The 51,414-nt window shown below is 28.4% G+C and overlaps 2 protein-coding genes across 2 annotated transcripts; both read left to right on the top strand.

The window, feature by feature from the left end:
- The first annotated feature begins 1,928 nt into the window (after positions 1–1,928).
- LOC114937708 (aminopeptidase N-like) lies at positions 1,929–17,841 on the top strand. The gene is made up of 10 exons (XM_085488083.1): positions 1,929–2,103; positions 6,237–6,720; positions 7,026–7,487; positions 8,020–8,203; positions 8,493–8,631; positions 11,149–11,230; positions 13,336–13,640; positions 14,816–15,096; positions 17,190–17,380; positions 17,517–17,841. Exons 2-10 carry the CDS (start codon positions 6,281–6,283, stop codon positions 17,839–17,841), a joined length of 2,409 nt encoding a protein of 802 aa, XP_085344209.1. The 5' UTR covers positions 1,929–2,103; positions 6,237–6,280.
- Positions 17,842–19,973: 2,132 nt separating this feature from the next.
- On the top strand, positions 19,974–32,721 carry LOC114937689 (aminopeptidase N-like). The gene is made up of 12 exons (XM_085488092.1): positions 19,974–20,105; positions 20,352–20,906; positions 21,458–21,641; positions 23,258–23,393; positions 26,853–26,934; positions 27,957–28,276; positions 30,244–30,524; positions 31,254–31,444; positions 31,579–31,872; positions 31,946–32,015; positions 32,157–32,225; positions 32,381–32,721. The coding sequence occupies exons 1-12, from the start codon at positions 20,008–20,010 to the stop codon at positions 32,480–32,482; spliced, it is 2,382 nt and encodes a 793-aa protein (XP_085344218.1). The 5' UTR covers positions 19,974–20,007; the 3' UTR covers positions 32,483–32,721.
- The last annotated feature ends 18,693 nt before the right edge of the window (positions 32,722–51,414 follow it).

The raw sequence follows: 51,414 nt of genomic DNA, 5'->3' as shown, positions 1-51,414 counted from the left end.
TAATACTAATATAAAGCTGCATATATTAAAATAACTCGAACAATAAACAGGCTATGTGATCTAACGCAAATGTTTGTGCGTTAAGACAGAAAAAAATAATTTGTCGCTGTCATAATTGAGAACAAGGCATAAAAGACAAAAGTATATATCTTAAACAAGTATCTTAAAGTGTCTTAAAGTGTCTTATAAATATATATCTTTACACAAACATACAACTTAAATGTTAGTATATCAACAATCATTTGTGCACTCAAGACTGTACTACTTAGTTAATTATTAAAAATAGTCTTGCTTTGTTTTAGAATGCATTACTTATGAATTCAATTATATACATGTACAAATATATAATGTATGGGTCATTCCACGTCAAATCGGCCACCCCCTCGCTCAAAATTGTATTGAAGTAAATTTAACTTTAAAGGTACCAAAGTTTAGCTTGAAGCATCCAGTTTTTTATGCCGTGTGCCGATTTTGAAAAATGTTAATTAATGACCTTGGTTTTGTCAGTTATATAAAAAATCGTATGTATTTTTTTATTCAAATTTTTACTATTTCCTTACAAATGAAGTAAAAAAGTCATTTTTAATGTAATTTGATACGCTGAATCCGAATCTAAAGCCAGAAAAACAAAACTTCTATTTTTGCAAATAAATAATTAGTTATTGATATTTATTTCTATAAAATAAAATAGGACTAGATAGGACTAAACTTTTTGCTAATTTCAGCGTGATTGGAAAACTTTGAAAATTTGAGTGGATTACTTCATAAATAAAACCCCATATGTTTAATATATTTTAATTGTTATTACAAATATTACTACAATGATACTATACAAACATAAAATCAAGTAATAATATTATTAGTATTTTTATAAGTATTTTTTAATTATAATAATTACTCTAGTCTTACTTTCAACGAGATATAACTATTATAACAATTGTGCGCTGTTACTTTAGAAGCGTATTTTATTTATCGAAACAGTTTATACATATAACGTATGTCAATAAATGCCTTGTTTTTAAAAGTAGTGTCATATTTAGATTCTAACTTAAAATCAATATAAAAACATTATTTTATTTCCAACAATACAAAATTATATAAAATAATTCTCATAACTCAAAATAATTTTATTCTCAAGCAAAACGGGGCAACTTGTTATCCAAAATTCGACTGAAAGCAGTATCTGACAAAATAAAAAGACCAATGACAAAATCATTTATGAATATATAATTATATGAAATTTTTTAATTATATAATAAAAGGTTGTGAATAAGCTCTGGAAAATAACGAAACTTTTTATATTTTATTCTGAATCTCTGAAAAATTATATCTTTCTATAAATATTTTTCTGTAATTAAAACTATTGTTTAATTGTCTTCTTATAAAACTTGTTTCAAAAGTACTTTTAACAGCATGTTACTGTTTAGGATATTAATAATTTTAGTTATACTCTGTGTTCCTTCAACATTAATATTTGTTTTTCCAAAGCATAAATATTTACGCAAATATCTTAATAACTCTATTAAATTTATACATATGTTAAATATTCAAGAGATATATGCTTAGATGTATTACATATTTTTTACTCAACAATTACAATACTTGTTTTTATGTGCTAATTGTAAAAATTTCAGTGTTAAAAAAATACGACATTTTATTTTATTAATTACTATTAGAAACAGAGCGCTGGAAAGACTGCTTTCATGTTTTTCAAAATCAGTAATATAAATTTGAAAATAATGCATTTTATTTGATTAATCGGCTAAAAATTGAATGTTTAATTAAGACAACTGTTACTCACAAATACCGACACACACACACATACACACACACAAATATACATATATCGATCTCAGAAGTTATGTTGACCTAACACAGCATATTTATCACAATGACACGTATACAGAATCAGTCAGTCTTTCGTGGTCTTTCGAACCATATCGTAGTAGACATAATAATTGTAATAAAGTGTGTGTGTGAATAATTACATTCTTCCGACATTGCGCACATTGCTAAAGCATTAATTTGCTTCAGTTAATTTAGAAAAAAATATAAATTTTATCAATATAATTTTCCAATTAACATTTGGTTACGAAATACTAGGTAAGTTAAAATTAAAATATCGAAACATATATTTATTTACAAACACCAAAATAATTTAATTATACATTATAACGGAATTTTAAAGAATTTCCAACATGAAAGTATAAAGAAAATAGTTTTATTATAAAATATTTTCAAATTTTAATCCATAGATAATTTCAAATAATGTCGATATTATAATATTTTACAAACTGTAATGTTGAAATAATTTTGGACTTACAAAAATTTGATATCAAATAAATTACTTCTAAAACTTAAAAATACTACAATTTACATAACAGATAATAAATATTATAACAGACACTTATGTAATTGTCATTTTATTACAAGATTATTAAATTCTATTTTCTAAAAGTTGTCGTACTTTTTTTTATAAAAAAAATATCTGTGTGTATTTTAATATTTAAAATGATTTTTAAACAGTGTTGACATTGAATAGAATAACTGTAACATTAAAAATAAATCTAACATTAATTTTGTTGTTAAAGATTATATAATTAAGAAAAATAAAAAAAGAAAACAATTGCTTTCAATTTTTATTCGATATATCCCCTAATAAGGGAATATATCGAATACATCATTATGATAACTATGATGTATTATAAAAAATGTGAACAAATTAATTTTGTTAAGTGAGAAATAAATATAAATACAACACTTAAAAATAAGTAGAATTATATTAACCTTATAAGTTAAAAATAGGATACTAAATACTTTACGTAAAATTAGCCACATAAAATATTTTATAAAACGGTCAAAACGCATAAGTTAATATTATATTAAAAACGCATAAACAATAGTTCATATCGATTTAATAATGTACTCCATTAAAGTTAAAACATTTTCAGGTATTGAATTAAATTTGCTGATTAAAACTTAATTTTTACTTTTACAATTAAACACAATAATGTTACATGTATATCGATGATGAGAATATATATAAAATATTTCAATTAGGAAAATTTGATAAAATAAACATTGATAAGGACTATAGCTTTAATACTTAATAATAAAATAAGGCTATGATGAGAAATTGTATCAATTCAATTAAAAATTATAAAAATGATTTAATAAATATAAATTATAGAGTAAAATGGTAAAATATTATAATTGTCAATCGAATGAAGAAATCCATAATATAGATTTAAAGCAATTGTTAACACATATTTATTCATGTGTTCAATTTGAAATATCTGAAAAACACTTCATTATATACAGGATGTGTAGGAACTAATAGTAAACCTGTTAATAGTAGTTTTCTAGGATCATTTGAAGCTAATTTTTTCTCCGCAAATGTCGCGGGAAACTAATATGTTTTGCATGTTCCTAAATTTGCCATTATGTATTTTTGCAATCAAGTCTTAAATTAAAATTCTATTAAATGTATAGTCTACTCAAATTTAATTGATGAATGTGTTTTATTAATATTTTATTTCCACAACGCTCAGTTTGTGAATAACCATTTAATTTCAGTCGTTGATAATTAAAAAAGTATTGATACTTCGACATTTTCGCTGAGGAAAAATCGTCTAAAATGATCTGAGGTATCTGCTATTAACAGGTTTACTGCTAGTTTTGGGACCCCTTGTATATATTTATATAATATTTATTATTAAGTTTATAATTGATTTAATTTAATATTGATTTTATTTTAATTTTATTCTCAGTGATTGTCCGTTTAGAGTTTATAATACACAATTTAAGAAGAGATAACACAGACCTATAAAGAAAAATAATAATAAACATGTTTTCTCTCCTTCTGTGTGCCACCGCTGCTCAGTCCTTATTGTAATCGTACTGTTTTGTTCTTATTCTGAATAAACACACAGGCTTATATTTATATAAAAGTAATGGCTCTTGTGTTTATAAAAGTAATTTGCTTCACACAACTAATTTTATGTATTTTACATTCTTATATTCTAACTTTATATTTTATAAATATTAAATGTATATAATTTATTGATAATAAGAATAATTATTTAAAGAAAATATACAATAAATTGTGAATATAATTTTTGTATATATCTGTCAATTACAGTTATGTGCGACACTGAAATACACACACACACACACACACAATTTTTTTATAGAAAATCATATTTATACATATATGATTTTATTTTTCAAAAATTTTGCAAATGGAAATTTGCACATTGCTTTTTCACCATACAATATTTTACTAATTAGGATAGTTTTCCAATTAATAATTTTATATCTCTTGTGTTTATTTGTTTATATATAAGAATGATTTAAAAAGACGTTAGAGTTATATTTAATTTCTCTATTATTTAGTATTTTAATTTAGAAAGATTTAATAAAATATACATTGATAAGAACTATAGCTTACTATACTTATACATACATAATTTTATTTTTTAAAAATTGTGCATACGGAAATATGCACATTGCTTTTTTACCATATAATATTTTACTAATGAGGATGATTTTCTAATTACTAATTTTTATATTTCTTATATTTATTTTCTCGTTTGTATATAAGATTTGATTTAAAAAGACATCAAAGCAATATTTAATTTCTCCATTATTTATGTTTTGTCCAAATTGTACAATATTTTACATATCTAAAATAAAAATTCCTTTGCCGTCATGATGATATTTCTAAAACTATTATTGAGTAACGGATTAATTTTTATCGCTGCGACGACTTCTTCTCGTAATGAATCTTTATGCGATCAATCATCAATATATATAAAACAATGCATTACAATATCATATATTGAAGGAAATATTTTTTATGGAGAATACAATATCATCATAAACATTTTTAATAAAACGAAAAACATATATTTACATTCAGAACAATTATGTATTAAAAATATGGTTCTAATTAAAAATTTTAAAAAATATGAGAATTATAAAGATACAGTTTATAAACCGACATATAATACTGAAAAAGATACAATTTATATTTCTTTTACGGATGAGTTATCACCAAGAAATTACATCTTAAATATAAAATATTATGGTACCGTTGATAAAGTCTTTAGAATTTACGACATAATAGAAACAACTACGTGAGTAAATAATAAATGTTTATTAAAAAAAATATAATATGTAATTACATAGGATATTGTAAGTAATATACTATTTATGTATTAAATGTCTTAAAAATTATTATATATTGCGAATTTTAAATATGTACAAGGAGAAGAAGAGTCGCGAATATTAATTTTCATAAAAATATTTAATATGAATAAGATGCATAGAATTATTGAGATAATTATTAAAATTATAAAATTAAGAAAATAATTAAGGTAAAATTATCGAAAGCGATGAGTATATTACAAGATATTACACCATATTATTTGTAAAAATGCTTTTCAAAATAAGTAATATAAATTAGTAAATAATGCATATTAATTTGATTACTATTAGAAATAGAGAACTAGAAAGACTGCTTACATTTTTTTTCAAATAAGCGGGATATAAATTTGTTAATAATGCATAATTGATTTGATTAATTGAACGAAATTTGAAGTTGTTTAATTAAGACAACTATTACACACAAATGCTGCCACACACACACACACGCACACGCAAACGTGCATATTAACGACCTCAAAATTTTGTTGACCTACACAATATATTTATCACGATAAAACGTACAGAGAATCAGTCAGTCTTTCGTGATCTTTCAAACCATACCGTGATAGATATAAAGATTGTAACAAAGTATGTGTGAAATTTTGTGTTCTGCCAACATTGCATACTGCTAAAACATTAATTTGTTGCAATTAATTTAAAAAATTATATCATTTATATTAATATACTTCTGCAATTAACATACTGTACCAAAATATTGGGTAAGTCAAAATAAGTTGAAAATATAAAAACATATATTTGTACAAATACAAAAAAATATGCGACACTGAAATATTGTACATACATACTTGTATATATATATATATATATATATATAATTATATTTAAACAATTGTACAAATGGCAATTTGCACATTACTTGCTCACCATATAATATTCCGCTAATTAGAATAGTTGTTCAATTAATAATTCTAATACTTTTTATATTTATTTACTTGTTTATATACAAAAATCATTTAAAAATACATCAAAGATATATTTAATTTTTTTATTTATCTTTTGTTTTCCAGCAGTGTGTTTTCTAGATCTAAAATAAATATTCCTTTTCTCCGACATGATGATATTTCTAAAACTATTACTAAGTAGCGGATTAATTTTTATCGCTTCGACGGCTTCCATTCGTAATTCTTTATGCTATCAACCATCAAACTATGTAATACCAATGCATTACAATATTATGCTTTCAACATTTATGGAAGGAAATATTTTCTATGGAGAATACAATATCAGCATAAACATTCTTAACAAAACGAAACACATATATTTACATTCAGAACAATTATGTATTAAAAATATAATTATAATTAAAAATTTTGAAAGATATCATGAGCATGATAAAGATACAGTTTATAAACCGACATATAATATTGAAAAAGACACAATTAAAATTTTATTTAAGAATGAGTTATCACCAGGAAATTACAGCTTAAATATAAAATATTTTGGTATTGCTGATAAAGTCTTTAGAATTTTCGATGTGAAAGAAGGATCTACGTAAGTAAATAATTTATGTTTATTAATAAAAAAGAGTACAATATGCAATTACACATAAGACGTTTTAATTAATATACTATTTATGTATTAAATGTCCCAAAACTTATTATATATCGCGGAATTTAAATCTAAGGGTGAGTGTGTGTGGGGGGAAGTAAGGAACAATATTTATTTTTATTATTAAAATAAAGTCATAAAATATAATATGTGTTGACGCATATAACATTTATACATTTTTTAATTCCTAATATTTTGATGCTTGTCGAAAAAATTTCATTAGTATATGTCTTTGAAATGTATTATAGTTGGGTAGGTAATCTGCGTATCCAGATAATAAGCGACCGACGATTGTTTCCATGTTGGCATCAACAGGATTTATTGTTACAAACAACCTTTAATATTTCGATAAAATGTAATCAATGTGCGGCTTTGTCATATATGCCATTGAAAAAGACGATTATTGAAAGATATAAGCAGAATATATTATGTGAACACATCGTTTTCACACCTGTAATGTTGACTTATCACCCAACAATAATTGTGTCTAATTATCTATTATATAATTATATCGAAAATCAAATCAGTAATATGTGGTGCAGAAATAATACTGTAATCGACATGATATTTGCAAATAATGTAGTTGAAACAATCACGTTGTTTTTTATAAATGAATGGAAACATTTGGACCATATTTCGATGGTAAATCATGTTTTAATTCCGAATTTTCATGACAACGACACTATAATTCTCGGACCAGTTCTTTATAGGTGAGTACATATATGCTTAATATTACATTAAAAATAAAATTATATTAGAAATGTAAAATTATCAAATTTGAAAATATGTACTTCTTTTGTTTCTCTAAATGTTCAAAATAAGGATTTGCGAAAACAAACAGTTTTAGTAAAATTAATTTTATTCATATTATTACAAAATTAAAGTTTACTTTTTTTATGCGTACATAAATGGAAAAGTATGTATGCTAAATCGTACCTCTTAAGATAGATTTTAAAACTGCAATAAAGTTATAGGTATAAAAGAAATGACATTATTTTATTTATTTCAAACTATTGTTCTTTGTCAACGATATACATATAAACAGATATTTATCGTCGTTTTATATTTAAATTAAAAAATAAAAAAATATATTATTTGAATAGATTTAAAATACTAGTGTGCTAAATTGTACCCATGAGTTTGTAAATCGTACATCTAACAATAAAATTATAATATTCTAACAAAAATAAAGTTTCATTTTCTATAAAGTTTTCAGTCTTAACATTTAAATATAACTTCCAGAGAAACAGATATCATCTACAATGAAGCTTTATATCCTGTTGCTTATAAAATTAAAGTAACTCAATTAATAGGACGTAAGGTGACACAGCAATGGTTTATTAACATGATGAACAATCCATCAGTATCAGATTTTTGGTTTAAAGAAGGTCTTACTACATTGCTTGCAACATATGCTGTCAATAAGGTTATTCTAATTATTTTGAACGCAATCTCGTTTCGACCTTCTCGTAAATGATACAATACTTATACATTCATATATTACAAGTTTTTCTTAAATCAAACTCTTTTTACAAAATTCATAATTCAATTAATATTACAAAATTTTAGATTTTATTATTTTATTTAATTTAATATGTTTGCTAAGATAAGATATGTTTTATTTTATCAATAAAGTAACGTTAATAATATTAATATTTGTATTTAATGCAAGTATCAAAACGGATATCGATATACTAATTGTTTTTTTTCTATAGACTTTTCCAGATTATCGAATAATAAATTTATTTGTTGTTCAAAATCAACATTACTCTTTTAATTTGGATGGTGATTACCATATGCGGCCTTCTACTTCACAAGTTAACAGTTTATTGGAAATTCCCAATTCTATCAGAGGTATACGTAATATAATAAACTATACGGCGTAAATTTTTAACTATTAAAATAATAAAATATATGCGTAAAGTTAGAAGATAATTAATTCTTTATCTGGATTTTAATTAAATGTTATTTTTATAAAAGTACACACATACGCGCGCGCGCACACACACACACATACAAACGCATTTTTAATTCAATTAGAGGTAATATATAATAAAATAATCTGCCTAAATTTTTAACTATGAATACTTTAAAATGTGTGTAAAGTTAGAAGATAATTAATTTTGTATCTAAATTTTAATTAAATTTTATTTTTACAATAGTACATACACACACGCACACACACGTACACCCACATGCTCACGCAACGTACATGCACACGCTCACACACACAAAGGCGCACGCGCACACGTATGAACGTATATTCTGTCATTAATATTTAATGTATTTATGCATATAAACAATACATATGTGTATGTATGTAATTTGCAACTAGCCGCTACACAGTTTTTCTTGAAAACTATGTGGGTTTCTTTGAAAAAATATTGATTTTTCTCATTATTTTATATACAAAATTATTGACGCATGATTGACGAAAAACAATATTTCATGAGATATTTACGATTATGTACTCGTAAAGTAATGTGTTAAAGATATAAAATATATAGTAAAATATTCTCTTTATAATTATCTTATCCTTACAACTTAATGTTTTGGTAATGAATATTGCGAGAAACCGATTAAAAAAAAATTAAAATAGATTTATTAAAAAAACCTAAATATTCTTCAAATGATCTTCCAAGCAGCCTTTAAAAAATGTTAATAGATCATCTGTTTGTATTTAGAAATCATACAACTTTTATCTACAACGTTTTTCCCTAAAATAAATTATTCAATGAATCTTTGTACATAAGTATATTTTTAAATAAATTAATTTGTGTGTGTGTGTGTGTGCGCGCGCATGTGTGCGTGCGCGTGTGCATGCGCGCGCGTGTGCATGGGCGTATGCATGCGCATTTCCGTGAGCGTGTGCGTGTGTGTGTGTATGTGAATATGTGTGTGCATGTGTACGTGTGTGTATATGTGTGCGTGCGTATATACATCAACTATTCCATTTTAAAATATCCATACAAAGGTCTTTTGAACAGTTTATTTTAAAGAAAAACCAGAAATGAGATGTAATTGCCAGTCCAATTTTAAAAACCAAGGAAAAGTGAGCTTTATTGACCAACACTGGCTAGATGTAAAAATCTTTATTACAAAAGAGACGACGTTTCGACCCTAAATTGGGTCCTCTTCAGGCTCTTATTTAAAAAAACAAGAAACTAAACGCTCATAGTGTCAATCTATAATGAAAGATTGAATATAACATAAAATAATACGTATAAAGTTTGGTTTTGTTCAGTTTGTCATAGGGAACACTTCGTTCCATATTAAACGTATTATTTTGTGTTATATTCGATCTTTCATTATAGATTGACATTATAAGCGTGTAGTTTTTTATTTTTTTAAATAAGAGCTTGAAGAGGACCCAATTTAGGGTCGAAACGTCGTCTCTTTTGTAATAAAGATTTTTACATCTAGCCAGTGTTGGTCAATAAAGCTCACTTTTCTTTGATTTTTAAAGAAAAACGTTTTAAATAAAAGTAGTATGATTCCTAAAGACAAACAACTGAACCCTACTGACTTTTTTCTGAAGGTTGATTGTCAAGGTAATTTGAAGATTATTCATGTCTTTTTTTATATGGATCTAACTTAATTTTTATTAATTATTTATTATTTATTATAAATTAATTTAATTATTATAAATCGATTTTTCGCAATATTCATTACCAAAATAATAAGTTGTATTAATAAGGTAATACACACACAAAGTGTCTGGTAATACTCGCACATATGTAGGTAGAGGGAATTAATTGAATGGTTCTTTAAAGTTTTGCTATCTTCGTAAGTATTAATGAGTTTACTTATAAAATAGAATGGATAAACAGTGCGATGAATAATATATTGTGTATCAAGTGTGGAAAGTTGACAATTGGTCTCGAGTGCGGGGACGCACGAGCCGAAGGCAAGTGCGATCACCTTCACACGAGTGAACAATTGTCAATCCGCACGTGATACACATACTATTTTGTATTATAAGTGCAAGCAAAGTGGCTTTGTGCGCGTTTTCTGTGCGCGAGGTGGCTGATCGCCATCTTGCGGCGGCACCGTGCAGGAATAGCCGTGTTCAAAGTCATTGTCCACTACGGCTTCAGCCGTAGACAATGGCTTTGAACGCGGCTTATTCACTCACCGCGTCGCCGCTAGATGACGGCGTGGGAAATCGGCCGCTTTCCGCAGAGAAAACACGCACACAAAGTGCCACTTTGCCTGCACGTGTAATACAAAAAACATTTTACTCTTGCGCTATTATTACCCGGTATACAAATATATCATTTTTCTTTAAAAAATCACTATGTTTACAAGTAATCATTATAGTAAATATATATTTATAATATATCTAATTTATAATTTTGATCTAAATCATAGCACCCTTTATATTGCGCATGTTGCAACACGCCCTCACCGAAGAAACATTTCGGAAAAGCATTCGCTCATATATAAATAGCACGTGAGTAATTCGACATAAAATATAAAATCAGAAAAATAAAATTGTGTAATATAAATAATGTTTTACAATAGAAGTTTTATAAAATGTCCCTTATATTTCGGCTTCTTCTGACATTATTTTCTAATATTTTTTTAAATCTAACAATTCCGCTATTTTCCTAATTCTGCTACTAGATTTATTTTTAATTCTATCACTTTTTCTATGCAAACTGTTTCCGTAGAAAGAAAAAAGAATTGTTTTATTGTTGTCACTTTTCCATATACATATATACATTGTTGTTTTATTTTGTAATTATTGAGATATAGGGAGCCATCTCCGATATCGATTATCTTGACATATGTTGTCAAAGTCACTGTCTTCAGTATTAAAAGGTTTTATGCGTCGCTCATTGTTTATAAAAAAGTTATTAACAAAAAAGTTTTTAAAATATAGCAGTTATTTTGATTAAAAGCAAAAAATTCTTATATAAATATCAGAAATGTTGTTTAAAATTTTTTTTTCGGAAATGAGTTAGAGATATTTTTGAGGAAAGTGGGGTTACAGGGGTAGAGGCGGAGCCTCTTCCCCGACTGGCAGAGCCTCAAGCACCCTCATGACCCACGCCTTTACTTTATTACGCGTCCAAACATATAATACATTTAAATGTATATATGTCACAAATATTAGTTTTATTTTGTAAACTATTTTTTAATAACTTTTGGTAAACAATGAGCGACGCTTAAAACCTTTTGATACTTACTCATGACAGTAACCTTGACAACATATGTCAAGATCATCGAAATCAGAGATGGCTCCCTATATCGCAATAATTACCTTTTATTCTTGTTTCATGACCTGTTATTGTCTAAAATAATTTCTAAATGTTTTTACTCTTTTTATTTTTCCTTTATTTCATCATATGGTCTATAATTCTAATAATTTCTTTTCTTTTAATTGCATTTTGTGTTACATTTATTTTTTAGTCTTATTTATCAGGTTTTTAAATATCTAACACTTTACATTTCTTTTTCATTTCTTCTCTATTTTTATTTTTGTCTCTTGTAAAACAATTTCCTTTATATTATTTTTTTTCTTTTTGTTTTGTCTTCAACTTGTCTGATTTGTTTTATTTCTTTTTTTAATAATTTTATAACTCTCTCAATAGTTTGCTCAAATATAATCTATATTAATGCTAATAATGCCTAAAAAATTGAATAAAGTTATTAAAGAGTGATGGCAAAAAGACCTGTTTTTCCGCCCATTTTATAAGGTTGAATTTTGGGATCTCAAATTTCAATCTTTTTTATGCCCAATAATATTATATGATAAGACATTAATCCCAGAGAAATTTCAAGATGAGCATAAACACGGTTCCTTAGATATGAAGAAGTGAAAGTGATAATTTCTCATAAAATTGACTGAAAATCATCACTTTACCCCGTGTCTCCGGAACCGTGTCTATGCTCATCTTGAAATTTTACTGTGATTAATATTTTATCTGATAGTACTATTTGGCATAAAAAAAAGTTTGAAATTCGAGGTCCCAAAAATGGGCGACATTTTCCATCACTCTTTTATTTAAAATTATGTTATATTCTTTATTATCATAATATAAATATAAAATATATAAATATATATATTTATTAAAAATTTAACAAGCCTCTGTAATATAAATATAAATATAAATTGAGTGTCAAACAGGCAATAAGAGCCAAATCGCGGATGACAGTGCGTTATCCCAACAAAACTAAATTTTTTCGTTAGGATCAAAAACCTGTGCACAAGGCACTGAATTTTACTTGAACACGGCCAAGATTTAAAATTGGAATAATCTCTACAAGAGATTTTGTGTGCACAGGTTTTTAATTCCAACGAAAAAATTTAGTTTCGTTGGGATAACGCACTGTCATCCGCGATTTAGCTCTTATTGCCTGTTTGACACTCAATTTATATTTATATATAAATTTATATTTTGTATTTTGCAATTTTATATTTTGATTTTTAGTATTTACCATATTACAATTTTTTATAAAATTAACATTATATAGACAATTTTAACATATTTGTTATTTTTTCTTTTATATATTTTACATATTGTGTGAATTTGACCAATTACATCGTCAAAGTACTCCAAATTTTTGGAATAAAATTGTTGCTGCTGCAGAAAAACCAGATTATGCTGTAAAAATAACGAATAATTGGCATATAGAAACGTATTGTCCTATCATAAAAATAACACAAAATTATAGGAAAGCAAATGTATCGATTCAAAATATCAACAAATTAAAAATTAACTGTCTTCCTGTAACTTTTACTACGCAAGCGTCTCTCAATTTTAACAATTTTACTCATCATATGGTATGCGCGACAGAAGATTTGAAATTATCATTTAATGAGGATGGTTGGATGATATTCAATATGCAACAAATTGGTAAATACTGACCAAGGGACTTAATACGTCTTATTCCTCGTCTTTATATTACACACACATAATTGCCATTTTCTTATTCTCTCCTTTCTCCTTTCTTTGACCTTAACCTCCGTCTCCTTTTTCCCTTCTTTCCTTTAATAAAAAACAAAACGTACTTTCTACTCTCTCTGCCTCGCCTTTCCTAATCGTCTCCTTCCACTTTTCAGTTCTCCTTATCTCTCTTCTTTCTATCATCTCTAACTCTCTTCATTTCCTCGATCCTTCCCTTTCTATTCTCTTTTTCTACTTTTTTCCTAATTTCTCTCCTTTTGCTCTTTCCTCTAGCCATCATTTTACTTACCTCTTCACCATCGTCAAACCTACATTTATCCCAATCCCACATCTCTTCAGCATCCACTCTTTTTCCAAAAATTCCTTTTTGTCCACCACTTTCTACATTTCTACAATAAATACTTTTCCCATCTTTTTCCCCACCCTCCTTCTTCTCTTCTCTTTTTTCTTCACCTTCTCCTTTCTCTTCTTCTACTTCTTCTTTACCTCCGCTTCCTTTCTCTTGTTTCTCTCTGTTTGTCTTTTCTTCTCCTCCGCTCTCTTCTCCACTATCTGTATCTCTTCTTCTGCCACTACCTCCACTATTGTTCTCCTAACCCTCCTCCCTCCTACTTTCTTCTCCATCAACCGTACTTCTTCTCCCGCCACTACATCCTCTCTCGTTCCTCTCGTAACACCTATTTTTCTTTCCATCAAATCTTTTTTATTCTCCTTTCTCACCATCCCGACATCTCTATCATCAACTCTATAATCCTTCGTAACCATCTATTTTTTCTCAATTCCATTTTTACATCCACACTTCTCGACCATATTCATACCTCCTCTCTTCTTTTCCTCCTTTACTACTTTATACTACTAATTCCTCCTTCATCACTTTCTGTACCACCTCGTAATACGTTCACCTTTCTTTACCACCTCGTAACGCGTCCTTATTAATTAAAAATTAATTTTCCGTATGTATTTGCATTTTATTTATATGTATTAAATTTTTGATACGTTTTTAATTTATAATTTATATAAAGAAAGTATGAAACAAAAATTGAAATAAGTTTAAAAATAAGTAAAATAATAATAAAATTATTCAGAACAATAAGAATTGATAAAATTTATTTACTATTCGACAGGATATTATCGCGTTAACTATGATGAAGAGAATTGGCAAAGAATTACAAATTATCTATACTCCCATAATTACAAGAAAATTCATGTTCTTAATCGTGCCCAAATTATCGATGATGCATTTAATTTAATGATAGCAGGCCATCTTCGTTCCTATATATTCTGGAACATCACATCGTATTTGTATCAAGAAGAAGATTATATAGCATGGTATCCTTTCTTTAAAGCTCTGGAATATATATGTAGTGCTTTTCCAGTGTTGAAAGAAAAAACTGAATATTTTACGGTAAATATTAATAAAGAGTGGCAAAATGACCTGCTTTTTCGCCCGTTTTATAGAGTCGAATTTTGAGACCTCAAATTTCAAACTTTTTTATGTTATACGGTTCCGGAGATACGGGGGTGAAAGTGATGATTTCTAGTCAAAGATGACAAACTATCACATTCGCTTCTTCATATCTCCGGAACCGTATCTATATATGCTTGAAATATTACTAGAATTAACGTTTCATCTAATAGTATTATTTATGATGAAAAAAAGTTTGAAATTTAAGGTCTCAAAAATGAGCGACATTTGTCATCACTCCTTCAATGAAAATATTATATTTTAAATATTTGCTTATACACTCATTGATCAAAAATAATTTAAAAACTTAGAAAAATATATCCAGCAACGATAACATTTTACATACGATTAAGTCGCAAACTACTGTGCAAACAAATTCAGTTTGAATAATCACTCACCCAAAGAACTGTCCAAAAAGTCTATGATTTTTACTACTACCAATATTATTGGTATATAACATTGTATTTGGATATATGTATAGCAAGATACTTAAAATCTTTGTCAATGAATGCAATTATCGGCTTCATATAAATATAACATGTTAGTCATTTAAAAAATATAAAACATATATAGTTCGAAAAATTTAATTATATATTTCTCAAAAATATATATTAGGTGCGCAACTAAGTTCCCGCTGTTTGTCTATAGATGGCTCCAGCAGTAAGTGCTGGTCGATTTTGACATATCCAAAACGTCACGAGCCAAGCTTAGACATATGGTATACAAACCGCTTTGACATGTTAATGATTTTGTTTTGGCGTCATATACTTTTAGTTGTGTGAAAATGTCTGATTTTGTACCAAATAATCGTCATTTGCGGGAAGTGTTGATTTTCTTATTTCATTCGAAGAAAACGGCGGCTGAAGCGCATCGAGAGCTCCAAAAAGTTTACGGAGATGCTGCTCTAAGTGAAACAACGTGCCGTGATTGGTTCCGTCGCTTCAAAGACGGTGATTTCGATGTTGACGACCGTCCGCGTGAAGGAAGGCCAAAAACCTTCGAAGACGCTGAATTGGAGGCATTGCTCGATGAGGATCCATGCCAAACGCAAGAACAGCTTGCTTCAGCATTAGGAGTTACCCGCCAAGCCATTTCCAAGCGATTGCATGCGAAAAACGGCCACAATACGAGCAGAGGCACGAAAAAGTGATTCTACTGCATGACAACGCTCGGCCTCATGTTGCCAAACCCGTTAAAACTTACGTGGAAACGCTCAAATGGGAAGTCCTACCCCACCCGCCATATTCCCCAGATATTGCGCCGTCCGATTATTACTTGTTCCGTTCGATGGCACATGGTCTGGCTGATCAGCAGTTCCGCTCATATGAAGACATCAAAAAATGGCTTGATTCGTGGATAGCCTCAAAAGACGAATATTTTTACCGTAACGGTATTCGAGCTCTGCCAGAAAGATGGGAAAAAGTTGTGGCTAACGATGGGCAATACTTTGAATGATTCATTTGTAACCATTTTTTCACAATAAAGTTGCATTTTCATAAAAAAAACAGCGAGAACTTAGTTGCGCACCTAATATTTTATACCTTATTTAAAAATAAAATATGATTAATAAATAGTATATGAAACTTTAATATCTATTAAATATTATAAACATTTCGCATAAATTAAATCATATTTTCGCGTACATATACATATAACATATTTGCACGCCCAGATAGCACAGGTATTCGAAAAGAATTTATTTGTGTGTCACCTTATTGAATGTCACCAATTTCGAGTCCTTTTTCAAATACATATAGAATTCAATTTACAAAATGAATTCTATATGTATTTGAAAAGACACTCGAAATTGATGACGTACAAATAAATTATTTTCGAATAGCTTGTGCTATCTGGGCGTACATATGTACGTGAATAGATAGCATCTATAAATGAATTTGTATGTATTTTTGTTTTATAGAAAAAGAAAAAATATATAATATTTTAAGAATCTATTGAAAAATAATAGAAAAATATAATTATTATTAAATACATTTATAATATAAACAAATAAATATATAATTAACGATTTTTAGGAAAGAGTAAATAACATATTATACCCTGTACTTGAAACAATCAAATATGAAGAAATTGATGATAGAGACGATTTTAGAACGTGTTTACGACAAGAAGCTGCAAAATGGACATGTCTTCTTGATGACATCACTTGTAAGAAAGAAGCCAACAATAAATTAGAACAACATCTCCAAGATCTTGAAAAACACAAGTAACTATTGTTACATATTTTTAGCCTTTCTTAATCAAATTCTTCTGTAGGTATCACCTACAATGTTTAAATAATTTGGTCAAGATATTCATATGCTAATCTTTAATAAGAAAATGTAATTTTTTTTATGTTATAGGGTTTTGCCATGGTGGAAGGAATGGACATATTGTAAAGGTTTGATGATAAATACCAACAAAATGACTTGGGAATCAGTGTATGCTATAGGTGTTGCAAAAAATGACACTAAATTTTTAGAATACTTGGCTTGCACTGAAGATGCTGATATGATTAAAAACTATTTAAGATATAAATCTAATTTTAAAAAAGAAAATCAATATATTCTTAACAGTTTCTTATATATTATTACGAAGCATGCGAATAATCAAATTATCCTAGAGGACATATTCGATAATTTTTTTTTCATGACAATATTGAATTTTTTAATAGCTACTTATTTGTAAAAAAAATATTTGTGTTTATTAATTATGTTATTTTAGATTTTATACATGATCACTGTACTAGAAACAGCATCTATTTACTTATTTGTATGAGATCATATAATCTTAAAAATGATGAAAATTGTTCATTTTTTAATATCTTCACAAAGATAATCATACATGCAATTTAATAACTTATTATATTAAGTAATTCAAATAATTTGAATAAATTTATAATAAGTAATAATTAATCATTGTTAAAAATACGATTACGTAAAATTAGTAAATGAAAAATATTTTATAAAAAAACGTCAAAAGTTAATTAATATTATATAAAACATTATAATAATCAAATTAAAAGTAAAAGTAATAATTGAATTTTATTGACTTAATTAATATTAATTTAATTTTTTGTTTATTATAACACTATAATTTCATGTGCAATATTATAATATTTATATCAATTGTAGTGTTTATTAATAATTTTAATTCTCACAAACTTGATAGCAAAATACATTATTTCGCTAATATCTTAAAAAAGTATACTACATTTTCTGAACATTAATAAATAAAATCAGCATTCATTGTATTACATTACAATTATATTTTATCTGTTTTTATTATATTTGTCGTAGTTTATAATATTTATAAGAGATAACTATTCGATGTACTCTTATTTTAAAATAATTTATAAACTTTCTTTTTTGAGTATCATGCTGTACTTAAGATCTAATATTTATTTTTTGTATAGAATAATACCTATAATATATAAAAATTACTTCTTTTATTATATATAATAATATATGTATACATCATATAATAATATGATATTATAAATAATAAATAATAATTTGTTAATGTAAAATAAATTATAATAAAAATTATTTAATAAATATAAAAATTGTCAATTATTTCTGTAAATTGCCAATAAATATATGTTAACTAAAAACACAATACATAATGTTATATTATATAAAAATATAAATATATATACAATTATAATTTAATATTAAAAAATTAAAGTGAAACACATTTTTGACCTATAATATTTAAGATTAAATTCTAATTTATTTATCTATTAAATCTATAGTATATATTTACATTGTGTATAATCGATGATGTAAATAATAATAAATTTATATAATTATCATTATTGTTTTATGTCATATTATTTTATTTAAATAAAGTTTGCGAATGAATCTTTAATTTTAAGTCGTTAATAGTTATATCTCACAAAGCTTATCTAACTTGAATTTTAGCTATAATCAAAATCGTCTAAAAAACTCGTATACTTTGTTCAATTATAAAATATTTTTGCTTGGTTATTATGCAATGATTCACTTAGAGTTCATTAATACAACAATTTAATAGTAATGAGTATTAATCATCAGACTCTATAAAGTAAAATATGAATAAATTTACTTTATGTACCGCTGTAGTCTTGAAGATCCATTGTTTTTTCTTTTATTTGAAACACAGGTTAATTAATAAAATACTCTTGGTTATGTAAGCTTATACTAAATTTTAATCTAATAATTTTATATTAAATTAAATTTTTTATAATATTTAAAAAAATTACAAAATTGTCAATTTAATTATTTATATTGCTGAATTATTAAATGTCGACAAACATACAACATTATATTTTTAATATAAAAATCATTATTATAATTATCATATATAAATATATAATTTATATTTTTAATAAAATTTTGCTAATACGTGATTGCAAATGCTTTCTAATTTATAATTCTCTAAAAAAGGTAGTTCTCAATATATTTATAATTGTAGAATTCTTAGTGTATACACAAATGATTAAACAAAACATAAATGCTATATAATTTCATTAGTTTTGTCAAGTATTTTCAATTATAATAAAAACTATTTTCACATGATATATTTTAAACATATTAGTAGCAATTCTTTGAACGTCGACCTTACTTAATGATTTTATTACAATCAACTATTAATAAATCACTGTACATATTAAAGCTATGTCATATGAGAATATACATAACTTAAAATGCAATATAATAACATATCTTATATTCAACAATCGAAACATTATATTAACATTCAGATTCAATGATATCAAAATAATTTAATTAAAAACACTTTTAAAAAATTGAACATGAAAGAATCAGTATACTGACATATAATACTGAAGAAGACACAATTGATATTTTTTTTATGGATGAGTTATCACCAGGAAATTACACCTTAAATATAAAATATCATGGTATTGCTGATGAAGTCTTTAGAATTTTCAACGTGAAAGAAAAAATTGTGTAAGTAAATAATAATGTTTATTATAAAGTTACAATGTGCAATTACATAAAACGTTGTAATTAATATTTATTATCTATGTATTAAATGTTTCAAAAACTATTAGATACCATGGAAGTTAAATATAGAGACAATCAATCTTTATTTTTAGTGCATATTATTACATATTACATTTATATGTTTTTTAATTCCAAATATTTTTATACTTGTTAAATGTTTCATTTATTTATATCCTCTGAAATGTATAGTTTGGTAGCTGCTTCTCATTTTCATATAATTGGCACCCGACGAATGTCTTCGTGTCGGTATCAACAGAATTTATTGTTGAAAGCAATCTTTAACATATCTATAGGGTGTGTGCGATGTACGGTTTTGTCAAATATGCCATTGCGAAATACCGAAAAACATTTGTACAATATGTTATGGACACACTTCAGAACCACACCTGCAACGTCGCCTTATCTTGCAACAATGATTGTGTCTAATTACCTAATCCCTATTGATATAAAAACTCGCAATATTGAAATGCGATGCGGATATGGAATATACATAGAAACTGTAAAAATTGGAGCTGAAAATATAATGAACATATCCTGTCATGATATCAAAATTCGAAACATTACAATATGGTGCAGAAACGAATCTCGATTTCACATGGAATATGCAAAAAATGTAATTAAAGATATCACGTTGTTTTTGAATAATAATTGGAAACATTCGAACAATATTTCGAAGGTGGATCATGTTGCAATTTCAAATTTTCGTGACAATGGCACAATAGTTTTTGGACTTGTTTTTTATAAGTGAGTACACACAAGTGCTTATAATTACAATAAAAATAAAATTATATTAGTATGCAAAATTATAAATTATAAAATAAAAACATGTATACCTCTTGTTTCTGTAAATACGCAAAAGAATAAGGATTAGCAAAAACAAATATAATTACAAAGTTAAAGTATACCGTTTTAATAAATGCATAAAGGGTAAAGTATGTATGCTAAATCGTACTCCCTAAGTTTGTTGTTAAAACTGCAGTAAAGCTATAACAGAAATGACATTTTTTATTTATTTTAATCTATTGTTTTTTGTCAACAATTATACATATTAACAGTCATATTAACAATAACATATTAACAGTCAACAATATACACATTAAATTTATCGTAGTTTCATATGGTAAATTAAAAAATTAAAAAATATTGTTTAGTACAATTTACAATACTAATTTGCTAAATCGTATCCATGAGTTTGTAAATCGTACATCTGGCAATGAAATTAAAATATCGTAATAAAAATTAAGTTTTATTTTATATAAAAGTTCTCACTTTTAACATTTAAATATAACTTTCAGGGAAACCGATATTATTGACGATAAAAATTTACATCCTATTTCTCACAAAATCGAAGTAGCTCAATTAATAGGATGTAAAGTGACACAAGAATGGTTTTATGATAAGCTGAATAATCCGTTAGTGACGGATTTTTGGTTTAAAGACGGTCTTATTACATTGCTTGCAATGTATGCTGTTGATAAGGTTATTCTAAATATTTTCAACGCTATCTCGCTCCCACCTTCTCGCAAACGATACAGTACTTATGTATTCATATTGCAAGATCTTCTAATATCAAACTCTTTTTACAAAATCCTTACGCATTCTGTGAATTGTCTAAAAAAAATAACATTATGTATTATATAAAATAATCAAATGTTTTTTTTAAAATACTTTTTTCACACATCTACATACATATACTTATAATTTTATTTATTAAAAATTTTTATTTTTAATACCTTTCCTTGGATATTTTTTAATTTTTATAAAATCTAAAATAAAATAAATTAATCATAATAATAAAATAAATAAATAATATAAACTAGTACACATGATATTTATTTAAATAAATTTGATAAAGATAAGTCTGCAATATAATGTCATGAGGCAATAATTATAAAGTGTGTAATATTTGCTAATTATATTAATACAAAATTTTAGATTTTGACTAAACTAGCGAATTAATAAATAATTTATTCAGCTTCACGACGTTTCGACTATGTGATTGTGGTCTTTATCAAATGAAACAATAAAATATTTTATTACAAAAATAGTTATTAACGTACATAAAAGAATTCACAAATGATTATATCAATAAAACTGGAAACCATAGTTACAAATGAAATAAATTAAAGTTAACACATTATTATACAAATTTAATGTTGTTTATTGTTTGCCGAAAAAACTAGATAATATTATAAAGGTGGGCAAAGATGTTTTATCTAATGATAATGCAACAAATGTCGTGTACAAGATTGACTGTAAGAATTGCTCTGCATCGTATATAGAACAAACAAAAAAACATTTTAGTACATGGGTAAAGAAGCATTGTAATAATATTAAATTGCGTCATAGTTCACATTCAGTTATAAGCAAACACCGATCTGAATTTGAACATGATTTTGATTGGAAAAAATTTAATATTCTACATATAAAAAAACACTTAAGAAAAAGAGTTAGCCGAAATTTTCTATATTAAAAAACTTAACAACAACATAAACTCACAAAAGGATACGGAGAATCTTAACAAGATTTATAACAAAATAATTAAGATCGTGTAAATATTCTTTTTTAAAAACATATTAGAATCTGACGATTTTTCGACGAATTATGACGTTTAATATTTTCGTTTTATACTATTGATTGACTTATATAATTTCAAGAAATGTTACTCACTAAATTTGTATAATAATGTGTTAACTTTAATTTATTTTATTTGTAACTATGGTTTCCAGTTTTATTGATATGATTATTTGTGAATTTTTTTTATGTACGTTAATAACATTTTTGTAATAAAATATTTTAGTGTTTTACTTGATGAAGACCACAATCACATGGTTGAAACGTCGTGAAGAATAAATTATTTACTCGCTAGTTTGGTCGATTAATTTCTGCAACTTATATTTAAATAATAGTGACTGCTATTATTATTTTTTGGAATTTATGTTAGATTTCATTATTAGATATTTATTTTAATGTGTTTTTCAAAATGAAAAAATGTTTTGTTTTAACACTGAAATAACGTTAATAATATTGGTTTTTGTTTTTAATGTAAGTATTTTCAAAAAGGTTATATCAATATATTAATTATTTTTTTCTAGATTTATCCTGATGACAGAATAATAAATTTATTTGTCGTTCAAAATCAACATTACTTTCTTAATTTGGATGGTGATCATATGTGGCCTTCTACTTTAAAAGATGACAGTTTATTGAAAATTCGCCAAACTATCAGAGGTAATATAATAAAATAATCCGCCTAAATTTTTAATTATTAATACTTTACAATATGTGTAAAGTTAGAAGATAATTAATTATGTATCTGAATTTTGATAAAATATTTTTATAAATGTACACACACACACAAGCGCGCGCGCAAGATCGCGAAACGTACATGCACACGCTCACGCACACGTATATACGTGCGCGCGTATTTATGCATATTCTGTCATTAATATTTAATGTATTTATGAATATAAACAATATATATATATGTATGTATGTATTTTGCAACTAGCCGCTACACAGTTTTCCTTGAAAACTATGTGGTATTCTTTGCAAAAATATTGATTTTTTTTATTATTTTATATACAAAATTATTGAAACATGATTAACGAAAAATTAATATTTCATGAGATATTTGCGTTTATGTAAAGTAATGTGTTAAAGATATAAAATATCCAATATAATATTCTTTTTATAATTATTTTATCCTTAACTTAATAATTTGGTAATAAATATTGCGAGAAATCGATTTATAAAATAATTAAAGTAAATCCATTAAAAACACGTAAATATTCTTCAAATAACCTTTAAAGCAGCCTTTAACAAATGTCAATAGAGATCACCTGTTTGTATTTAGAAATTATACAACTTTTATCTAAAACGTTTTTCCCTAAAATAAATTGTTCATTAAATCTCTGTATATATATTTAAAATAAATTAATTTGTGTGTGTGTGTGTGTGCGCGCGCGCGCAAGCACCTACGCGAGTGTGCGCTTTTGCGTGTGTGTGCGTGCGCATGTGCGTGCGCGTGTGTGTATGTAAGTGTAGGTGTGCATGTGTGTGTGTATGTGTGTGCGCGCATATACATCACTGTTTTTTTTAAATAAATCTAATTTAACTTTTATTAATTAATTATTAATTATTATAAATAATCTTATTATTTTAAATATATATATTTTATAAATTAAACTTCGGCTCGTATACAATTAAAATATGTGATATAATAAAAGGCCAACTTAACGAGCTTATATGCTATTAATTGAAAAATTTATTTATTAATTTACGTCATACTATACAAAAGTTGAGATAAACGTTTCGACTGTACGACAGTCTTTCTCAATATCCTAATAATATGTTAAAAAATTAATTTAGTCATTTCGACATCATAAATAAATACAACAATTATAAGATTATATGACGAACGCAGTACAAATTCATGTTAGTTCGCATGAGTTAGAGCGTCAGATGCTGATTATATTATGTAACGACACTGTGAACAAATTAATATATCCGCTCAAATATTACATTTAGATTTTTAATAAATAGTATTAACTTACTTTTTTGTCAACAAACATAACACTTTTTTTTAAAAAATTATTTCTTTTTACTTAACATAATCACAATGTGTACTTTTTTAAAAAACAAATCGATATCTGTATCTTACAATGTCGGCGCGCTGTATATATACCCAATTTTTAAGATCACGTAGACAATTTTTTTAGAATATCATAATAAGAACCGTCAAGACGCTCGGTGTCCTTTTTTAGGTTGATACTGTTGTTTTCTTCTTTAATATATATCATTTCTGATATCAACTTTTTATAATAATTCTTTTCATAATCTAGGATTTTTGTGTCGTTCCAATTGAAATTGTGTGTAAATTTTACAATATGATCAGAAACCACCGAGTGCCTTGCTGAATCCAATCTAATATTATTTTTATGTTCATTTACTCTTGTACCTAATTGTCTTTTCGTCTGTCCTACATATGTAGCATCACAATTATTACATGAAATCTTATATATGACCCCCGAATTATTTTGGAGCTTATCTCTGTCTTTTTGCGTTTTTATGACTCTGTTTAATTTCTTTAGACATCTGTATCCTACTGTTATATTTGATTTCTTTAATTCTGATGCTACTAGTTCCGAGATTCTTTCAATATAAGTTATCGCTATGAATTTTTTATTATTGTCATTATTTATGATTTTGTTATTTATATCTTGAGTCATTTCTTTGTTTAATCTATTAACAATAAGGAACTTCAGTCTATTATTGATTTCTGAGAAAATGAGATCAAGAGGATAACTATTGCTCAATAAAATCTCTATGATTAATGTTAAATTTTTACTATGAAAACGGGGATGTGATAATAATATTGACCGGTCTACTAAATTATATATTACACTTTTTTTGTGGCATATAGGATGATTTGAATGATATGAGAGTGTTCTACCCGAAAATGTTTTTTTCTGAAACCAATCTATGTATATTATGTTATTTATAATTTTGAGTGAGATATCTAAAAAACTTATGCTACGGTTATCCTCTCTTTCTATTGTGAATTTTAATCTATCGTGACAATCATTAAATTTTTCTACTAGATATGTGACTTGATCTTCCGGCAAGCAAAGCAAGATATCATCGACGTAGCGATAGTAAAACCTTATATTAACCTTTATAGTTTCAAGAATCCTAGTTTCTATATCTTGCATAACAATATCCGCAATAATTGGAGATAAAGGCGATCCCATAAGAGTTCCATGTATTTGTTTATAGATCGTTTCGTTGAATGTGAAGTACGTTGAAGTCAAAATGAATTTAATTACATTAACAAACTCATTTTTGTCTATTGATGTGTGGTTTTCAATGTAATGCCATCTATTATTTATGCTGTCTATTGCAAGGTCCACAGGAACATTTGTGAACAACGATATCACATCCAAAGATACGATTGTTTCATTGTTATTTAATTTAAGATCAGACAAAGCGTTGCACAATTCAAAACTATTGTTAACATGACTTTTCCCTTTGAGTAAACTTGTCACTAAAATGTTGTGTAAATATGCAGCTAAATGATGTAGTGCTGTATTGACCGACGATACTATTACTCTGAATGGAACATTTTCCTTGTGAATTTTGGGCAAGCCATATGCTTTAGGAAGCACTGAATCACTGGAACTTAAACAATAATAGTCTTTTTTTGTGATCCATTCATTTTTTAACCATTATTTTAAATTTTTGTTAAGGTCTTTTTCTATTTTTATTATTGGATTGTTTTTGATTGTTTTACTTATTATTTTAAATCAATTTCTTGCAATATTCATTACCAATAAGCTATATGGATAATGTAATACACACGCGCGCACACTCACGCACGCACACACACACACACACACACACACACACACACAAAGTGTCTGATAATACCTACACATATGTAGGTAGAGGGAATTAATTGGATGGTCCTTTAAAGTTTTGCTATCATTGTAAGTATTAATGAGTTTACTTATTAAATAGAATCATAACAGTGCGACAATAAAGAAACATTTCACCCTTGCGCCATTATTATCCGGTATACAAATATATCATTTTTCTTTAAAAAATCACTATGTTTACAAGTAATCATTATAGTAAATATATATTTATATTTATAATATATCTAATTTATAATTTTGATTTAAATCATAGCACCCTTTATATTGCGCATGTTGCAACACGCTCTCACCGAAGAAACATTTTGGAAAGGCATTCGCTCATATGTATATAACACGTGAGTAATTCAATATAAAATATAATATCAGAAAAATATAATTATGTAATATAAATAATGTTTAATAATAGAGGTTTTATAAAATGTCTCTTATTTTTTGTGTTAAATAATTTCTAAATTGTTTTTACTCTTTTTATTTTTTCTTTTCTTTTTTCATATGGTCTATAATTCAAATAATTTTTTTTCTTTTAATTGCATTTTGTGCTACATTTATTTTTTAATCTTATTTATCGGGTTTTTAAATATCTAACACTTTACATCTTTTTTCCATTTCTTCTCTATTATATTTTCGTCTCTCGTAAAACGATTTTCTTTATGTTATTTTTCTTTTCTTTTCGTTTTGTCTTCAATTCTCATTTGTTTTATTTTTTTTTTTTTTAATCATTTTATAACTCTCTCAATAATTTACTCAAATATAATCTCTATTAATGCTAATAATGCCTAAAAAATTTATAATAAAGTTAATAAAGAGTGATAGCAAAAAGAACTGTTTTCTTGCCCATTTTCAATGGTCGAAATTTGGGATCTCAAATTTCAAACTTTTTTTATGCCAAATAGTACTATATGATGAGACATTAATCCCACAAAAATTTCAAGATGAGCATAGGCATGGTTTCTTAAATATGTAGAAGTGAAGGTGATAATTTCTCATAAAACTGACTGAAAATCATCACTATCCCTCTTGCGTCTCCAAAACCGTACCTATGCTCGTCTTGAAATTTTACTGTGATTAATATATTATCTAATAGTATTATTTGGCATAAAAAAAAGTTTGAAATCTGAGGTCCCAAAAATGGACAAAATTTGCCATCACTCTTTTATTTAAAATTATGTTATATTCTTTATTATCATAATATAAATATAAAATATATAAGTATATAAATAGAAGTGCAATTTTATGTTCTGATTTTTAATATTTATTGAAATTTTTTAATTAGCATCATACAAATAATATTAACGTAATGGTAATTTTTTTATATATTTTACATACTGTGTGAATTTGACCAATTATATCATCAAAGTATTGGGATTAATTTTTGGGATGAAATTGTTGCTGGTGCAGACGAATCATATACAGCTGTAAAAATAATCAATTATTGGCATATAGAAACGTATTGTCCTATCATAGAAATAACACAAAATTATATTAGAAACGAAGCAAATGTATCGATTCAAAATATCGACAAATTAATAATTGATTGCCTTTCTGTAACTTTTACTACGCAAACGTCTTTAAATTTTAACAATTTTACTCATCATATGGTATGCAAGCCAAAAGATTTGAAATTATCATTACCATTTAATAAAAATGGTTGGATAATATTCAATATACAACAAATTGGTAAATATCGACCAAGGGACTTATTATGTCTTATTTCTCGTCCTTATTTTACACACCCATAATTGTCATTTTTTATTCACTGCTTTCTCCTTTTTTTATCTTAACCTCCGTCTTCTTTTTCCTTTCATTCCTTAACAAAAAACAAAACGTACTTTTTACTTTCTTCTGCTTTATCCTTCCTAATCGTTCCGTTCCTGATTCCACTCCACCCTCTCTCTCTTCTATCTCTAACTCTTTATCTTCTAGATCCTCCCCTTTCTATCCTCATTTCCTATTTTTTTCTCCAGCCACCATCTAACCTACCTCTTCACCGTCATCAAGCCCACATTTATCTCAATCCCACATTTCTTCATTATCCACCTTTTCTCAAAAAATTTTTTTTTGTCCACCACTACCTACATTTTTACAATAAATATCCCTCCCCTTCTTCAATATTTTTTCCTTCTCTTCTCTTTTTCTTCCACCTCCTTCTTTCTCTTCTTCTACTTCTCCTTTTCGTCTGCCTCCTTTTGTCTCTCTCTCTTTTCTTCTCCACTCTCTTCTCCAGCATCCGTATCTCTTCTTCTGCCACTACCTCCTTTTTCCGTCCCTCTCCTAGCCCTTCTCCTTTCTACTCTCTTTTCCACAACCGTATTTCTTCTCCCACCACTACATCCTCTCTCGTTCCTCTCGTAATACTTATTTTTCTGGTCGTCAAACCTCCTTTATTCTCCTTTCTCACCATCCCGACGTCTCCACCATCAACTCTATAATCCTACTTAATCACCTATTCTTTCTTCATTTTCATTCTTACATCCACACTTCTCGACCATATTTATACCTTCTCTCTTCTTTTACTTCTTCACTACATTATACTACTAATTCTTCCTTTATCACTTTCGGTACCACCTCGTAATACGTCCTTTTTCTTCTCTTCTTTCTTCTTCTTTTTCACTACTTCTTCTTTTCTCCTTTTTTTCTAATTTTCTCTTCACTCCTTTTCCTTCTCTCCACTACATTTTCCTCACACTGTCCTCGCCTTCTCCGCACTTCTTAACCCTTTTTTCTCCTCTCCTTTTTTGATCATTCCTCTTCACTACCACTACATATTACTTTACTCTCTTCACCTTCTTTTTCTCCTTTCTTTTTATCTTTGCTCCAATAACAGTTCCTTCCTTTCCACCTTCCTTTCTTTCTAACGTACTTCCTCATTTTTCTTTCTTTCCGTTTTTTTCTTTTCCATCCTCCATACCACAACTCTCTACTACATTCACCAGTCTCTTCACCATAAAATTCAGTTCTCTCAGCTCCTCCTTATATACGTAATTTATGACTTTCTTCTTTCTCTCTATCATCTCAATCCCATCTTTCATCTTCTATCATCTTCTAACAACAAACGTAACCTGCATTATACATATTACTAATATTTTTTATCTATAATATTATTATATACTTATAACAAATCATTATATGTATTATATTTAATATATATGTAGTTTATACGTGTAGGATATACGCGTTTTCTAAATAACACCATCAATATTAATGTTACATTTTTAGAAATATTTTATTCTAATAATCGTGGAAATTATTAAAAAGATAATTATATTTATAAATTAATAATAATAAGTACAGGTAACATACAATTTTCGCAACGTTACATTTCATAAAAATTATATCGGTTAGCATTAAATAACTATTATTTAAGCACAACTAGAATCAATTTTATTATATGATATACAACAATATCTTGCACAGTTTAATTTTTACTACTATTTCAAGTATTAGGATGACATTTTTATAATTAATCTTTTATATGCATTTGCATTTTATTTATAGACGATATTAAATTTTTCATACGTTTTTGATTTATAATTTATATAAAGAAAGTATGAAATAAAAATTGAAATAAGTTTGAAAATAAGTATATTAATGATAAAATTATTCAAAACAATAAGAATTGATAAAATTTATTTACTATTCGACAGGATATTATCGCGTTAACTATGATGAAGAAAATTGGCAAAGAATTATAAATTATCTACACTCCTTTAATTACAAAAAAATTCATGTTCTTAATCGTGCCCAAATTATCGATGATGCATTCAATTTAATGATAGCAGGCCATCTCCATTCCTATATATTCTGGAACATCATATCGTATTTGTATCAAGAAGAAGATTATATAGCATGGTATCCTTTGTTTAAAGCTCTGGAATATATATGTAGTGCTTTTCCAGTGTTGGAAGAAAAAACTGAATATTTTACGGTAGATATTAATAAATTTTGATGAAAATATTACAATTTAAATATTTACATATACACCCATTGATCACAAATAATTTAAATACTTAGAAAAATATATCCAGCAGCGATAAAATTTTACGTACTATTACGTCGCAAACAAATGTGCAAACAAATTCAGTTTGAATAATTACTCACCTGAAGAACTATCCGAAAAGTCTATGATTTTCACTACTGCCGATATTATTAGTATATAACTTTGTTATTGGATATATGTATAGCTAGGTGCATAAAATCTTTGTCAATAAATACAATTATATTAGCTATATATAAATATTACATGTTGGTAACTTTAAAAAATAGTACATGTTAGTAATTTAAAAAAATAAAACATATATAGTTGGAGAAATTTAATTATATGTTTCTCAAAAAGATATATTTTTATACATTATTTAAAAAAAATACGATAGATAAATATGTAGTTATAAAACTTTAATATCTATTAAATATTATATACATTTCGCACAAATTAAACCTTATTTTTACGTACATGTATATTATAAATGTATATTTGCACGTATACATATGTACATGAATAAATAAACGTTAGCGTCTATAAGTGAATTTGTTTGTATGTTCGTTTTATAGAAAAAGAAAATATTTAAAATTTATTGAAAAATAATAAAAAAATTAAATAATTTTTAAATACATTTATAATATAAACAAATAAATATATATTTTTTACGATTTTTAGTTAATAGTAAAGTACGCATTACAAGAGGTGCTTAAAAAAATCAAATATGAAGAAATTGATGATACAAACAAACTTAGAATATGTTTACGACAAGAAGCTGCAAGATGGGCATGTCTTCTTGATGACATCACTTGTAAGAAAGAAGCCAACAATAAATTAGAACAACATCTCCAAGATTTTGAAAAACACAAGTAACTATTGTTATATATTATTAGCTTTTCTTAATCAAATTCTCCGTAGGTATTGCCTATAATATTTAAATAATTTGATCAAGATATTTATATGCTAGTTTTTAATAAGAAAATTTAATTTTTTTATGTTATAGGGTTTTGCCATGGTGGAAGGAATGGACATATTGTAAAGGTTTGATGATAGCCACGAACAAGACTTGGCAATCAATGTATGCCATAGGATTTAGAAAATTTGACACTAAATTGGTAGAATACTTGGCTTGCAATGAAGATACTAATATAATTGTCAAGTATTTAAGATATCAATCTATTAGCAAAACAGAAAGTCAATATTTTCTTAATAGTTTCTTATATATTATTACGAAGCATTCGAAGAATCCAACTATTCTGAAGGACATATTAGATAATTTTGTGAACATAAAACCAAAGTAATGTGACATATTTTTATAAATATTTTGTACAAAAATTTATTGTTTTATATACATTTGCTTTTTGTTTTAGACATGTTGATATAACTGCAGCATTAATTATTATTATTAATAACGTATATTCCGTAAATCTTCTAACTAAGGTAAAAATTTTACATGTTTATATATGTATACAAAATGTAATAATAATGCAATGTAAATAATTATTATTTAATGTTTAAATAATTTTGATAATGTTATATTTATGTTGTTTATTAATAATGTTAAAAAATAATACATTTTAGGAAATAAACGAACACGTTAAATGGTTGAAAGCCTATGCAAAGATATTATTTGATGAAATAAGAGAAATGGTAAATTTAATAAATATTATTATGAAAATCGAAAGAAAAATAAATATTGTTCTATCTTGCTTATTAACTTCTGCGTATTAATTTTATATTAGTTTTGTTTATTATATAAACAGTATATTGATTTTATTGTGCAAATTTATGTTTATATCTATTAGGATTCCATAATGCTGAAGTCTGACAAAGCTGAAAGCAAGATATCAATTCGCAAAAGTCAAATTGAAAGACAGAGACAGTATCATAGGTTTTTCTTCGTGTGAAATTAAAAAAATTGCAGCTTTGCACGCATGGATATACTTCATATGAATAATTTTTTTATATTGTATGTATTTTTTATTTTACTGATTTAACTATTATTGTTTATTTAGATGTATTACTATTTGATGCCTTTGTATTTACTAAACTTCGTGACTGTATGTATCAAAAGTTTTTCATTGTTTTTACGAACTTGTATGAAGTAGTTCAATGATATATTATTATCTGTGTTGTCACAAGAAAGTAGCCATATAATATTACAATATATTTTACTGTTAGATATAATATAATAATATAAATGTATGAATATATAAATATGCTTGTTAAATAATAAATGCACCTAAATGTATAATCTATATATTTTGAAATATATATTGATTGGTTTTAATTTTTTTTACGTTAATTAATAAAATGATGTGTTCACGCACACACAAATACACACACACACACACATATATATATATATATATATATATATATATATATATTAGGGCGGTCCTTAGCATATACTATAAAAAAATTAATTTTATATTTTTATAAGTCTTACCCCCTGTTTTTTTTTTTGGATTAGTAAGTAACTGATAAAATTTTTGGAAAATTTATTTAACCCTAACACGTGCCTCAAGGAGGGTGAAAAGTTAAATAATTTATTAATTCCTAAATTTTTACAATAACATTTTTATTAATTTTGTTTTAAATTTATAACAAACTTAGGGAGTATATAGGATATTTAGGATTATTATTTAAAAGTAAGTACAACTAAAGTGAGGTCTACAATTGCCTACTAAAAACAAGTTTTTATTACACTAAATTATAATAAAGGTTTAATATTGTTTTGATAATGAATGCTTTAAACAAGATGGAAAATGGCTCTGATAGTCTTTTACGGTTTGCAATAGGTATTGCTTTTGCTTTTCACCTTGGATTATAAGATTGTTATATTCTTCCATAAGCTTCACACCTCTTTCTGCAGTATTTATTGACAACTGTAAGGTTTTTGATTATTGTAAGGCCATGTTGATAATTATGAAGAGAATTCCAGATCGCAGGATCACGAGCAATAAAATCGAACAATATTTTAAATCGTCTAAAAAAATTAGATGTGCTCCTTGACACAAAATTATGTAGTTCTTTGTGTGTAAATTCGGTCATTTCCTCAAAACAAACATTTAATCATTTGGAGTCGTTATTATTTGATTCTTTTTCTTTAAATGCTTTGGCCATCTTTACTTTTTGCTTGACAGGCACTGTATCATCAAAAAATGCTAAAGCCACTGTTTTCTCGGTAAGATACCATAAATGACCACAAAATTTTCTTGTTGCTTGGGAAATTTTTTATTTATTTTATTGTAAAAGGTCTTTTAGAAACATCAAATCCTGGAACGGTGCTTTGCAGGCTAAAGGACCATTGTTCCAAGCTTTTATGTATATCTTTACAATAAATATACAAATATCTCTCAATTCTTGTAATTCCTGTCGAGTCAAATTAAATTCATTTCGAAAATGAATGAAATAAATAATTTAATATAAATGATGCCATTCACAGCCTTTGGGGCACTAATTAGAATTATGCGAATTACCCGAATTTTTTCCGGTGTTAGTTTTAAAAAAGTTAGAAAAAACTTAGGGGGTGAGACTTTAAAAAAAACGGGGTTGAAAAATTTATATATGCATGTGTGCGTGTGCGTGCGTGCGTGTGTGTGTGTGTGTGTGTGTGTGTGTGTGTGTGTGTGTGTGTGTCTGTGCGTGCGCGCGTGTTGCGTGTGCGTATACGTGTGGGTGTGCGTGCGTGTGTGTGTGTGTGTATAAAATTATAACATTATATATTATAAACAAAGTGATAAATATAAGGCCAACTTATCGAGCTGAATATTCGAGATGTTCAGTCAACTACCATTTATTACATGTATAAATTATAAAACTACAGTCATTATACTAAAACTAACGCAAATTACAATCATTCTATAAACGTTTCGACCGCACGCGGTCTTCTTCAGTATAATTATTGAAATATAAATTCTTACAATTCACATAATATCGAAATTTAATTATAGTTATTCAGAATCAAGAGTTTTTGAGCAATTAACGCGTGTTTCAATCCGTCCTGTCCAACAATGTTCGCCTCGATATGATCCCTGATTTTGTTCAGATCTCGGATAGTTTCATCGTTAATATGCGAGAAATTAACCCGTTCCGTAGGCGCTGCGATTAATAAAAAATTACCGATCAACGTATGTCCAAATTATAATATGTATCCCCTACAATTGGTAGTATGCTTACCTATCATCGTTCTTCTTGACAATTTTGCTACTTATTAACAGTTATTAAGGATGACACATAACAAACCAACAATACAGAAAGACAGCTCATTTTAAACTCTACTTGATCGGAGAGCGTGCGTGTTTATATATGATCTAATATCTATGTTTTACTCGTTAATGTCCTATTTGTCCTATTATTATTTCTTGTTCGCTAATATATCCAAAATATCAAAATACGACTCGCTAAGTAACTCAGTATCTTTGTTTAAATTTAGTCCATTTTTTTGTTCCTTGATATGTAGCATCTCAGAAATGAGTCTTTTATAATAATTATTTTCGTTGTCCATGATCTTAACATTGTCCCAATTAAAAGTATGATGTTCATTTATTATGTGTTCAGAAATTACTGAATGTTTCGTTGAGTGCAACCTAATATTATTTTTATGTTCTTTTATTCGCGTCTGCAATTGCCTCTTTGTTTGGCCTACATAAGATGCATTACAATTATTGCAACTGATCTTATAAACCACATTCGAATTGCATGGATGTTTAGTTTTATCTTTCTGCGCTTTAATAATATTATCCAGTTTGTTGAGACATCTATACCCTACCATACAATTTTTATTTTTTACCGAGGAAACAATCATTTCTGAGATCCCATCTATATACGGAATGACAAAGAATTTTTTATTGACCGAGTCATTTCCTATACTTTTTGTTCTTTCTATGTTGGCCTGTCTCTCTATAATGCTCCCCTTAGATATGATGTGTTCTATCCGATGATTAATTTTGTTAAAAATCAGATCAAGAGGGTAACCATTGCTTCTGAGTATATTAATAATTAACTCCAAATTTTTATTAAAAAATAGTGGATGTGATAGCAATAGACATCTGTCTACAAGGTTATATATTATTCCAATTTTGTGGCATAATGGGTGGTTTGAATAAAATGATAACGTCCTTCCTGAGAAGGTTTCTTTTTGATACCAGTCTATATATATTTTGTTATTAATAATTTTAAGTGATAAATCTAAGAAATTCAAGCTATGGTTAACCTCTTGTTCGACCGTGAATTTAAGTCTTTCATGATAGTTGTTAAAATTATTCACAATCTGAGTCATATTAGTCATAGAGGTGGCCACTATTATGTCATCCACATAACGAAAATAAAACAAACATTCCAAATTCAACGCTTTGAGAACTGTATCCTCAAGATCTTGCATAACCAGGTCTGCAATAATTGGTGATAACGGTGACCCCATAGGGGTCCCAAACGTCTGTTTATAAATTATGTCATCAAATGTAAAATATGTAGAAGTCAATATGAATTTTATACCCCCCAAAAATTCGTTTTTCGGTATTTTAGTATTTATTCCAATGTGATCCCATCTATCGTTAATACCGTCAATCGCAAGATCCAGAGGAACGTTCGTAAACAAAGACACCACATCCAAGGAAAACATCCTATCATTCTCATCAATCTTTTTACACGCACGCTCTCCGATCAAGTAGAGTTTAAAATGAGCTGTCTTTCTGTATTGTTGGTTTGTTATGTGTCATCCTTAATAACTGTTAATAAGTAGCAAAATTGTCAAGAAGAACGATGATAGGTAAGCATACTACCAATTGTAGGGGATACATATTATAATTTGGACATACGTTGATCGGTAATTTTTTATTAATCGCAGCGCCTACGGAACGGGTTAATTTCTCGCATATTAACGATGAAACTATCCGAGATCTGAACAAAATCAGGGATCATATCGAGGCGAACATTGTTGGACAGGACGGATTGAAACACGCGTTAATTGCTCAAAAACTCTTGATTCTGAATAACTATAATTAAATTTCGATATTATGTGAATTGTAAGAATTTATATTTCAATAATTATACTGAAGAAGACCGCGTGCGGTCGAAACGTTTATAGAATGATTGTAATTTGCGTTAGTTTTAATATAATGACTGTAGTTTTATAATTTATACATGTAATAAATGGTAGTTGACTGAACATCTCGAATATTCAGCTCGATAAGTTGGCCTTATATTTATCACTTTGTTTTCAATATACGAGCGACAATTGTATTAATTTATTATATATTATATTATACGTATGTTATATATAGAGATCATATTATATATTAATATATAATTAATACATTATAATAATTAAAAAATGATTACATATGTAAAATAAGCTTGTATAACTATAAGAATTAGTAATAAACCAACGTTATATGTAAATTATTATATGTGCCATATGTTCAATAATTAAATATTTAACACATTTAATGTTATAATTTAAAATTTGTGATTGATTACCATTTTTAAGTTTACAATAAATCACATAACTCTTTCTCCCTCCTTCCCCCCCCTCATCCCTGCCACTGCCAACCAGTCTCTCTCTCTCTCTCTTTCTCTCTCTCTCTCTCTCTCTCTCTCGCCCCTCTCTCTCTCTCTCTCGCTTCTTCCATTTGTTTATGTAAATCCATATTCTAATTTCATAAAGTTATATATATAAAATATTAATTTTAATATTAATATTTATATAAAATTATATTGCATAACTTTAAAATTGTGCAACATATTTCGGCGTTCCATGCTAATGTTTTTAAGATACTTAAAAATATATACTGTAACCTAGCAAACTCAAAGTAACAATTACATAACATCAATGTTATAATTTCACACTCAATAATATAACTGTTATTTACAAGCCATGTTATATTGCGATTATATTAGGCATTGCCGAGGCATTACCTTCGTCTCCCAAGAAGATATTGTCGATGACGTTGGGCATCAATAATTTTTTGGCACCTAGGGCTTGCAGCAGCTCACAGATTTTTAGATTTCTCTCCACCTCAAAGGGCGGGCAAAAGGAGTATCTCTATTTCATCTTCTGATGCCGAATCGTTATCTAGAAGAATCTTGCGCAATTTGCAGATTTCCTTCTTGCTCGACAATCGGTTGATCTTATCGAAAATGTCAGTGTGTGTAGTGTTCTTTTTGATCATCCATTTGCTTGAGTTTAATATAACAGATAAGAACAGGAAAAGAATTCGGGCCAATGGGGAATATTGGGAAACTTGTTCACGTGCATGCTTAATTCGTGACAAAAGACTACAAAAATTAATTAATAGTATAGAGAATAACATAAAGTAATCAATATAGATTAATCAATAAAACCACAAACACATTTGGTCGTTGCATTTAAAATTATGCGCTTTTGAGGATCTATATAACATTTCACATTCTCAAAAATGAGGGAACAAATTTTGCGTAAAAATATTTTTTCTCGATAATCAAATCTACGACTACCGAAAATAGAACATGTGACAAAATATAAATCAGAATTTTGTATTCAACAGTTTTAAACAGCAACTTTATAATACTATTAATTCAAACCTTCTGTCAATGAATAATTTTTACCTTTTCATCAATGTGTATAAGAACTCGTCAACTGCGTGTTTTTGACACTTTTGCAATGTGACATTTCCTTTATAACAATTACTTAATATGGAAATTTTTATCTATTATATTTTAGTAGGTTGTTTTACAAGCTTCTTTAATATAAACATTTCATTTCGTGCGAAAAAAAGTTTTAATATATTTTTTATTATTTAAAATTGTTTAGGATACTTCCTTGGCAGAAAAATGTTTCATTTATGATTAATTGAAAAAAATTATAAGATTATGTTAATAGATTATAAAAAAGTTTATGATATATAAAAACAGATAAAATTAAGACATATGCTCACAACTTCTGCGCTTTCTATTGTTATTATAAGTTGGTGCATCAGATTGACGGGTTATTGAAATTTGGAATTCTGCATGCTTTATAATGGATCCTGTTATCAGCATAAAATCAGTATCTTTCTCTACTATGCTCAATTTGACGGAATTACAATTCTATCTATATAACAACCGATGTTTTTATTTTTTCATTAACGTAATTTATTTTTCCAAAATGACCATTGTGAATATTATAATACAGCGGTAACTTGTACAAATACTCTTGAATAATACAATATCGAAATGAAGAGTTCATGTAGATATGTGGCGGCCTTTCGTATTCATTCATGCTCCGAAGCTATCAAAAGGAAATGTTTGTAAGATCTTTCTTTATTTCTAAAAAAAGTCCCTTATTATTCCTAAATTGCTTTATTAAAGTTTTTATTTATGCAGACATAATTTGTGTGTGTGTGTGTGTATGTGTTATATTCTACAGAATCTTCTATTTACTTCATTCAAATTAATCGAAATGCAAACAAAAATCGGATTTATAGATACAATTTTGATAAGCAATGTTTCTGAATAATTCAGTAGAAGTAAATAGTGATTTGTGTCAGTATTAAATGCTGCGGATTAAATAATTGCGCGCCTCATTTCTTACCGATATAATGTTTCTGAGAGGATTTATAACATTGGACTTTAATAGAGATATGTTACATAGACATCAGTGGTAATCGTCAATGCTGCAAAACAATTCTAAACGACGCGCTATTAAACTTACGATGCATGGAAAAATAATGTTGTTCTAGCTCGATTGCATAATAACTGCGCATAATAAACAGATATAATTCCGCACTATTAATTAAATTTATTGATCTACCAAATTTTCTAATGTCAATTAATTTCACGTACATATTACTTAAATTTTAATTACAATGTTTAAAAAAGATTTTAAGATTTATATATTCATCAAAATTTTAAGATTATTATTAAAAAATTTTTAAATTCTTTTCATAATATTCTAAAAAAAATTTTTAAAGCTATTTTAATAGTAAAGAATACGCAATTTGTGATGTAACTTTATAATTTTTATAATTAACAGCAAAACTATATATTTCGACACACTAAATTGCTATTATTTTCTCTTATTTAAGAGGTATCCATTATTTTAAACATCTTCGGGAAACGAAAAAAAAATAAAAAAAGCGCGATGAAATGATACAAGAAAAGAGGATGATGATATAAGCGATACACTGCGAGAATAAGTAGAAAAACAGGAAACTAGACGGGCGGAGGATACAGAATTGTACGTGCGACTGTATTTATGCATCTCATACGTATTTCTGCCGTGGCTTTCACACTCGTGTATAGTCGCGTATATTCGAAATATCAATATTCCATTTTCGTGTCGTTCGATATTCGCGCCGGACGGACGCAACGACGGAAAGAGTCGGAATTTGCAATACGTGTTTCCGGGCGAGGCGTGTTTCACCCGGATTTCGCTTCACTTATATTATACAGATTCGCCATCGTTTTCAACGTCACTATCATCGGCTTGTTTTCCCACTAAGCTATTTCGCGTTGCTGTATCCCGCATGTTTTATTGATTCTACTTCGTCCGAAATGTACTCGTAAATCGTACGAAAGATAATTATTTTATTGTACATGCAATTTTCTATGTACGTATAAATTCTTAAATAAACACGCGGTTGAGCAGAGATCTCATTACTCGGCATGAAAAGTATAGAGAATAAAATCAATTTCTACGTAATTATATTCATCTCGATTTCGAGAGAAAACATAATTATCGTTAGGACTCGTGTTAAAATTAAATTGGAGAGAGAGAATTTTACAGAGATAGGGAAGAGCTATCGCGGAAAAGATCGCGCGGGTTAATGAGCTCGTCAAAATTTTAATTCTGAACGTGACACGATATCTTCCGCGGGACAGATAATTAATGACCGCCTGGCAAAAACAGCAATTGTCGTATGTTGGCTGTTCATAAGATAATGGTCTAATTTAAACGGGGCCGTCTCTACTCTTTCCGCGAAGAGAAAAGTCTCTCGCAAAAGGGAGCGCGAAACGGGAGACGCGACTTCGCTTCATGAAAGGAATCGCGCTCGAGATACGGGCTTATCGCGAGAACAATTCATTCCTCCGCTTTCAGAAGTAGCTGACTGCGTTGCGTATGCATTACGCGCCGTCCGTTTATTTACCTTTACCTCGCGGCAAATTTGCCTGTTCTCGTGAAGTTATACGGACGATGATTAAAGGCCGCGCAATACGAGGATACAATTCCACGTGTCCAGAAATTTGGTTCCCGCAAAAAATTTCTCTTTTTAAGTCAACAGATCCGAAAGATTCTTGCTTGGAAAAAGTGGGAAAAAAATGGTTGCCATGTGATCCCGATAATAAAAAATTTGTTCCAAAATTCGTAGCAATCTGTCCGCAATTATGTTAGTCTAAATTTAGTTGCTTGCCACAATTGGTTCGCACAGATGGTGCCTGGACCATGACGGTATAATTACATCACCGAGGTTTCGCGCAGAGATCCAATCGCATGACTACGTAGAAGCACAGAACTGGATAATACTGATCAAATACTGATATCAGCTACCCTGGTACATGTATTGCAGCCATCATGCCAGTAATCTCTCTCTGTTTGTTATAAACAATAGGTAATTCCGTTTCCAAACCCGATCTGCAGAAGCATTTAATCGCGCTGCAAAATGTTGCGATTTAACAGCAGTTTGTAAATTGCAATAAATATGCGATACAGCATTACATTTTATAATATACAAAATATTGTTTTACATTTTATATATAATAGTATATTGTTTTATATTTTATAATACAAAATATTGTTTTATTTTCGAACACCATCTATCTCCTTCGATCAGGCTGATATCATTTCCGATTAATCGCTTTCGTAAAGTGACATTTATTTTCCGCGCGAGATTAAGCTCGTAATATCGCCATGCCAGGATATCTGTTCATCGCCCGATAGGTGTGAAGCAATTATAACGGAAGCGGAGAAATTGTACGCTGCGCGTACTGACGGGAATGACATAATACGCCGATCTAATTTTGATCCCTACCCATCAAAATCTCCCGGAGAAATTTAACGCGGACCGTATATTATTTAGATTCAGCGCAACAATAATTCTTTGCGTTACTTACTTTTAATCACAAAATCTGTGAAATTAATTTCTGAAATTAATCTTTCAAAATTACTTTACAAAAATTGAATAAAGTGTCGAAATTGCGTGCTCGGCGGAGAAATCGAGCAGTCGATAAGTCCCTCTACGATTCAGGTTTACTCACGGCATATGGCGGAAAAAAATCTCCGCAGAAATGAGGGAACGTCGTCGCCGTCGTAGCGATTATGATTCGGATAAGTGATATCTAAGCGAGCGTTAAGCGCTCTCAGCAGTGGAAGAAATATGCGTTAAGGAACGGAGACGTCATTCTCGAATACGCTGAAGGGAAAAGGGATTGCGAGAGGGTGGAGAGCGTGAAAAGGGGATGGCGAGGAACGCGCCGCCGGCCAGAGGGAAATATAAATCAGGAATTATAAAGCAATTTCGCAGAAACCGCAACAAAACTCGCAGGAGTAAGTTCCAGTCGTTTTCCCTGAACCATTTATATATATGTATGTGTGTGTGTATATATATACATAATATATATATATATATATATATATATGTATGAGCAAGGGTGTATGGGTTAGGGCTGGGTGAGTGAAGTTGCGTAAATGAAAGAGTTGACGGGTTGGGGTGTGTGTTTGCTCTTAGTAAATCGTTACAAAACGGCGGTGCGCGCCTGTTTAATCGCGCATTTACTCTTTTCTTGTCGACGTATATATGCATTTCTTGCACGTTGCCCTTTCCTCTCCACCCTTCGCGGTTTCGATTGTTCTTTGATGAACGCGATTTCTTTTCAGCCGGGTCCCCGTTTGTGTTGCTTTATCGTTACCGCAGTTTCACATTGTTGGTCCGTCCGCTGTATAAATTAAATAGAATTAAGGATCAATTAAGAGTCAGTTAGGCGGCCATTAAGAACTCGTTTGGAGACGATTAGTTATTTCATGAAATTCACAATAAAACTCCGCAATTAATAAGGTCCGAATTAAGCTCGCCGAATACGTTGAAAAATAAAATGTACGAAATTTTATCTACGTTATATCGCAAATATGATTCAGCAAATTAATGATGGCAGCGATTATAGCACCGACAGTTAAATAACTTTATCACGTAGGATTAACTGGCTATAAAGTAATTCTAGACATTGATAAATCGATGCAACTAAAACCATATTGTGCATAATTCACGTACGCGTTATTGCGCGCAAAATGCGCAAGCAAAAATAGCAAAATTTTAATAGAATGAATTAATATAATAATTATTAAAGAGTTACTAAAATTGAAAGAATAGAGAAAATAAAAAACCAGCACAAATCTCTACTTCATAATAAATGATAATTATTATTTGACTAATAAAGAGAGCAATAATTGTTTTTTCATTTAAATAAATTTATCAATGTCTGAAATAGATAACTTACCCAGCAAACACAGTATATAAATGTTATATACTTAAGCATGTTACATGTAACGTATATGTTAGTTGTAATTTCCTACTCATAGATGTAACATTTTTAATATTACATATATTACATTGTAGTTATATTGTCATTATATTCCAAGATAGATAATAGACTTATCAATACATCAATGTGCTATTTGGTATATAATTACAATATAACTACAATGTAATATATGTTATATTAAAATGTTACATCTATGAGTGGGAAATTACAATTAACATGGATGTTACATGTAACGTGCACGTTATATTACCTGTTATATTCCGTTTTATTATAGCAATGTAACAATTATATATTGGTGTTTGCTGGGTATAGTCTCAATTATTTCAAACTATTTAACTGTCGATAATACAATTCGCTAAAATATACATTTGTCTGACAGAAATTAATGTTTTCTATCAATCTTTACTTTATGATATATGGCATGATTTCAATGCAATATTGTCATAATGAATTATTACCGCTGGCGTCTCTCTCACATCTTAACCGCGCATTAATGCAGCCATACACAAGTGGCACGGCAAGAACGTACAGTATGTACGAGGGCTGGCATCGATTCCGGCTATGATGAAGCGCGCATCGCGAAGTGAAGTACTCGAGAAGAGCGTCCTTACTTTACATATTAATATCTTTTGGCCGTGGCCTCCGCGTTCCCTTAGCGTCGATTTCTATCGGCTCGGGTCCAACGAGTTCCGCAGCTACCATTACGGAGAACCTTCGAGACATGAAACTGTTCTGCTTGTGAATTATTACTTCCGGGAAGATTTATGTTCGCGCAATCCGGTATTGTAATGGAATTGCGGTATCCGCATTTCAATTCACCATGCATTGATTTATAATCCTTTTAACGTGCGTGTATTAAAAACTTTCCTTCATTTCGGCCTTCGTATTTTGCGTCGAATTCGTGTTAGGTGTAATCAGGGAAAAAAATTACACCCAAGAGCGCGAGAGTCGTAAGTTGCAAGGATTAACTGCCCTACGTACAATTTATGGAACGTTCAGAATTCGCCAAACAACACCAGGTCACGAAATAACTGATATACCTATATATATATATATATATACAATATAATAGAAGCTGATCATAGTGCTCAAAGAATTACTTCGTATTATTTTACAGATATCTTTAATAATTATATAATATTAATAATCTATGACATGCAATGTTAGCAATATAATTATAAAATATATAATTAATTTTTTCTAATTTAATATCTTTACAAAAATTCTTTTCTTATGTTTCCAAAAAATTAATATTTAATACAGAAACAAATGGCAAAAAATAGAAATAAAAGTAAAGATTATTTAATGCAATTGTTCATTATATTTTCTTAATGACGAAAATGTTTAGCACTCATATTCGATATGTAACGACGTGAAATGACTCATGCTCGGTTTTACAATCTCTGGGGAACATTATGTTTCTATAATGCTTGTAACATTAATTAACAGCATGCTGTGTTAATTGGCAAAGTTGAACAGCACGATTCCTCATGCTCATCACCGGATACGTGAACTTACGGACTATAATTTAACCGCACCTTTACAACTGTATCTAAATTTAGATATCGCACTATACTTATTCCATAGATATGTACAATATGGATTCAAATTAAAAATGTCAAAACCAATTTTTTCTCTCAAATTTCAATGATTCGGAAGAACGCATTTAAACTGATAAAATTCCACAAAATTTCATTTCAAAGATATTATGTAAGTGCAAGTAAAAAAGAAGAAAGAAAAGCAAGAATGCATATACGGAAGTAATGTAGAATATGAAACTTATTAGACACAAAAATGCGGTTTACAACAATATATATATATACGAAAGCGAAAGTATTACTATGAGCGATGTTCATCGAGCGAAACGATATCCAGTATATTACCTGTTTCTATAAATTCAACAAACTAGAAATTGAAAGAAAAACATATTACCGACATGCTATTTCGTACATTGAACATAAAAGCCGACCATACTACAGAGTTGAGTAACAACTACTAATATAACACTTTCGCTATACATTCTCTTTGAATAAATCTTAAAAAAAATAATTTAAAATGCAAAATAATCTTTTAACAATTTTTCAAACAAAAATATATCAATAGATCGCTCAGATCATCCAGAGATCAAGTGTGACAATTATTTTAGAATTATAAATTAATCAAATCAAATATACTATACAATCCTACTTAATATCATTATATGTAAAAAATATTTGAAAAATATATATTTAATCGTGAAAGTATTAAATAAAAAATATTCGTAGAATGCATTCAATATACGCATATACATTCTCCCCTAAAATTTTTTATTTAATACCTCCATGATTAAATATAAATATAACTGCGGTAGTCCGCGTGGAACGACAACCAAATGCGAGCACCGGGCAGCACCGAGCCGAAATGTCTAAATGTCGGTTCGCGAAAGATGGATGAACCATCAGGTGAAGTATCGAGTGGCGCGCTGTAAATGCGCGAAGCGGAAAGGGCGGGTATCGCGCGCGCGCGAGGATGTGGTCTGGGAATGGCAGCCTCTGGAAAATCGTCGGATATTTTCGGATGCAAGCCGACGGTTCGCACGATCCTCGAGAGAGAAGAGCCACCGCCTCATGCTCATCGTTTAAGCCACGTATCTTCGATCGCGGCCGCGTCAAATGCGGAAGAAGGGCGATTCATATTGTATGAATTCTATGAGCGGCTTGTTTTATCGTAAAATTGGAATTAGAGATGGAAGTGACTTTTCCGAGATGATAGGTAGATATAAAAGGTTCTTTTTTTATATATTTTATATTTCTGTATCACTTTTTTTAATATATCATGATACAAGTAGATTGATAAATGTCAAAGCATTTTTAAATATTAAGCAAAGGTAAAAAAATTAATTTTTATGATATTTAAGTAAACTCAACGTCTTATAACATTATTGAAGAATATATAATAAAATCAGATATTTTAGAAAAAAATAATATTTTATCTAGAATTATACTGAGTTTCCCAAATTTCCTCAGAGATTTTTACACGCTGAGAATATATTTTATTATTTGCCACACAAGCACAATACTCATCTCTTTGCACGTTACCTTGAAAAGTTTCCAGATTATCGAAGAAAATTTATGACGATAGAAAAGTAGCGTAAAACCGTGCCAAATCCATTTGGCCAGGAAACAATCATTACTCCAGTTACCCTCCATCGGGTGGCCTGCTTCGGAATATCGCAAGGTCGTGCATTCCTGAAGTTAAAAAAAAAAAAACAGAAATAAGTCGAATTCTCGAGTATTGCCAAAAAAGCATCGTTTTATTGAACAATTTGCTCTGATATATCCCAACCTTCGATCGATCCGTCTCTAATAAATATATGCATACATACGTACACGTGACAACTTCCTTCCGATAACGTTGCGACTCGCGAATCGTCCCGCGCAAGATTTTCCGGATATGTTAGCGTGTAATGAAATGCAACGTAATGCACCGTCCGTGCAACCGACAGCTCGCGAGCCGAGTGCACTCGATACGTCACGCGGCGAGTACGCGCGTTTCGTTCGCAGTTCGCGGCTTTAGAAACAAATCGCAATGAACGAGAGAGGTAAAGTTTATCGATAGGGCAACCCGGAGAGCAGAAAAGGATTGTACAGGTGTGCAATCCCCGCGCGAGCATCATTGTGGAAGCAAAAGTAGCTTGGAAGCTACAGGTAAATGTGTACGTGTGTGTATATGTAAGATATCCGCGATAAAATACGTTTGCCTGCAGCAGCTCGATGCAACTCTGTTTACCTCCGACAAATCCCACTAGACACGATATTATCCCTCTTATATACCCTCACCCGACGTCATCCTACGGGAATCCGCGCCGCGCCGCGCAGCCGGTTGCAGCTTTCTCGAAATTTCCGGAAAACGGTTCCCGAAACGATAACATACCGTACCGCGGTTTGCGCCCTTGTCACGGGCCGCCTGGCATTTAAATCGTTCAAGCGCGTCGAAAAAACAAGGAAAACGTCGGTGGCTACAGATTGAAACAGTCGCGACGCTTCTCTTTACGTCTTCCTCGACCTCGAGTCTATTTCCGCAATCATCGAAGTGCCTTTATCAAGGCGAGTTTTAATAATTCACTCCTGAATTAAGAGGATGCTGCCGTTGTTCTGTTTTACCGACTTTAAGTTAGGTTAGGTTCACTTTTTATTGAATATACAAATTGAAAAATCCTCCAATAATTCACTCCTGAATTAAGGGGATGCTGCCGTTGTTCTGTTTTACCGACTTTAAGTTAGGTTAGATTCACTTTTTATTGAATATACAAATTGAAAAATCCTCTAATAATTCACTCCTGAATTAAGGGGATGCTGCCGTTGTTCTGTTTTACCGACTTTAAGTTAGGTTAGGTTCACTTTTTATTGAATATACAAATTGAAAAATCCTCCAATAATTCACTCCTGAATTAAGGGGATGCTGCCGTTGTTCTGTTTTACCGACTTTAAGTTAGGTTAGGTTCACTTTTTATTGAATATACAAATTGAAAAATCCTCCAATAATTCACTCCTGAATTAAGGGAATGCTGCCGTTGTTCTGTTTTACCGACTTTAAGTTAGGTTAGATTCACTTTTTATTGAATATACAAATTGAAAAATCCTCTAATAATTCACTCCTGAATTAAGGGGATGTTGCCGTTGTTCTGTTTTACCGACTTTAAGTTAGGTTAGGTTCATTTTTTATTGAATATACAAATTGAAAAATCCTCCAATAATTTACTCCTGAATTAAGGAGATGCTGCCGTTGTTCTGTTTTACCGACTTTAAGTTAGGTTAGGTTCACTTTTTATTGAATATACAAATTGAAAAATCCTCCACAATGAAAGTACTGATAATAATGAATGGGGAGCGCTGTCCGGCAATTAATTTTTGCTGTTTTATGCCTCGACATCGATTCCGCATGCAAATATGTATAGATAATTAATTCAAGTACGAATCTTAAATTTTCATACACAGGCTTTTAATCTCATTTTTATTACTTGTATATTATTCTTTCATGTCATCTCTATTGGGAGCGCCATATTTTGTGCACAAATAAACTGCAAAACTTTTGTATTTAATAAGTATTGTTATGAGCTGATGCAAGAGACCAATAAAAAACTGTAACTTTTTAACTTTTATTGGTTTTTTATACGAAATTACAGCGCTTTTCGTTTATTATTATCAGTACTTTAATTGTGGCGAAGAATTTTTCATTCTGTATAGCCAATAAAAAGAAAAGATCTTGAACTCAAAGTCGGTAAAACAGTCATAGTCAGCATCTCCTTAACGAACGAAATATATCATGTCACAAGACACGTAAGATTGTGTATAATTGACAGAAAAAAAGTTTTTTTAATGTGTTAAATAAAATAAAAAGATGATATAATAACGTCAAATATATAGTCATTAATTGCTGACCAATGTGCACACATGAAATAAAAGCTTTATTTAAAAAAAATATTGGAAAAAAAATAAAATATTTCTCTTAAGTGTCATCGAAATCATTAAAATCATTTAAATGGGTCCAGGCACTGGAGCGTTTCGAATAAAATAATCGACGCGACAAATCGTCGAAAAAAAAGAGCAATACAGGGACGGCAATGTAATGTGTGTGCATGCGCGTGTGAAGTGAATCAGTCGCGATATTCTCGAAACGAGGAAAAAGTGAATGGCGACGAGAGAAAGGGTGTTTTATATACATATAGAACAGAGCGCGCGTGCACGCGCAGCGTACCGGCAAATGACGAAAAATCAACGAGCGCGGCGAGTCTCATTTACGCGCGGCGCGCAACAACCCCTTTTTCGCGAACGCGCGGCGCAAGTTAAGTTAATGAGATACTACTACGAGGCGTCGAGCACTTTACAGGCAGTTTACATTGCCGGTTTAAAATGTCAGTGTGTTATCACCGGATTTATCGACGCCAGAGAAAACAGCCTCTGGCACAATGCCTCTCGGCTCGGTTTTCACGTGTATACAGTGTTTTGCTTAGATGATTTTAAAATTAGCTAGATAAAGATGAGATAAAAATATGTAAATTTTCATCTTAGATAAGATAAAGATGATTTTGTTTTAAATATATCTAGATAAAAGATAAAATTATATAACAATTCATCTAGATAATCATTTTAAGACTGCTTATATAAACACAGTTATAAAAAAATGTAAATTAGAAAAAGGATATAAAAATATATGTATTTACACATTTTTATTTATAAATTTTTATCGCTTGCTGCTTAAGATCTACTATTTAAGTATTTTTATGTGCTATGATTCTAAATCAAAATTATCCGAAAATTATTCCAGATAATTTCATAAAAATAATACTTTTTTTTATCTAAGATGTAGATATAGATAATATATATATTTTTTTATTCTCTATATAAAGATAAGATGACCAAAATTTTATCTAGATGATCGTCGCTATTTAATAATTGTATAAGCATCACTTTGCGCATCACATTTAACAGCATAGACTACTTCATAACAGGCGAATTAAACATGTATATTTTAGAGAGAAGAGAGAGAGAGAGAGAGAGAGAGAGAGAGAGAGAGAGAAAGAGACATAGCATTATTTAATCCATTGATTACAAATAATTACTTATCTACTTATTAACATTAATATTTATTATTCAAAAACTTATTATATTGAGAAAGTACTGTCATACAGTCGAAACGTTTACGTATTTAACATTTTGTAATGATTTTCTAAAATTATTTGAAACAATAAAAACCATTTAATATCCAAAACAATCTAACTCGTTTAGAGAGTTCTAAAGTACTCTCGTTTAGAGTATTCTTATATTAATTATGAATTTATACGAACCTAAATATTAAATATTTGAATATATTATTAAGATAAATTTATCGAAAGCAATAAACATATTACGAGATATTACACCATATTTTTTGTGAAAATGTTTTTCAAAATAAGTAATATAAATTTGTAAATAATGTATATTAATTTGATTAATTGAATGTGCTTAATTAAAACAACTGTTACACTTACATGCCGCCAAACACACGTCACAAACACACTCACACGCAACACACACACATATATATATCGACCTCGAAAGTTTTGTTGACCTACCACATCATATTTATCACACAATAACACGTATAGAGAATCAGTCAGCCTTTCGTGGTCTTTCGAACCATATCGTGGTAGACATAGTGATTGTAATAAAGTGTGTGTGAATATTATATTCTTCCAACATTGCGCATATTTCTAAAGCATTAATATACTGCAGTTAATTTCGAAAAAAATATAAATTTTATTAATATAATTTTCCAATTAACATTCTGTTACGAAATATTGGGTAAGTCAAGATTAAAATATCAAAACATATATTTATCTACAAACATCAAAATAATTTAATTATACATTATAACGGAATTTTAAAGAATTTCCAACATAGAAGTATAAAGAGAATAGTTTTATTATAAAATATTTTCAAATTTTAATCCACTGATAATTTCAAATAAAGTCGATATTATAATATTTTACAAACTGTAATGTTGAAATAATTTTGGACTCACAAAAATTTGATATCAAATAAATTACTTCTAAAACTTAAAAATACTACAATTTACACAACATATAATAAATATTATAACAGACACTTATTTAATTGTCATTTCATTACAAGATTATTAAATTCTATTTTCTAAAATTTGTCGTACTTATCTTTCATAAAAAAATATCTGTGTGTATTTTAATATTTAAAATAATTTTTAAATAGTGTTGACATTGAATAGAATAACTGTAACAATAAAAATAAATCTAACATTAATTTTGTTGTTAAAGATTATATAATTAAGAAAAATAAAAAAAGGAAACAATTGCTTTCAATTTTTATTCGACATATCCCTTAATAAGGGAATATATCGAATACATCATTATGATAACTATGATGTATTATAAAAAATGTGAACAAATTAATTTTGTTAAGTGAAAAATAAATATAAATACAACACTCAAAAATAAGTAGAATTATATTAATCATATAAGTTAGAAATAGAATACTAAATATTTTGCCTAAAATTTGCCACATAAAATATTTTATAAAACGGTCAAAACGCATATAAAAATATAATTTTTATCAATATAATTTTCCAATTAACAATCTGTTTCGAAATATTGGGTAAGTTAAAATAAATTTAAAATATTAAGTTATATTTATCTACAAATACAAAAACAATTTAATCATACAGTTTAATCCAGAGATAATTTCAAATAATGATGATATTATAATATTTCATGAATTGTATTGTTGAAATAATCGCAAACCACAAAAGTTTTATATCAAATAAATTATTTCTAAAATTTAAATAAAAA

Source organism: Nylanderia fulva, unplaced genomic scaffold, assembly GCF_048542155.1.
Source record: "Nylanderia fulva isolate GAGA-0341 unplaced genomic scaffold, ASM4854215v1 Scaffold62, whole genome shotgun sequence".
NCBI lineage: Eukaryota > Metazoa > Arthropoda > Insecta > Hymenoptera > Formicidae > Nylanderia > Nylanderia fulva.
This window is presented reverse-complemented; position numbering and strand designations above follow the sequence as displayed.

What these genes read in the sequence shown, in the direction of transcription:
- LOC114937708 (XM_085488083.1), top strand. Translation starts at nt 6,281, where the DNA reads ATGATGATATTTCTAAAACTATTACTAAGTAGCGGATTAATTTTTATC. An exon ending in CAACATATGCTGTCAATAAG is followed by an intron (nt 8,204 to 8,492) that starts GTTATTCTAATT and finishes TTTTTTCTATAG; the next exon opens with ACTTTTCCAGATTATCGAAT. An exon ending in AAAAAACTGAATATTTTACG is followed by an intron (nt 15,097 to 17,189) that starts GTAAATATTAAT and finishes AACGATTTTTAG; the next exon opens with GAAAGAGTAAATAACATATT.
- LOC114937689 (XM_085488092.1), top strand. Translation starts at nt 20,008, where the DNA reads ATGGATGAGTTATCACCAGGAAATTACACCTTAAATATAAAATATCAT. An exon ending in TTTGGACTTGTTTTTTATAA is followed by an intron (nt 20,907 to 21,457) that starts GTGAGTACACAC and finishes TATAACTTTCAG; the next exon opens with GGAAACCGATATTATTGACG. An exon ending in AAAAAACTGAATATTTTACG is followed by an intron (nt 30,525 to 31,253) that starts GTAGATATTAAT and finishes TACGATTTTTAG; the next exon opens with TTAATAGTAAAGTACGCATT.